The 71,123-nt window shown below is 46.4% G+C and overlaps 1 protein-coding gene and 1 long non-coding RNA gene across 3 annotated transcripts; both read left to right on the forward strand.

The window, feature by feature from the left end:
• The first annotated feature begins 4,200 nt into the window (after window positions 1-4,200).
• On the forward strand, window positions 4,201-53,710 carry ST3GAL5 (ST3 beta-galactoside alpha-2,3-sialyltransferase 5). 2 transcript variants are annotated; one of them, XM_021697316.2, is made up of 7 exons: window positions 4,206-4,468; window positions 30,230-30,353; window positions 32,588-32,699; window positions 41,860-42,203; window positions 46,552-46,738; window positions 48,717-48,875; window positions 52,466-53,710. In XM_021697316.2, exons 1-7 carry the CDS (start codon window positions 4,384-4,386, stop codon window positions 52,712-52,714), a joined length of 1,260 nt encoding a protein of 419 aa, XP_021552991.1. In that variant the 5' UTR covers window positions 4,206-4,383; the 3' UTR covers window positions 52,715-53,710. The 2 variants fall into 2 exon arrangements, with proteins under 2 accessions (XP_044775072.1, XP_021552991.1); XM_044919137.1 differs by lacking the exon at window positions 48,717-48,875 and having other exon boundaries at window positions 4,201-4,468.
• Window positions 44,273-44,810, forward strand: LOC123326042. Its single transcript, XR_006540832.1, has 2 exons — window positions 44,273-44,481; window positions 44,724-44,810. It is a non-coding gene; the product is annotated as an uncharacterized LOC123326042 (long non-coding RNA).
• Window positions 53,711-71,123: the final 17,413 nt, after the last annotated feature.

Consider the following 71,123-nt stretch of genomic DNA (forward strand, 5'->3'; position numbering starts at 1 on the left):
GACTCCTGTATAGCTAGAGATGAGAGCATCTCTCTCCCACATCCCATACATTGGAGATTTCCTCTGACTGGGTTAATCTCATTCCTACGGCCACTCATGAATCAATCCTAGTGGCAAGGAAGATGGGTGGCTCAGACCAGCAGGTCTCAAGCTCTAGTCTTAGGACCGTTTACACTCCTAAAAATTACTGAGGATCCCAAGGAATCTTTTTAATGGAGGTTTAATCGATTGATATTTGCCAAATTATAAGTTAAATTTATTAAAATTAATAAAATAGGGCACCTGGGTGGCTCAGTCGGTTAAGCATCTGCCTTTGGCTCAGGTCATGATCCCGGAGTCCCCAGGATCCCTGCTCAGTGGGGAGTCTGCTTCTCCCTCTGCCCCTCCCCCTGCTCCTTCTCTCTCTCTCTCACTCACTCTCTCAAGTAAATAAATAAAATCTTAAAAAACAAAATTAATAAAATAATCATAAAAATAATAAATTTACATGTTATAACAAGTTAATTTAAAAATAACTATGTTTTGGGCACCTGGGTGGCTCAGTTGGTTAAGCGACTGCCTTCGGCTCAGGTCATGATCCTGGAGTCCCGGGATCGAGTCCCGCATCGGGCTCCCTGCTCGGCAGGGAGCCTGCTTCTCCCTCTGACCCTCCCCCCTCTCATGTGCTCTCTCTCTCTCATTCTCTCTGTCTCAAATAAATAAATAAATCTTTAAAAAAAATAAATAAAAATAAAAATAAAAATAACTATGTTTTAAAAGGCATTAATATCCCCTCCAAAATAACTATGTTTTCCAAAACAAAAAGATGGTGAGAAGAATGGCTTTTTTTTCCTTTACTTTTTAATTTGCAAGTCTCTTCAAGTCTGGTTTAATAGAAGACAGCTGGATTTTCATATCTGCTTCTGTATTCAATCTGTTGCAAATCGTTTGGTTCAAGTACAGGAAGAAAATCTGCTTCACATCCATATGTAATTGGAAAAGGGAGGAGTATTTTAACAGTTTTTTAAGATAATTGTGGATATTCTTCTTTGGTACTATACCAAAACTCTACAAGAGGTCATATCTTAAAGGCTTGTTGCACTGTGGAATCTGAAACCTTATCTATAAACTTTTCATACGGTTTAAGTCCATTGTCTGCCTTGCATTTAAAATTCATCTTTAACCCATGTGTGATTTTGTAACATCACGCATTAGTCATCTGGAAAACCTTGATTCACTGAGTAAACGCAGGTCTTCCAAGTGTTGGTGCATCATACATGATCCATTATCCCCAAATCATATTTGTTAACATCACCATCAGTCCCATCAGAAAAGTCCTTAAATATTGAGAAGCTGTCCCATGATTTATGTTTTATGGTTTATGGTTTATGTCCCTATAAACTCTTCCAAAATTCTAAATTTCTTTTGAAAGCTGGAATTTTTTTCATCATTGGCAACCAATAGGCCATTGTTTTCCTTGAAGAGACAGGCTCACTTAATTGATTGTCAAGAAAATGTCTACCAAATAACCATAATTTGTCAGTTGCTTTCTCACGTAAAAATGGTGCTCCATGACCCCGACCCATCACAAAACCAGCTAGTTCAGTTTGCAGCTGCAAGAGAGCTTTCCCCTGGACAACCACCATGCTTCAGTTCCCAGCAGAAGGGTTTTATATGCATTTTCCATTTTGTCATATAAAATACTAAAAAGATACATGCTTGACAGTTGAGATTTTAATAAATTTAGTAATATTTACTGCTCCATCAAGAACATTCTTAAATGAAACTGCATTTTTTTAAATTAAAAAAATATATACTTTTCTACCATGTGTGTGGTGGTGAAGGATATTAGTACAGTTCAGTGCCACCATGTTGATTTATGAAGGTACCAGAAGTTTTGCACACCTTCACCTTTGCACCATCAATGAGAAAGGTAAATTATGTCTTAGATAATTATGAAATAATTTTAACTTCAGATATTCCCTGAATGGTCCTCAAGGACCCCCTAGGGGTCCATGGACCAGACTTTGAGAACCTCTGACCTAGACCAATCAGAGCTCACTCATAGAGTTAAGAGTGGGGCAAATTTACCTAAACCATATGTTGCATCACAGGGGAGGGGAGAGGGAGTGGATGTTGGGGGCAACCACAATGCCAGCTATCAGAATGACCTAAGTAACGGACACAGGAACTGAAGAATTACAAAATCATGGTAGCTGTCCCGGATTTACAAATAGTTTGGCCACTTTGCTAGTCAGGGTCCTGAGCTTTTTCTGAGACCAGCCAATGACTTGAAGAGATTCCAGGTAAGGCTTTGAGATCTAGTGGCTGATCCTAATCTACAGTTGGAGGATCTCTATCTTAATGCAGAACAGTAGCTGAGGATGGCTCTGCAGCTAGTAAAAAGGATGCTTTAGGGCAGGGGCTTGTCAACTTCTCTTCCCACCAAATGTGAACGGGGTGAATGAGGTAGTGGGTGCAGGGTAAGCTGAACAGCCGTCCTGTTAGGCTGGGGCAGGAGGCAGTTTCAAGCTCCCTTTCTTTCTCACACCCACCTTACACCCACTCTTCCAAGCCAGGATACCCTGATCTTTATGTCAGCCATAATGCTTTCAAGGCATTTTACCGACAAGGAGTATCTGGGAGAAAGGGGAAGAGCAGGTGAGGCAAAGAGAGGTAAAGAGTGTCTGATCAAGCTGGCTGGCCTTGGGCTGGTCTCCAAGAGAGAAGTGGTGAGGTGCTCAGCATTCTCCCTGCAGCTGTCACTACCACCCATCCCCCCCAACCTCCCCCTCCTCCCCCCCGCCACGCGCAGCTGCTCTGCTTGGCCAGCCTTGGCCAATCCACTAGATTTAGAAATCTCAGTGACAGCTTTTCCTCCAATATTTTCAAAATGCTCCCGTGTCCTCACCTTAGAATAACCTGGAAACATTTTTATGGCAAATCCCTTTGGAAAGTATGACGGCAGAGTCCCCCCTCCACCCCCACCTTTTCCCTTCCAAGATTTCGCTTCTGACCTTTGTTACCCCGATACCACATTTTTTCCAGCACCCCTGCCCCCACCGGGGAAAGAACACAGACATTTCCAAACCCTGTTGGGAGCTGTGCAAACTATTGCAAAAAAGAGAGACAAAACTCTCAGATGACGTAAATACATTTGGCTCAGTGTCTAGGATCTTCCTTTTTTTTTTTTTTTTTTTTTAAAGATTTTATTTATTTGACAGAGAGAGACACAGTGAGAGAGGGAACAGAAGCAGGGGGAGTGGGAGAGGGAGAAGCAGGCCTCCCGCCGAGCAGGGAGCCCGATGCGGGGCTCGATCCCAGGACACTGGGATCATGACCCGAGCCGAAGGCAGACGCTTAACGACTGAGCCACCCGGGTGCCCCTAGGATCTTCCTTTTTAAAGCGGAACCGGTATTACTGGCACATGACTGCGATGCTCTGTACCTGAAAGGAAATTCTGAAGGCAGACCAATTTCACTGAGCTCACCGAGGAGTCAACAAGTCCTAAGGCACAGAAATGTCGCAGACGCATTATACACATTCAGCTGTGTTGAAGAAATAACATGCCAGTGCTTTAAACTCCTTTTAATTCTTGAATTTGGGGATTCACTAATATTTATGCCTTAAAAAAATTGTATGACATTTCCTCTCCAGAATCAAGGGAAGACTCCTGAGGTATGGAAAGGGGCACTCCAACTGCAGGTTCTGATCCTTGCTCTGCCACCACAATGATTTAGGGTAACTTACTTCTGCTCTCTGGGCCTCAATTACCCATCTATGATACTAGGGGGTAATCACTATTTCCTTCTTCTCGGACAAGTGGAACAACCTAAAGATGTTTTGCCAGTCCCCAAACACACTCCCACGCTGCCCTCGTGCAGTTCTCGAGGTCTCAGGGCCCCAGGAACTCTGAACCCTGGTCGGCCTGGGGGGTTGTGCTGGAAAGTGAAGCACGTGACTACGTAAAGCCCCTCCATTCACCGGCTCCGCAAGCACCAATCCTACGCGCAGTAAAAGCCTACAATCAGTCCAGCTGTACCTTTCGTTCCTTCACCAGCTAACCGCACGCAGAGCTCAAGTGAGCTGTGGGTGCCCGACACGCCGACTCCTCCCAGGCCAGCAGCCGGGCAACGTCCTGCTGGCGGCGCCCGGCTCCCCCAACCGCTCTGGGTGGAGGGGGTCGCGCGTCCAGGGGGCGGGGCGGCAGCGGGACCCCCCCCCCCCGCGAGCTCCGATTGGTCTCTCCTGTCCTCGTGACTCCCGGTCCCGCCCCACGTCCCTCCTCCGCATCCGCGCGGGGGAGCGGACGGTCCGGTGCTGAATGGGCGCGAGCGCGGCGCCGGGGACGGGCGGGGGAGCGGGGCCCGGGACTGGCGGCCGGCCGGCGCCCCCTCCCTAGCATGCGGGCGAAAGCGGCTGGCGGCGCAGAGCGGCGTCCCCTGCAGCTGCGAACCGAGGCGGTGGCGGCGGCACCTGCCGGCCGAGGTAAGTGGCGCAGCCCCCTTCTCGGCGTAGTGGGGCCCGCGGGCTGGGGGCGGCGGCGGCGGCGGCGATCAGTCCCTGCCCCTGCCTAGCTGGGCCCGGTGGCTCCGCCCCTGTCCCCGCGGGCAGCGCCCAGGGCACGGCGCCCCTAGACGCGCCTCGCGGGGGCGCGGGCTGAGAGTCGTGGCCGTGGGCCGCGTGGACGGGGCGGGCGGCGCCGCGCCAGTGTGGACGTGGTGGAGGCGCAGGGGTGAACCGCCAGGATGTCGGGTACAGCCGCAGTGGCCCTTTCTCCCCCGGCTTCCCTCAGCGGCTCGGGGTTTAATTCATTGCTGGAAGCTTCCTAGCCAGCGGAGCTGAGTTAACTCATTTCCCTGGAACGGAATTGGGGGACCCTTTGCAGGGTAACTAGCAGGTCCCCAAACTGCCCATTGCATCCTTCGGAAAGGCGCGATGTGTGGCGTCTGCAGGTAGAAATTCGCCTGTGACCTTGCTTGCCCCCTCTCTGCAGCCAGCCCTACGGGAGAGACACATTTTGGTGATCCTTTGCTTTCCTCTGAATTGTAAGCATGCATTCATTATACGCCGTTATACGTATTATACGTGGGCATGCATTCATTATACGCCGTTAGTGTGTAAGTAACGTAAGGTTTTGCGAGGGCATCTCTCAGAGGAGCCTGGCAAATAGGGGGAGGCGGGATCTTGTCCCTACCCCACACCAGCTGGGTGACCTTGGCCGACACTGGTCCCCATGTGGGGCTCTGTCTCCTGGTCTCTACTGGAGGCTTGAGCTGCTGATGGCTGTGGTCCCTTCCAGGCCTCTGGTTCAGTGGTTCTGACCAAAGAATGTGTTTACCAGTGAAGAGAGTCCTGCAAATCAGTAGATGACTTGAAAAACGAATTTTATGTCCTCATGTCTTAATTCGTGTTCGTGGCCTTTGCTTAATTAGGTATCGTTCTTCTAAAAGAGAGAATAGTTTATGTGCTGCGTTTCATCTGGCACCCTTGGCTTGCCTGCTTGTGGTGCCAAGCAGGGAGCTGGGTGCTGGGGTTACAAAGAGGAAGGAGACTCATCTCCTGCCCTCTGGTGTTTAGCCTCGCTCTCCTCTTGGTTTATAACTGCTAGTCCTCTTCCATAGTGGGATGCGTGTCCTGAAACTGGAAGAGGAATCCATGTCTGAGTGAAGGAGGACAGACTCAAAAACATCATGGGTTGTGGTTTCACTTGTGTAATCCGGAAAGCTTGACAGCTTAGAAGAATGTCTTACATTTCTGGTCTTAGAGCCGGGATCACCTAAATTCCAGCCAGTGCTTGGACAGGAGACGGCTGTGAGCTACAGAGCCCTATAACCAGGATGTCATGAGGATTTTTTCGTGTCTGTCCATTGTGTGAGTGCTGCTGCTTTTGTAAAATGAAATGAACCTTAGTTAGGATCAGTAGCCATTTCTTCCTCAGGCCAGAAAAGAAATGGGTGAGCTGGGAAGGCGTAAGGGGGTTAAGGGAAGAGTAAGAGGGCTGATAGGCATAAATTCCAAAAACTCACGGTTATGACTACCTATTTTGAAGATGCTTATGATTTTGGCACGGACTGCCAAGTTAGCCGCATGCTCTTTGGCAGCAGTGAGGGGAATGTATCTAGCAGGTTGGCTTTTGGGAGGTGAACAGACAATAAAAAGAGGTTCAGAGTTCTCTGTGGGAGTCCATCCAGGTGCTGGGCGGTGGGGCAGAAGTGGTGTGTCTTGGAGCCAGCAGCTCCTGGGAGAAGGATGGAGGTTCATCTTCCACACCCTTCTAGCTCCTGAGGAACGATTTAATCTGAACTGCCTATGGAGGGTTGAAATCGTTCCCAGAGGGCGTGCTCTGTGTCTTTAGTCTAGCTGGGCAGCGTTGGCAGAATAAAACCGCTGGGAAGATACACAATGATGGTACAAACTTCCTAACTGCTGAGAAAGAAGCTAGGGCTGGATCAGCGTGAATAGCCTAAGTTAGCAAAGGTATTCAAAATGGGGAGTGGGGCACAGATCACCAGCCTGGGGTGGGAAGAAGCCATAAATATGGGTGGTGACATGTGGGCTCCCCAAGGAGAGAGATCCAGCTTAAGCACACACGTGGGGAGGGTGGGGCAAGGAAGTTGTATAAGGGAGTGAGAGACAAATGACGTTAGACGGGTCCAAGGACACTACCAGGCTTATCTTACTGGAGAGCTCGTTCTTTCCTTTTCTTTTTCTTTCCTTCCTTCTTTCCTTCTTTCCTTCCTTCCTTCCTTCCTTCCTTCTTTCCTTCCTTCCTTCTTTCCTTCCTTCCTTCCTTCCTTCCTTCCCTTCCTTCCTTCCTTCCTTCCTTCCTTTCCTTTCCTTTCCTTTCCTTCCTTCCTTCCTTCCTTCCTTCCTTCCTTCCTTCCTTCCTTTCCTTCCTTCCTTCCTTTCCTTTCCTTCCTTCCTTTCCTTCCTTCCTTCCTTCCTTCCTTCCTTCCTTCCTTCCTTCCTTCCTTCCTTCCTTCCCTTCCTTCCTTCCTTCCTTCCTTCCTTTCCTTCCTTCGTTCCTTCCTTCCTTCGTTCCTTTGGCATATACAATAGAAAAGTAGACATACTATAAGTGTACTGTTCACAAATTCTCCAAACTGAACACAGCCATGCACTCAGATCAAGAGGCAGGAGCTCCCCATGTGCTCCCTTCCGGTCCCTACCTCCCCGAGGATAACCCGCACCTGACCAAGGATCCTGCAGTGTCTGCCATCTTTCCTCATGAGTAAGGTTTCTGATATTCACTCGTGACACTGCCTCTCGTTGTAGTGTGCTCACTCTCCTGGCTGATTTTGGTCATTGGGTGAATAATATATTACGTATTTATCTGTGCACTGTTGATGGACATTTGGGCAGTTTCCAGCATTTGGCTATCACACATAACGCTGTTGTGACCGTTCTCGTACCTATCTTTGGTATACATTCCTGATGGGGGTATAATAGGTGTGTGATAAAGGGGTCATGGGTTGTGTGTATACTTAGCTTTGGGAGCTGCAGGCAAAGCTATTTTATTCCAATTTTTGAATAATTACATTGTTATTAGTATAGTGATCAATATGGTTATTAAATGGTAATTAGTGGTTACTGTTTATTAGTATAGTGTTAGTACACCCTTCTATTAGCTGATGAGTGCAACATTGACTTTTCACCAAGGAGACAGGCAGGAGTCCTACCAGGAGTCATGATCCGTTTCTACCTGGCTGTGCCCCATATGCTTTTGGCAAGTGCAGTCACCTCCATGTCACCCCTGAGTCAGGCAGCAGGACAGGCTGAGCTGTGGAGAGCCCAAGAACAGTGTTGTCAGGGAAGAATTTCTCTGGCCAAACTGCTTTACCTTATCTCAGCTCTCAGCCTTCTTGCTGCAAACACTTCTGGGAACCTCTTCTCCCTCTGCTTTTGTAATATTGTACTTTCTGTACTTGTTTCTACTTCTCTGACCTGCCTTCTCTGTACTTCTGGATTCTTCTCTGTACTTCTGGATTTCTGTACTTCTGGAATTCCCCCACATCCTAGAGGAGGATGTGGTTCCCCATTTCTTGGTTGGTCTTTTGAGGCCATACAAGGTATTTTAGTTCTCTTCTTACGGCATGGAAAAAATATCCAGGATTAAGTTATTGGATGGCTCACCAACTCCTATAACCTAAGAATCCTTCTTTTCCCTTCAAGTTTTTAGTATTTGGAATCATAATAGTTAAGTATCATATGATATGACTTGATTAATTCAAAGAGAGAAAATTGATAAAAATAACAAATAAAAAAGCTCTACTTTAGTGGAATAATAGTTCTCCCTTTTGAACATAAGGCTGTTTTTAATACTAAGTGTCATTTTCATAATTAAAGGCTTAAATGTATTGAATTCAGAGCAGAAGTAGTTGTTCTATTGTATGTGTAGAATTCCTTCTTCCCTGGCCACCTTTTCTCAGCTTCTGCTTTTTTATCCTCTTCTGTCTTGTCTTCACCTCCTTTCTGCTTTTCACAAGCATCTTGGTCTCCTTTCCTATCTAGACTCCAGCAGCAAGAGAGAAAGACAGAGTATGGTACTTTAACAGGTCTGCCAACCCTCTCCTCTCTTTGCTTGTTATTTTCTGCATTCAAGTCCTTAGTCTTCCAGGACTTGGTGGTTGGTGCAGGCTCCTTGCTTATCCTTTCTCTAGACCAGTGCTGTCCAGTGGAAAGATAATCCAAGCCACACATAATTTAAAATTTTCTAGTAGCTACATTTAAAAATTTAAAAAGAAATAGTACATCAGAGTTTCAGTTTCTGAATAATATAAGAATTTCTAAACTCTTATGCACCTAATAACACAGCTTCAAACTATATAAAGTAAAAAGTAACAGAAGGATAAAAAAAAGTTGACAAATCTGCCACCATAGTGGGAGATTTTAGCATACATCTTTGAGTAACTGATAGAACAAGTTGACTGAAAACAAATAAGGGATTATTCCAACAAACAATAAGCTTAATCACACTGATTATATAGAAAACATGGTCCCAGCAAGTGAAGATTATACTTTGAGTATATACCTGGTCATGATATAAGTCCTAACATATTTAAAAGAATCAGTATCATACAGACCACATTCTCTGAACATAATGCAACTAAATTATATCCGTTTTAAAAGATGCTTTGAAAAATTTGAAAATTTCAGTTTGAAAATATTTAGATTTGAAAGATTAATAATAATAAACATATATGTCCAAACTTGTAAGATGAGTTGTACACCTAAAAAAACTTGTGAGGTGCAACTAACTTGGTATTTAGGAGGAAATGTACAGTCTTGATTGCTCATATTAACAAGAAAAATGGCAAAAAGTAATGATTTAATTAGCTAAAGTAAGAAGTTAGGAACATAACAATTAAAATAGATCCAATGAGGGGTGCCTGGGTGGCTCAGTTGGTTAAGTGTCTGCCTTCCACTCAGTTCATGATCCTGGGGTCCTGGGATTGAACCCTGCATCGGGGCCTGCTTCTCCCTCTTACACTTTCCCTGCTTATGCTCTCTCTCTGTCAAATAAAAAAAAATTTTTTTAAAGTAGATCCAATGTAATAGAAAAAAGGAAACTTTAAAAAAACAGGTGAAATTAATATATATATTTTTAAGTAGGCTCCACGCCTAGCATGGAGCCCAGCTCAGGGCTTGAACTCATGACCCTGAGATCAAGACCTGAGCTGATATCACGAGTTGGACGCTTAACCTATTGAGCCACCGCGGCACCCCATGAAATTAATTTAATTTTTCAAATAAGATTTTATTTATTTATTTGAGAGAGAGAGAATGAGAAAGAGAGAGAGCATGAGAGGGGGGAGGTTCAGAGGGAGAAGCAGACTCCCTGCTGAGTAGGGAGCCCGATGCGGGACTTGATCCCGGGACTCCAGGATCATGACCTGAGCCGAAGGCAGTTGCTTAACCAACTGAGCCACCCAGGTGCCCCTAATTTAATTTAATTTTTTAAAGATTTTATTTATTTATTTGACACAGAGAGATAATACAAGCAGGCGGAGCAGCAGGCGGAAGGAGAGGGAGAAGCAGGCTCCCCACTGAGCAGGGAGCCCGATGCAGGGCTCGATCCCAGGAGCCTGGGACCATGACCTGAGCCGAAGGCAGACGCTTAACCAACTGAACCACCCAGGTGCCCCTGAAATTAATTTTAATAATATATTTTAGTTAACCCAATATGTCCATTATATTATGAAATTAATATAAAAATTGTTAATGAGCTATTTAAATTCTTTTGTTCATACTAAGTCTTCAAAGCCCGGTGTGTATCTTACTTATATAGAGCACATCTTGATTTGGTTTGGCCACATTTGAAGTACTTAACGGCCACATGTGGCTAGTGGCAACTGTGTTGGACAGCACAGCTCTGCATCTTAGCCTGTAAACATTGAGCTGATTTGTCTTGATAAAGGGGGCAGTCAGAGCTAACTCTGGTGGTGAGGTTCACTTGTCTGCCAAGCAAATAATAGGATCATAGGAATCTAGCAGTGTTTTTTGGTTGGCAAAGAGGGAGTGTGCTCTTTGTGAAAATCTTGTTAAACTCACCCCCCCTCCCAACAAACCCACATGCTACAACACATAGATAGGACAGAAAAAAAGATAAATGCTCTCCTGACTCACTTTATCCTCACTTGTTCTAGACATGTTTTATATATGTATGTCACGTTTTTTTATATATGTCATTTTATATATTTATATATGTCAACTCACTTAATTTTCACAAAAGCCATATGAGTTTGGTGTCATTATTATCCCCATTTTACAAATGAGGATTTTGAGGCTCAGAGAAGTTAAGAAACTAAGAAACTATATGGGGCAGAACCTAGAGGAAGTGTCTAGGGGGCATTCTGACTCAGGCCGTCTGACCTGGAGATGGTAAGGAGGCAAATGCATCCCTCCCATGCCTGAGAACAGCTCCTGTCACCATTCTTGAGGAGGTCACCTGTGGTGGCTGAGATGGCTCTGTTCCCTGTCCAGGTTGGTGCGTTCCCGGCACACCATCATCACTCCCCTGAGTCTCCACCGCAGCCTCCTAACTGGTCTTGGGGCACAAGAGGACTTCCCCATCTCCATTCTGACCTCAGGAGAGGTCTCTCCAAAATCCAATTCCAGTTAACTCCCTGCCCCCCACCCCCACCCTGTTGCTCCTTTTATCTTGGGATAAAATTCCAACCTGCCATGGCATGGCCTGCTTCTTTTTTCCAGCTTCTGTCAGCACATTATTCCTTCCTGGGCCGGACCTTCAGACACTCCATGAGAAGTTTTCCCCTCGGTGCCTGCTGTCCCTGCCCAGGTGACACCTGCCTGCCCACATCCACCAAGTCCTACTCCTTCCTTCCCAGGAGGACCTTTCTAACGCCTTCCCAGACACACACCCCTCCCCAAATCTAAGACATCTTGCAGCGCAGCCCTCATGTCCCATGTAGAATAAATTAGAAAGAAATACTATGAAAATAATGACACTGGTGGTAGATCTACTTGTCTGATTTTTAAAATAAGATTATGAGAGCCTCTGGAGAAGACACTATGTCCGTGTTGCTAGTGCTGTAGCCCCAGGCCCATACTCCAAGCCTGATTAAAACTGCTTATGTGAGTGGTAGTGTGCCTCCTTAGGGGCCTGCCCAAATAATGGCTTCCCAAATATTTGGAGTAAAGAGTAAAAGGGATGTGTATGGGGTGTAAAAGGAAAGTCTCTGTTTTAGCCATGCCTCTTATAGACCTAAATTTGTATTGTTGGTTTTAAGAGTTCAAACATATTTCACTTGTTCTGAGCTTAAAGTGGCCCAAACAAAACTTTCCTTTTCCTTCTATGGGATTGTTTCCGCTCCTTCAGTCTCAAAACTGCCAGGGCCTGCCAAACTTCGGGTTCCAGTTGTGGTCCCTCCAGTTCCTTTTCTAGGGCCATTACTGCCTTCTAATTTGGGTTGTACGTGACTAGTCTGCTTCTCCTAGGACAGCAAGGCTTATCAAATCCTGGATTATTGCGTGAACTGCCTATCGAATCCTTCACCTTCCCTTCCCTACTCACAGTGGATCCCTGAGGAGTATTGCTCAGGTCTGGATTGGTGATGTCTCTTCATAATGCCAGGACTTAGGAATCCGACCCTTTTGTGTCTTTTTGGGGGCAGGGGAGGATCTTGGTTCTTTTAGAGCTTGCACGCACACTTTCCCATCATCTCATACCCTGTGTCTCTCATTTTACTCAGGTTTGGGGGTAGGTCCCCATGTTGGAGCCTGTTTATGTTGGGTCCCAGAGTTGCTTTTGTTAACTGTCAATTCTACTGATTTTCATTTTCTCCTATTTCTTATTCAGTCCAACTACTTGTATTTTCTTTAAATCAAGAGGGAAATCTTCCGTTAAAAAGGTAGTTTCTAGGGGCACCCGGGTAGCTCAGTCGGTTAAGCGTTTGCCTTTGGCTCAGGTCATGATCCCAGGCTCCCTGCTCAGCGGGGAGTCTGCTTGTCCCTCTCCCTCTGCCCCTCCTCTCCCACTTGTGCTCTCTCTTGCGTGCTCTCTCAAATAAATAAATAAAATCTTTTTAAAAAAGGTAGCTTCTAGGTTTTGCTTTGTTTGTGGTATTCATGGGCCCACCACAGACTTGTTCTCCGGGAGCATATTTTGCATGTATAATTTGCTGCCACAGGGCCCCCCCCGGAAAGCTATTATGTAAGGTGTTTTCTTAGAGCTTGGAGGGACCCAAAAAGGAGGGGCAGTTCTATGAGCAGTTTTCCTCCGTTTACTCCAGCGTCATGTCTCATTCCCTCTGGCCTCCTCCTCTGAGGGGTACCCCCACCTCCGCCATTAAATCATCTCAGAGAATGGTGGAATGGTGGCGCTGTGTGGCGCCCTCTTGCATGGGCTTTGCTTTTTTCCTTCCCATTACTGGCCTGAGTTTGTTCGTGCAGGCTGGATCTCAGCTGACTGGGCGCTGGAGGAACAGCCCCTGCTGGCTCGGTCGCCAAGTTCCCTGTGGCATCTTCCTCCACATCTCATGATCAGCCTCCTCCTCACTGCCTCTGCTCTGGCTCGGCTCCCCCATCACCCCCAGCTGCGGCGACCTCCGTGACCTCTCCCTTGACCACCCTCTCCCTTGGCTTCCTTCATCCCAGTGTGAGCTGGCCACCCGGGCTCCAGAACCACTTAGGGCCGCCTGGCGCCCCCCCCTTGGGGCCCACTTGGAGGGCCTGGTTCCTTCTCAGCCCTATCTTCTGCCACTCTCCAGGTCCCCTGTGATGGGGCCTGAGCCTGCCTCTCTGGGCATTTTGGCATGGCCTTCTTTCCATCTGGAATGCCTGTTCCTCTCTCCTGTCTCCTCTGAAGTCTTGCCCGCCCTTTAGGGACTCATTTGCCCATCACCTCCCCAGGGAAGCCTCCCTGCTGTCTGTGATGGAGGTGACGGTTCCTGGCTGCCCCTCTGTCGTGGCGCTATTTGGTGTTTGGGGTATTAAGGTATTTTTGCTTTTCCTGGCTGGATTATTCATTTAAAGAAGAAAGGGGCCGTGCCATATTTATCTTTATATCCCCAGTGCCTGGTGCTTTATTAAATGTTTATTTAAAGGATTATTAGAGAAATAAAGCAAATTATCCAACAGTACGCACCAGCCCTCTGCAACTGGGCTCTGCAGGAGAATTAAGCCCTACTACTCTAAGGCAACCATCATAGGTAGTGAATTAACTTCTCTTCTGTGCTTCTGGAATGATTCTAGTTATAGTCCGTCCTTGGGAGAACTGAGAAAATAGGTATTCAGATCCTTTTCTGTTGGGCCTAATTCTCCAGTGGAACCCAGCTTAAAGAAGGCTGGTGTAGACAGCTTGATCCACGTCCTGATAAAAATATACATATGCCAAGAGCAAAGACTGACGGAAGATAGACCAGAATGTTAACAGTTGTAGATAGATATCACCGAGTTGTAGTATGATAACCAGGACGTGATTTCAAAATGTTCTTTCTGCCGTTAAAGAATTTCTGAAGTTTCTCACTTTGTGATAATAGAGCTGTAAAAAAAATACTTCTTGAATAAGCCAAGTCAGAGTTCCTAAACCTGACTGTGGCTCATCTAAGGCAGTAGAGAGTTGGGGTGTTTGTTTCCAGGTACACCTCCCTGCGCCATGCCGCGGCACGCCTCGAATCACCGAGCTGAGCCCCTCAGCATTGCCCCCGGAGAATCGGGCCTTGGGGTGGGGATGACTCTAGCCGTCAGCTCTCTGGACGTGGGTGTCTCTTTTTGCTGCCACTGGACACCTTGTGAATTGAAGGGCTGAGTTTCCGGCAGGCGTGGCTCACCAGGAGAGAGACTAGCATGCTCATGGACACTCACCTATATTCTCAAAAGTAAATTTAGCGGTGTTTTTGTTTTTTCTCCTTAATTGCTAAGAGTGAACTTAACCCAGGGTTATTTGAATTAAGTCTCACATGCTAATTCTTGCTCATGAATCACTGCTTCAACCAGCCCTAGTTTTTTCCCTGAAGTTTGACCTTATTTGTCCTCACACAGGATTTTACCCTTACTGGGGCAAGAATCCACCGGTGTGTGCTGAAATAGGTATTTGATGAGGAAGAGGGCATTTACTTTGTCTCTAAGTGTCGTCCATCAAGTTACTTATTAGTTACAAAGGAAAGATAGTAACTTGACAGTGGAGAAACCTGCCTTCCACCACTTCAACCAATTGATCAAATTTAACATCACCATCAGCGGGACAGATCAACATCGTATGCCCCTTGAGAAAATGCATCGAGAGGAGCCCAGCATTAATCTGTGATATTTCAGCCAAAAATGTATAACTTGAATCTAATCATGAAGTAGACAAATCTCAACTGAGGGCCATCCTACAAAAGAACTGGCCTGTACTTTTCAAAAAATGCCAAGGTCATGAAAGATACAGCAACTATTTCAGGGTGAGGGAGGTTGAAAAGATATGACAAATGAATGCCACACGCGAATGCTTTTTGCTCTAAGACCATTATTGGAACAACTCAAGAAATTTGTATCAGGTCTTTAGATGGTATTGAAGTGACAACAACTTCCTGATTTTTATCATTATATTGAGGTTGTGTGAGGGAATATCCCCATCTTTACAAAATACTAAAATATTTGGCGGGGGGGAATATGTCATGTTTTCAACTCCTTTCAAACAGTTAAAAAGGTAACGTGCATATTATATAGAATGATAGAGAGCAAATGTGGTAGGTTGTTAACAGTTGGGGAGTCTGGGTGAAAGTTATATGGGAATTTTTTGTATTGTTCCTGCAATCTTTCTGTCATTCTGAGGTTATGTCGAAAAATAGAGTTTAAAAACTCAGAAGCCTGCAGGTCGTCGTGCTATGGCCAGTTTAGCAACAGAAGGCACATGGGGGCTTTTCAGGGGCTCTCCTTTCCGTGGTCATTAATGAAGTCATTTTCCACCACACTGAACTCTCTTCACCATTGGCTTGGCCCCCCCTGGTATGGGCGGAAAACAGGGTGGAAGTGCATTAATAGAGCAGGTTCGGCTGACAGGAGGCTTGCTTTCTTCCGGGGTCTGCCGCTCCTGTTCCAGAGACTTCACTCGGTGGTCCTCAGGTAGCTGGTCCACCACCAGCTCTGGTCCACGCATTTAACTTGGTTTAGACTTCACTCCTGCTCCCACCCCCACCCCACCTACCACTGTCCTGGAGAAGAGGCTTCCCAGGCAGAATGTAACTTCAGAAATATATTTAAACACAGTGGAGAGTGTTGATGCATGAGATCAGCGCACTTCACCAAGATGCTTTGGTCTAGCACTTGCCAGCAAATAAGGCATTGGGCCCTCCGAGGGTGCGCTTTGCCCAAGGCCTTGGCACCAGCCCATTAAAGATGGGCCTCCCTCCTGCCTTGACAGACCCTCGGGTTGTATGTTTTGGCAGAAATCCTGCATTTACTATGTTCTGCGTGAGGAGGGGATCCTTTTCCAGCCCCCACTGCATTTTATGCCATTGAGGGCCACCTTCCATGCTGTGGCTGGAGTCTCTCCTGGGGGCGGGGGGCGGGGGACAGGGGCAGTGCTTGGATTCCGAAGGGGAGCTCTGAGTTAGGGCCTGAGGAGGGTGTGTGGGTGGGTCTGCCTATCAGAATTTGCAGAGAGGAGTTCCTGGGAAACTGTCCAGCCCCAGGGAACAGAATATGATAAGAACACTGAAGCTTCTGTTCCTCCTTGCTGTCTGTCTTTCCCTTCCAGCCCTCCTTTCCCGGAATTTCCTGTCCCCCAGCCCCCATTCCATTTTCTCAACTCTGTGTCCGTCCCCCCCCACTCTCTCTTTCCCTTTCTATTATTTTTTTCAATCCATCTCCCTCCACTTATTCCAGCTTCCTATTTCTCTCTCCTAAATGGTCATAATGTGTGAGGGTCCATTGAATCAGCTAAGTTTTATGTTTCCTGTTCTTACTTTGAAAAGCAGGTGAGACTCATAAATTTTAGTGGAAGAAGAGGCAGTAGAAATGTTCTCATCTGAACCTTCTTTTTATGTATTAGCAAACATCCTGAAAGGTGTGACTTGGCCATTATCAAACTGCCTAACTGTTGACTATTGATCTCTTTCCTCTCCTCTTAAAAAATAAAACAAAACAGATCCAGCTGCCCCTTTTACTTCCCACGGTGATGGGTGGGACAGTCATTTGACTTGGTTTATCTCCCTTCCCCAACACACACACACACACACACACACACGCACAGTGATTCCCATCCCTGTTCTCCGTGCATCAGGCATGCTCTGGACACTTTGCAAATGCCCAGTGATTGTGATATCTGGACCCAGCGAAGGATCTGGTTTTCACGTCTGCCTCTTGTTAGGACCATGGTGACTTTGGGTTAGCTGTTCTGCAGGGACCTGGGTGCCTTCAGCAAGGGTTTGGTGCCTTTTCTGTGCTAGGTATGTTGTAGGTCTTGAGGTTATAGCAGTGAATGAAATCGCCAGGCCCCCTTTTCTAGGAAGCTTATATTTAGTGGGGAGAGCAGACAGGCAAATATGTATGAATGGTAATGAGTGCTGTGAAGTAAAGCAGAAGTGAATAACAGGGCTCAGGGTGGAAATACTATTTTACAAGGAAGGTGACTTTTGAACAAAGACCAGAATGAAGAGGGTGAAGAAGAGAGCCACCTGGAGGTGGGGTGGAGGCAAATGAAGACCCTAAGGTGGGGTGGGAGTGGGAGCAGGAGGCCTCTAGGCTGAAGGGGAGTGAGGAGGAGGGCAAGAGGAGAGAGAGGTGGGGAGGGGGAGAGGGCTCTGGATTTGACCCTGCAGGAGGCGCTGCCCTGTCGACATCTTTGTCACTTCAGTAAAATCTTGGAGAAATACCATGTGTAGTTCCTGGGCATGTTCTAATTTTGGAGAATGTTTATGTATTCCAAGGACTCAGAATTAATTGCCTTAGCACTTTAAAAAAAAAAAAAAAGATTTTATTCATTTATTTGAGAGAGAGAGAGAGCACGAGCTGAGGGAAGAGGGAGAAGGAGAGGGAGAAGCAGACTCCCCCCTGAGCAGGGAGCCCGATGTGGGGCTGGGGCTCAATCCCAGGACCCTGGGATCGTGACCTGAGCCAAAGGCAGCCGCTTAACGGACTGAGCCACCCAGGTGCCCCTGCTTTAGCGCTTTTAAACATGTAAAAAACCAGCAATTGAATGACAGTAACGATGTACTCTCAACCTTAGAGGAATACTGGTTGATTAGCAGGAGATTTAAAAAGCCTATCTCAGAATCACTGACGTGCTTGCATTTTGGTTGGTGGTCAAAATTAGTAGAGTGTGGACTGCATTCATGAAGCAGCACTTCTATTTTTCATTTCAGAAGACAGGTTCTCATATAACTGCACAGTTTGTAGAAGGATCTGAAAATCTTTAGGCTAAAGATGTAGCCTTAGAGGGGCGCCTGGGTGGCTCAGTTGTTAAGCGACTGCCTTCAGCTTGGGTCATGATCCCAGGGTCCTGGGATTGAGCCTCGCATCGGGCTCCCTGCTCGGCGGGGAGCCTGCTTCTCCCTCTCCCACTCCCCCTGCTTGTGTTCCCTCTCTCTCTGTGTCTCTCTCTGTAAAATAAATAAATAAAATCTTTAAAAAAAAAAAAAAAAGATGTAGCCTTAATCTGTTGTTAATTACAGCTATGAGGCACTTGCTGCAGAGTTTTTCAAAGTGCCACACCCACATAACTCCGGGGAACTTGCTTAAAATGCACATTTGGCATCCTTCCTTGGTCCTACCAGGTGGGACATTCTGGGGGTGAGGTCTGGGACTCGCATCCTTCACAGCGCCCTCCAGTGGTTCTTGGGGCCTGGTCAGCTTGCAGAACCACTGGCCAGGGCAATGGGGAGGCATTGATGATTTATTTATTTATTACTATTTACTTAAACAATAGACATTCATTTCTCAGTTCTGGAGGTCGGGGAGTCCAAGATCAAGACACTGGCAGATCCTGTGTCTGGTGAAAGCCCCTTCCTGGTTCTCACCTGGCGGAAGGCACTGGTAAATTCAGTTGCACAAATCTAGAAGACTGGAGATGACTGGGTGTGGTCTCAGCAGCAGAGTTCAAACCTGCACTTCCTTTGTGGTTTTGAAATCACGGGTGAAATTTCATATTCCTAAAAGACAAGTAAGACACTGCCTGCCCAGTAGAACCAGGAAAGGACCGTGCAGTTTCCCCCCTTCAGTGGTGGGAGTGGAGTGGGGTGGTTAAAGGTGCTCTGCATGGGTCACTTGGATCCAGGAAGGAGTGCGCGCCTTCCATCCCCACGCACACCTAAGAGCTCCGCTCTGCAGGCTGGTGCTCTGCCCTCCCGGCTCTGTGAATGCAGGCCTGTGCCTGTCTGTTGGCTGGCACGTCGTACAGGTGAGACATGATCATTTACCTTGATGAATGAGGTTTCGTCAGGCCAAGCCCCCCAAACCAAACATTAAGAAGACTAGATACTGAAGCTCAAGTATCTTCAATTTGTAGTCCACAGTCTTTGAGTTTTTAGTTTTTGCAGTGAGTTTAATAACCCTTAATACTTCAAATGTGGAGATGTTTGGAATTTTAATATAGACAGTGATTTTATTCCAGTGGATAAAGCTGGGGGCAGTTTTGCCCCCCCCGGGGGGGGACATTGGGAATGTCTGGGGACAGCTTTGGTTGTCACAGCTGGGGGAGGGGGAGGACCAGGGATGCTACTAAACATCCTACACGAGACACCCTACATGAGATTGTCTTCTACATCAAAGAATTACCCAGTCCCAAATGTCAGTAGTTTTGAGGTAGAGAAACCTTGCAAAAGATCAATTGCATGCCTCTTTTTTTTTTTAAGATTTATTTATTTGATAGAGTGTGTGAGAGGGAGGGACAGAGGGAGAGGGAGAGAGAATCGCAAGCAGACTCCCCACTGAGCATGGAGCCCAACGTGGGGCTCAACCCCATGATCCTAAGATCATAACCTGAGCCGAAACCAAGAGTTGGATGCTCCACCAGCTGACCACCCAGGCACCCCCAATTGCGTGCCTATGTGTGTTACATCTTAGGATTCTAAGTGAGCTTTCATACAAACAGAAATTTCCACAGCTAGAACTGGTTTGGAATTAGCCACCTAGATTGTCTGCTTGGGTGGACGAGGAGGACAGATTGACTTCTGGAATCAGTAGGAGAGGAGTAACATGTCACCAAGAGCTCTGGAAGGTACAGGTAAGGCCCTGGACTGGTGTAGTCTTGAGCTTTTCTGGCTAAAACGCTGCTCCCCTACTCTCCGCTGCCTCTCCCTGGAGGGTGAGGGTAGGAGAGAGTTGAGTGTAGAACTTCACTTGGACCCACTGCTCCCCAGTTCCTGGCCCCCAGGCCTGCCATGTTTGTCCTGTGCCCACAGATGGGCCTTGGCAAGCTGGCCTAGGGAGTGAGCTCTGTGACTAAATCGTGTCTGTGTCTGTGCTGAACAGTGTCCTTGCTCCCATGGCCCTCCCCACACCGCTTTGGATACATTCCTGTTATCACTTCCCTCGACCTTGGGTTTCTAGAAGGTGGGGACTCATTCCAGACTCAATCTGTCAGGCCATCTCTGCATTCTCACAGAATCAATGAAATGGACTTTTAGAAATCACCCTTTTTGGTGCGGGCACCCATATTACTTGTTTAGGGTAAAGCAATTTAAAATGCATTTTGCATAGGAACTAGCATGCTGCTTTCTTAAATAATTGGAATTTCAGACTGTGCTGAACCCAGGCATGGTATTGTCACATCAGAGTTACTGATTTTTGCTTAATATTTCCTTTTCTGATTTCCAGCAGTCCCTCCTGTGCTTCTTCCTTTCCTCCCCAGCCCCTTGAAGGTGGGCTTCCCGGGGTTAAGACGGCCCTGCACTTTGTTCTTCCCCTTGGGGATCTTATCTCTTTAGAGCAGTCTTAACTACTACCTTTATCCAGATGCCCCAGGACCTCCTCTCGGTCGTGGCACATCCTACTGTTGACTACTGCAGATCCCCCCTTTCCTTCCTTACCGACAGAACCCTGATCTTGTTTGGGGAAGCAGCCGGCCCAGCTTGTCCAAAGTTCCTGGCTAACTCTGCAGCTGGGGGTAGCCACGTGCTGTCATCTGGCCAAAGAGATCTACATGGAGGCCTGTCCATTTCTGGAAGTTTTCCCTCTCCTGATATAGGTGCTTCCCCTTCCTTTCCATCTCATCCCTCTTCTGCTTCCTGCCTGGACTGTGGGGCGGAGGTTGGCCAGGTACTGAGGCTGGAGGAACAGAGGCTGGTGGGAGCTGGGGACATCGGTGGTGTACCAGAGCCACCACACCAGCCCTGGCCTGCTTGCCCCTGGACTTGCTGTTCTGTGAGAAGAAGAAACCCCCGCTTGGCTAAAAGCCATGATACCCAGGTTTCTGCTACCTGTAGCCAAGGGCACTCCCTGACTGATATTCCAGGTGAGATTCCCCCCGACGGCCCCAAGCCTGGGTTTTCATCTGTCCCCAGGACTTAGCAACCTGAAGGCCCACAGTACTTTGGGACTCGGCAAGGCCAAACTGATCTTAGTGACGCCAAAGCTTCCATCCGTGTGACCTCTCTCTCTAGAGCACTCCACCATCTTCCCTGTCACTTGAACTGTCTTGCCTCCTGTGTGCTAAGCACCTTGGATCCATCCCAAGGCCTGTCGGTGCTGCAGCCCAAGCCCTTCCTCTCCCCCGGCCCCCCCACCCCCGGCTGCCGCCATCTTTGCTGCGGCTGAGAACGCTGTGCTGGCTCCCCAGCAGCCTCGCATCTCAGCCTCTCCACCCGCCCTTCTGCTATCCCTGCTGCTTTCCCTGTGATTCTCCTGCACGTTTCTTGACCCCTCTTGAATAAAGCCCTCAAGGGCCTCTGGTGATCGTCCGTGACCGTCTGTGATCTTCCATACATTGACCTGCTGACCTAATGGCCTGTATTAGGTCGGGTTCGGTAGAAGCAGAGCCTGAAACAAGACGTCAGGGGCCCCTGGTTCATTGAGGGGGCTGCCAGGAGAAAGGGCACCAGGTTGGGGTGGGGGAGGGAGGGAGGCAGGGAAAGGAGCTGAGCAAAGCTGTGCTCCCAGCTGATCCCTCAGGGAGTGCTGGAGCTTAAATTGTTCTCCCAGGGTGATCCCACCTAGAGGCCAGAGGGCTAGCCTTTTGTACCTCCCCGGTCAGCTGTGGGGCAGATGTGCAGAGCGGGGCCTGACGTGTGCTCTTGGCAGCCAGCACCCACAGCCCAGATACGGCATCGGCCCTGGGACGTCCAACAGGACCACGGTATTGCCTTAACTCCTGCCTGCACCCCTACCCCCATCCCATGCCATACTTTCTCAGCTGTACCCAGTCATTTGCTGTTCCCCAAATTAACCAGGCCTCTGTGCTTTGCTCATTCCATTTCTTCTGCCCACAGCGTACCTCTTCCCTCCCCACCCAGCTCCTCTTTGCCATGCTCTCCGCTCGTGCTGTGCCTTCTCACAGGCACCGTGACATGTCCAGCATCTGCGTACCCCAAAGCTGGCCTCTCCCCGAGCGCAGGCTTCCTGCCTTGTCTTCTGTTCTCCTTTATCAAGTAGAAGTCTTCATCTAAAACACAAAACCCCAAACACGATTTGAGGGACTATTTTCTCAACTTTCCCTGGATGGTATATAACTTGTACCAGTCTGGTTAAAGAAGTTAATTAATTTCATACTGTGGATGCCTTAGGGCTTAGCTCTCTTGGACCTGGTGGGCAGGGCTGGCTGATGGGCTGGATGTTCTGTTGAGCCTCAAGCCATACTTCCAACTGCCTCCTGGGCATCTCTGTCCAGTTCTTTATCATCTCATATTAATCACATCATCACAAAACTACAAAAATTGACTTCCGAACCTGTCTTTCCAGAACTGAGATGCAGCTTTCCGTTTGCACACGTCTTGTCGCTGATAGTCTTCTTTTCATCATTTCTCAGTAGATCTCTGTCCTGTCCCTCCCTCCTGCTCCTCACCAGGGCAGGCCTCGGGCTCCCCTTTCATCTGGGCAGCAGTGAGCATCCAGTACCCTGCCTCTCTGTCCCTGGGCGGGCAGCCTCGCACGCAGCTGACTGGTGTTCCTTTTCTCCTGCCGTGAAGTCCTCTGCTCTCAGAGACCTCCCGCCTTACCAGGCATGTTCTTTCAGCTGCCACATTCACATCGAAGCTTACCTGTTCGCCTTCCCAGGCAGCCCACTCCAGCCACGTTGGCTTACTCACTGCTTTCTCAAGTTCAGATTTTTGTTTCTAACAGTCTGTGCCTTGTCAAGCCTTCATTATTAGAAACAAAAGACCCTTCACATACATGCATATCTGCCGTTCCTAAGCACCCCCAGGTGGAAGGGCATGGACTGGGAGGTGAATAGATGTGGGTTGGAATTCTCAGCCCCTTACTTCTCCATGCATGACCTTTGGCAGATTAAATGCATAGCAGTCCAGTGAAGTAGGTGTTGTTAGGATTTAGTGATAGCCTGTGTAGGCTTTACTCCCAGTAAATATTAATGCCCTATCCACTCTTGTACCAGTAATTGTCTCTATAGGTAATTTGGCAGTTCATCATGTCCTGCTTGGTGGTGCCTATTCTGCTCTTGCCTTTGGTGGTTAATTCTTAATTCTGAAAATGTTAGTGCCGTTTCTATAAATGGACTGAAAGCGCAGGCCTTGCCCTTATACATCAGGGCCTTAACAAGGATTATTTCTTCATCAGGCATACAAGCATTTGAGAAGGATATGTTATGTTTTTGTGTGTGAGTAGAAATACATAATTTTGAAAGCCAAGCCTTTTCTGCATAAACATGGTTAGCAAAGCTGAGACATGGACAGTCTGAGTGAGAAGAGGGTCAAACTTATGAGCCCTGGGACCCTACCACTTAGGAGGAGATGGTAGGAGAAGAGCTACCATGAAGGAGATGGGGAAGGAGGACAAGAGGGTGCCGTGGGATGGAAGAAGATAAGCAAGCCGTTGGTGATGGCCTGCCAACAAAAGGCCTTGGAGGAATGCCTGAAACCACCATCACTTCTGAAACTCTCATAAGAAACTGAGTATTTATTCAATAAATATGTACTAGATGCTTATCATGTGCCTCTTAACATCCTAGGCACTGTGAATTCGGTGGTGAGCGAAGTGAAGACCCCTGCCTCCATGCCATCTATATTCTGGCTGGGGGGGACAAGAGACGAATTTTATTAAAAAGAAAAGACTTTATAGATTACATGTCTCATGATAGTGATTGTTATAAAGACAAAATTAAGCATGCATCTGAGAATCTCCATATAGGCGGTTTTGGTAAGTAGGGCATATCGGTAGTGGTTTTATCATTCTAAACTGAGCGTTCTTCACATTAGGTAAATGAGTCGAATGGAGTGGAGGGTCCAGATCACCAAAGTGAATGCGGTCTGTGTGCGCATGCGCAAGTTGGTGGCGGGGGGACATGTTTGCGACACACCGCAGTGCCAGGCCAGAGCAGATGAGCGCGAGCCCTCTGAAGTTCTAGGAGGGCCTCTGTCACCCAGCGGTTTTTTGAAGCCCCCTGATGTTCAAGTCGAGCTGGGCATGGGGCTTCCATACATCAACTGGCAGGGGGAGCTCAGTGTCTGCTCCTCAGACAGACTGGACTTGCTGAATGTCAACGTTCTTCATTTTGCTTCTCCATAAATATATATTTTTTCCAGCTCAGCAGACTTCCCCCAAATACAGTAACTGCGTTTCGACTTTTTTGCCTTTAACTAAGCTTATTTATGAGATATTGTTCCTCACACAGTAGAGATGCTTCAGGGTTCCTAAGAATATTTTTTATTTAAGTGGTTCTCAGATTTCTTTTCATCATAGGGTAAGGAGCCTCCCCCCATGAAAATGTCTTTAAGTTTTCAGAAATAATAGCAGTAATGCCAGAATTCAAGGAGTATAAGAAGAATGCAAAATGAAAAGTGAGCTTACTCACAGTTGTCGATAACATATAGGTGTGCTTCCTTCTAAATATCTTTGTACGTATATACACTTATGGATATATAAACAGTCTTCTCCTGCATTCTGATCGTTTTATTAGCTAAAAGTATAATTACTTTTAGGATTAATGGTGCACAGTTATGCAGTTGTTAACAAAACATGCCCATGGCTTAATGTTTGTGTAACTGAACCTTTAAATGCAACCCGTCCTCCACCGAATAGAACATTAAAGATGAAAGAAGTGAATGAACAGTGTGGATGTTGCAGAGCTAAACAAGACTATAAACTGTGGTTCTCTGAGGGAGCATCTCAAGGCCACCTACCTAGCTGTATATCAGCTGTACGTTTGTGAAGATGACTCAGGTTGGCTGTCCTTTTGTGATGTTGAGGGGCATGGAATCCAAATGGTCTCTTGTAAATCAGAAGAATACCTTCCAAGCTCAAGTAGGAGGATTTGATGAAACTCGGTGGGAAGTCAGATTCTCTTACATTGAATGGAAACGTCCTAGAACGTGATTCTGTGTATATCTCTATACATTTTTATAAAACTATTTTTTTCTTACAGTGTCTTTCTGTGTCAGTGTATATACCCAATACTTCAAGCTAGTGCTTCTCAAACTTTAATGTTCATACGAATCCCTTGATTTAGCAGATCTGGGGGACCTGAGACTGCATTTCACACTTGCCCCCAGGTGATGCTGAGGCTGATGCCACAGATACTGCAGTGATGACTTGTGGTGATCATTTACCAACAGATTCCCTGTTGTTGGACGTTGTAGATGTTTCAGTGGAGCTTATACTTTATTCTTTGCTATTATAATTTCTGTTAACTTTCAGGGTTTTGTTTTTTGTTTTTTGTTTTTTTAAAGATTTTCTTTATTTGACAGAGAGACACAGTGAGAGAGAGAGCGCAAGCAGGGGGGAGTGGGAGAGAGAGAAGCAGGCTTCCCGCTGAGCAGGGAGCCCGATGCGGGGCTCGATCCCAGAACCCTGGGATCACGACCTGAGCTGAAGACAGACGCCCAACGACTGAGCCACCCAGGCGCCCCTTAACTTTCAGTTTTTATCTTAGGTATTTTGGGGAAAATAACATTTTTGGAGGATGCTTACCTTGTTTGAAGACAGGTTACAGGCATGCAACGCACATTCCACTCAATGCGAGAGGTTTCCTAAGGACCTGCTGTGTGCCAGGCCCTGTCCTAGGTGTTGGGGATACAAAGATGAACAAAATTCTGGCCCTGCAGCTCTTCCTCCAGGTGCTTGCAGAATGTTAGAGGAGACCTAAAATATACACAGACAACATCAGCTCATTGCAATCAACAAAGATGGGGAAGTGTCCGGGGATGGCCATGGTGTTGAAAAATTATCTTCACAGAGGAGAGGGTTTAAGGATGAAAAGTGGTTTACCAGGCAGATTGTTGGGGTTCACATTGGAATTCCATCATGTGCAAAGGCACTGAGGTAACAATCTGGCACATCTGGGCTTCTAACAGTACTTTTGTGTGGCCAGAGTGTGACAGGTTTGTCACCTGGGGTCATAAAACCTGAGATGAGCTGGAAATCATTAAACAGGATACTTTTTTTTTTTAGAAAGATGGCTTTGAGGAGACAGAATCAAGACAGGGAGTCCAGGGACTTGATCACTGGAGGAATGTCAATAGGCATGAGAAGTTCAGGAAGGTATGATCGAGAGACCCTGGAGATTGACCGGGGCTGGGAATGAAAGTTAGAAGCCTGAGTTGGAAACCTCTGTCACAGAGGTTTTCACCTTGGATGGCTGAATGGATGGCACAGCTTCCAAATAATGTAAGGAATAGAGGAAAGTGCCAGGTTCTGCTTCGTAATGTTGTCTGAGATGAAGATAGCAGGCAGGTTGTCGGGTGCATAGTCTGAGCTTAGGTGAGAGGTCCGCACAGAGAGAGGGGCTTGGGGGGGTCTCTCCCTTGAGGCAGTGAGTGAAAGGCAGATGGTGAAGCCTTGCGGTGAGTATTTGTGGGACGAGAAGATTGTGCTGGTGGTGGAGACCAGGACCCTGGAGTCATAAGATGTGCGTGTGGGAGTTTAAGGGAAGGTTCAAGAGGTTTTAGAGGAAATGTGGTTGCAAGGTATCCCAGGCATGGTGTGCAGACGGAGTGAAGGAAGGTAGACAGGCTGGGAGCGGCTCAGCCATCACAGGGAGCAGGGACGGTGAGAGGCCAGTGAACCCTGAGCATTTAAAAGTTCTGCAGGTTGAGAAAGGGGGTGGGGGAGAGAGAGGATACTGGCCAGGACCTGACCGTGGGGGAGTGTGTGAGGGGCTTCAGGAGGATGTTGCTTCTCCAGAGACACCCGGAAGGGAAATGGGATGGACGGAAGAAAGGACTACTCCATGATAAGGCTAGAGTCAAACCTGTGTCTGGAAGTGAGGGTGACCAAAAGACACAAGAGCCTTAAAGCCCCAACAGATGAATCCTGTCAGATGAGACTGGGCGCCTGTAAGTTCCCTTTTTCTGTGGTAATAGTAGTGACAACCAGCAGGTGCGTAGTGCTTGTGATGTGCACCCACTTTCCCTACGTGAATCCGATGGGGTAGGTAATATGACCACCCCCATTTTACAGATGAGCGAACTGAGCTTGCAGGAGTTATAGTGACTTGCCCAAAGCTTCCCCACTGGTAGGGGGAGGAGCTGAGCCCAGGTGTCAGGCTGTAGATTCTGTGTTCTTCTACTCCCTCTCCTGAGATCCTCTCCAGTGTGATTAGAAAAAAAACCAAAACAGCTATTTTTGTTTTTAAGCATTTGAATGGATTGTATTGTATGGCAGTGATAGTGAGAAGAGGAAGGATTTCAGGATGGTAGACTCTGTCACCCCCAGAGCCCCTCCTTTCCTTGAACAATTCTACTTTCCTGAAAGTGGCAGGAGAGCATCATCTGATATACCAGTCAGTGCCCAGCAGGAAACCAGAAACCGTGGAGATGCTTCCGGCAAGGAGGGCTTTTATGCAGGGGATTGATCGCAAAGACGTCAGCAGACCTGAAGATGCCAAAGTGAGAAAGAAGTGTTAGCCAGGGGCGCCTTCGTGGCTCAGTTGGTTAAGCATCCAACTCTTGATTTCGGCTCAGGTCATGAGCTCAGGGTTGTGAGATCAAGCCCCTCGTTGGGCTCAACACTCAGCTTGGAGTCTGCTTGAGAGTCTCCCTCTCCCTCCTCCCTCCCTGCCCCTCCACCTGCTCGCTCTCTCTCTCAAATAAATAAAATAAATAAATAAATAAATAAATAAATAAATAAATAAATAAATAAAATCTATAAAAGAGGTGTAGGAGTGTTAGCCAGAGATCAGGAAGTTTCTGTCACCCTGGGCTGAGGCTTGTACTTGTCACAAAGCTGTTGGAGGTGCCATCACTTCTCTCGAGTGGAAACCGATGATGCTAGATGCCCACCGATGCTGCTGGAGTCACATGTAGTCACCCTCTCTTGCCTGTGACTGTCACCACCCCTGCCAGAGGCTGTGCTGAATCAGGGGACCGGAAAGGCTGCTGCTTTCCTCCTGTCTTCCTCCTGTCTTCTACCAGGAAGTCCCACAGTGACAGCTCAGCAGGAATCGGGCAGGCCAGTGGGGGAAAGGAGGTTCACAGGCTTCTGGCCTGCGGGGACGGCCTGCGGGGACAGCCTGCGGGACGGCCTGCGGGGTTGGCGCTGTCCAGCGCAACAGAGACAGGCAGAGGTGGAGACGGGCTCCTCTCTGACACCGCAGTCACTGTGTTTGCTGGAGGTCCGCCTCGGGGTGAATTGCATGTCATTCTGGTTGTAAAAACACAGACATCTTAGAAATGTCTGTTTTATATATGTACTGGTTACAGGGAGCGTGCTGGTTCCCACCACTTGGCTGGCCATGCGTTTAAGTAACCCCAAAGTTGCGGTGTTTGAAAACTTCCAGGTCTCAGTTGTTCTTCAGCAAGGGTTTACTGGTGAGGTCCTTGGCACTGTCTTTTTGAAACTATTCAGAAGGATACGTATCTAGGAAAATTCTTGCTACACAGTTAGAATTGGAGTGGAGGGAGAGATTGTTTCCAGTAGCAAAAACATAAACTACTTGAACGTCAATTTGGTAAAAGATTTTTTTCAAAGGAAATGACACTTTAATGGAAATAAAGTGTATAATGACATATAACTGCCTCTTGGCTGAAAGACTATAGTAAAGATATTGTTCCTTAATATATAAATTTATCATAATAGCATACTATAATAGGTGCCTAGATTAGCTGAGCTATGACTTCACTTTTTTTTTTTTTAAAGATTTTATTTATTTATTTGAGAGAGAGAGAATGAGAGAGAACACATGAGAGGGGATAGGGTCAGAGGGCAAAGCAGACTCCCTGCCGAGCAGGGAGCCCGATGCGGGACTCGATCCCGGGACTCCAGGATCATGACCTGAGCCGAAGGCAGTCGCTTAACCAACTGAGCCACCCAGGCGCCCTGTGACTTCACTTTTAATTAACAATTGCTTAAGCAAGATAGAAGTTTATTTCTCCATCTTCTGACAGCCCAGAGGCAGGCAGTCTAAGGTGGACTGGCGGCTCTGTCCTTAGGCTTGTCCGGGGACCCAGGCCCCGTCTCTGCTGTTGCTCCACCATCCCTTGGTGGTGTGCTCTCTGTGTGGTCCACAGTGGCTCCTCATGTGTCAGTATTTCAGCCAGCAGGAAAAGGGGTAAAGGTGTATGCCAATGCATACACCCTGGAAGTTGTACAAGTCACTTTTGCTCATATCCCATTGGCTAGAACTTAGTCATGAGGCCATACCTAGTTCCAAGGGAGGCTGGGAAATGTAGTCTTTATGCTGGGAGGCCACGCACCTAGCTAAAAATCCAGCGTTTTACCAAGTTGAGAGGAAGGGGGAAACTTACGCAAGGGGTAGACATACCGATTTCTACTAGAGTACCCCATAGAATATTATTTAGAAATTGAAAACTTGAGAATACAATTAATTCAAAAGAATAAATAGGCAAGTATACTCAAGAACATATAATTTTTAAAGAAAAATATCTTTTAAAATTGCCATTTTTTTCCCCTTAGTGTAACACTTTTGTTCTGTTTTTAATGTAACACTTCCTCTTTAAACTTTTTTTAATTATGGAAAACTTCAAATGTACAAAGCGTGAGAATATTGGGAATATGGTATACAGAGCCCCATGTACCCAGTGCCCAGCTTTGACACTTAATCAGTTTAAAGCTAGTGTTGCTTTATTCATTCCCCCATGTGCACTCTTATCCCCTTCCTGACTTTTTTGAAGCCAATCTCATTTCTCCTTTTTCATCTGTAAATAGTTCGTATGCACCTCTAAAAGGTAATGGCTCTTGAAAAACATCAGACTTCTTATTTGGTGATAACTGTAGTTTCATGTGCAGTTGTAAAAAATAATACAGAGAGATCCCATGTACCCCTTACTCAGTTTCCCCCACTGGCAGCATCTTGCAAAACCATAGTATACTATCACAGCTAGGATATTGATGGGGATACAGTCAAGACACAGAATATTTACATCATCACAAGGATCCAGCCACACTCAGCCCACTCCTCCATAACTCCTGACAACTGCTCATCTGTTCTCCATTTCTATAATTTTGACATTTCAAGAATGTTATATACCTGGAATCATACAACATGTAAACTTTTAGTATTGGCTCAGCATAGTTGCCTTAGATTTATTCAGGTTGTTGAGTGTATCACTAGTTCATTCTTTTTTGTTGCTGGGTAGTATTCCATACTATGGATGTGCCCCCTAAAGGCTTTTTATAAACATCACCTGCTTGACTCTCCCTCCTTTCCCTGCCCTGGCTTCTTCTTCTCTTTCACAGCAATGCCCAGTGAGTATAACTGTGTGAAACTGAGAAGCGATCGCTCAAGACCCTCTCTGCAATGGTACACCCGAGCTCAAAACAAGATGAGAAGACCCAACTTGTTGATAAAAGACATCCTAAAGTAAGTATGAGCCCTTGGGCCTTATGACCTCCCTGGCCGGGTCAGCTGTGGGGAGCTGGGAGAAGAATGCAGTAGGACCCGAAGGATGGCTCTCATACTTGGTCCAAAGGTCATATAAAGGCACACTCAAGTGCAGGTTCCATACACAGACGTCTGGGTTTATGCATCATGCTGTACTTCTTGAGAGGGCAGTGCCAGCCAGGGAGCGCCCAGGCTCTGTTCCTGAGCCTCAGTGCCTGAGAGAGCGGCTCTTAAACGTGCACAGCGCTCCCTGCCATTACGTAATGAAAGGGGGCTTTTCCCCTTAGCCATTTCAAGTTCATCTAAAAATACGGTTAATTAAAGTCCCCTACAGCTTTTGAAGAGCCTTAAATATTGAACACTAAAAGAGATGATAGGTGTGTCAGCCAGGTCACCCTTATATCCTAATAAGTGGTAGAATTGTTAAGGGAGGGACTTGGTGGTTGCATTTGGTAGCAGCCAAACCAAGTTGAAAATCACCCTTTCGGGGCGCCTGGGTGGCTCAGTCAGTTAAGTGTCTGCCTTCAGCTCAGGTCATGATTGTGGGGTCCTGGCATCAAGACCCACCTCAGAGAAGCCCTGCTTCTCCCTCCCCCTCTCCCTCTGTCCTTGCGCCCCACCCCCTGCTCGTGCTCTCTCTTGTTCTCTCTCTCAAATAAATAAAATCTTTAAAAAAAGAGAAAGAAACAAACAAAAAAATCACCCTTTTGAAAATACCCCTAATTTAGGGGGTGTAGAAAGAGGAAAGTAGAAAAAGGAAATGTACATTATTATTTTCCATCTCCTTTTGTCATCAACCAATATTTACTGAGGCCTGACATGCCCAGCACTGTGTGGGATGCCGGCCCATGGCAGTGAACGAGGTCGACCTGGGCCCACGCTGCGCACAATGTGGGCACGACAGACTCACGACCGGGCATTCCAGTGCAGTGTCCTCAGTGCTGGAGGTACCGGGCCTGCTTTTAACATACTGTTCGTCCTTCCTTCCTTCCTTCCTTCCTTCCTTCCTTCCTTCCTTGTTTGTTCATAATCAAGATAAGGGAATTATATGCACCAAATGTAATGCCTTTTTGGGGGGCTGGGGAGAAGGATAAGTAATACTATATTCACAAGATTTAAAATTCAGAAGATATTAAAAGTACTCAGTAAAATATCCTCTCTTTCCTGCCCCCCACTTAAAGGTAACCAGTATTACCAGTCTTGTGTACATAAGAAATTGTGTGTGTGTGTGTGTGTGTGTGTGTGTTACTAACCCCCTGCTTTTACACAGATGGTAACATCCTATTCGCTTAACATTGTACTCCATCCCAGGGGAAAATTAGGATGCTTGTTCAGGTTTTCATGGGAGAGCCTACTGAAAGAAGAATCAAGAAGTCTTGAAAACACTTCCTAGCAATACTTTCTTGCATCATCCTTAAATATTAAGAAATAATGTAGGGGCGCCTGGGTGGCTCAGATGGTTAAGCGTCTGCCTTCGGCTCAGGTCATGATCCCAGGGTCCTGGGATCGAGCCCCACATCGGGCTTCCTGCTCAGCGGGGAGCCTGCTTCTCCCTCTCCCTCTGCCTCTCTCCCTGCTCATGCTCTCTCTCTCTCTCTCTCTCTGTACCTCTGTGTCTCAAATGAATAAATAAAAAAATCTTTAAAAAAAAAAAAAAAAGAAAGAATTTAGCATCTATTGTGTATAGTATATTGTGCTAGATGCTGTGTTTTTTAAACTGTCCCTTCCTTTAGAAAAGGGATCATTTTCCCATTAAGGTTATTCCTTAACTCTTTTTTCAGTAACACAAATTATTTAAAACAATGGTTCCTAAACTTAGGTTTAAACTTTTTTTTTTTTTTTACTTTTAGTTTATCAGTATCACTTAGCTTATTAAAAATGAGGTTTCTGGGGGTACTTGGGTGGCTCAGTCGGTTGGGCGTCTTGTAAAGTCCAGTGGTCTGCATTGTGATTCATATTTTATTAGGGTGCCTTTGCAGAAAAATGTTTTCTCTGTATTCACTTAGAACAAAGATAGTCGTAAATGACTAATTTTTCTTGTCAGGAAAGTAAGAAATGGTGCCTTAAGTCAGCCACGAAGGTCCCCTTAAAGGCTGTACTTTCATGTCACCTGGCAGGCAAACTCAAGCTGGGGTAGGTTTTCCCTTATTTCACATGATTTCTCTTGATTATCACATAACTGCATCATTATACCTAATTGATTTTTTTTCCAGGTGCACATTGCTTGTGTTTGGAGTGTGGATCCTTTATATTCTCAAGTTAAATTATACTACTGAAGAATGTGACATGAAAAAAATGCATTATGTGGACCCGGACCGTGTAAAGGTTAGATATGCCATTGGTGTGGTTTAAATTAAAGTATTTCCAAGTTTATACTTAAACAGAAATATCATCTCTAAAGGGTTATAAACGAGTCCTCAGGAAAGTTATAAACAGAAGGAAAACACTCCATCTTAGGCGCTCCAAAATCAGAGACAGCCCCTCCCCCCCCAGCAAAACAAATAACCAACCCACCCGCCCCACAGTATTCTTCGTCCACGTACTGAAGTCGTTTGGGGGGGGTGAGTTGCATTTGACCCACTCTAGGCACCTGCCGTGGGGCGGGCTTGCTGTGCTGTTAATGGCACACACGTCCTTAGAACAGGGGCAAGTTCTTTTGGTGTCACGTCATTCTTACTTTCCATTTTAACGATTTCACACTGTATTTCAAGCTTTTTCCTTTCAGTTTGTATTTATTTTTCTAAATCAACTGACCTGTTAAATGCTCATTTCACGGGTTATGTGAGTGGTTAGATGATCCAGTAACGTTCCGTCCTGGATGAAAGAAGAGATGATTTGAAGTCAGGTAGCATGGCCATAATGGTGACCAACATGTGTGGGCGCGTTATCATCACGACGGGGCGATAGCCCAGTATTCTGACCGATGAATGCTGGGAGGTTAAGCTGCTTGCCCAAGTCCACATCTAGTTTAGTTAACCAGTTTAGTTAATCTAGCTTAGTGTATACCGTGTAACTATTCTAAAAGTGCTTCAGCACTGTAAACGCATTTAACCCTCGTAGTTGGAACTGTCATTACCTCACAGCTGAGGCGACGGAAGGACGGGGAGATTAGGCGGCCTATATGAGGTCACCTTCACTAGTCCGCGGTGGAGCCGGGGCTTGGACTCAGCAGCGCGGTCTCGAGTCCGAGCCCCTGCTGCCTGCTCTCTGCCCGGGTAGGGGAGGGCCGCAGAAGGAGCCAGGAGTTATAGGTAGGCTGATGCAGAGAGGAGGAACCTTAAATTTCTGACCTAGATTCAAGTCTAAAGGCCACTTAGTCAAAGACGAGACCTTGGGCAGTTTCTTAATTGTTTTGAGTCCCAGTTTTCTCAGCGCTGAAATGCAGACAACACCATCTGTGTGACAGGGCGGCCCTCAGAGTTGAATAAGATAACGTGCACGGAGCTCCTTTGCTAGTCGTTTGTAGTCATGCGTTTTTTTCCCTCAGTCTCTACGTCCTGCGAAGCAGCCTCTCACCTGTGCTGAGGGACAGGCAGGCGAAGAGAGTGTAAAGAACGAATGCGCAGCGTGGCCCCTGCAGATCCGTCGCGTCTCCCAGAGCCTGCCTCCCCGTGCGGGGCCGTCCCCGGAGGCTGGCTGCCGCTCTCCGCTCTCCGTTCCGCCAGCGCCAGCCCCTCCGTGCTGGTGGAGCAGGACGTGTCCCATGCCTCTGCTCGGGCCTCCCGCCTTCCTCCCCGGCTGGCCTTGCAGACGTCCCAACAGCCCTGAACTCCTGCCTTTGCTTCTTCGCCGTGCTTGTCCGCCTTCTCTTTGCGGCCTCTTTCTCCTGCCCACTTAGTTAGTCACGCTACAGACCGTCTGACTGACTGCAAAGATAATCACTCTCAAGACCGGGTTAATTGAGGAGAGACAGGAGCTCTGTCCAACCCGCCATTTCACAAGCCCAAGATGGAGAAGATGGGCTGTAGTAACACCAGGGGTAAAATCAGCTTTGCAGCTTTTGGGCCTGGCCAGCGCCGTCTGCATCGGCCTGTGTTGTGGCTGCCTTCAGCTGCTCCCCATAAGCGACATTAATAGCCCAGGGATGGTCTGCTCATCCCTGCAGAGCTCAGACAGGTGCTCTGATCATTACGGCTATTACTCTGGAAGGTTCCCCAAGGAGTCCCAGTGACTTCTGAGGATGACCAGAGAAGAGACTCAAGACCGTGTCCCCGAGGAACCTTGGAAGGGATGGGAACGTTTGCGTAGCCGGCAGGACAGACGGCCTGGTGCAGGGCACGTGGCAGCTGCGGGCCTCCGGGAGGGGCAGCTCCGCCCGGGTGGCCTTGGTGACAGACGTGCGGATCCAGGAAAGGCAGCCCAGCTGAAAGGAGAAGGAGGTGATGGTCCCAGGCATCAGAAGATGGGATTAATGGGCCGCCCTTGTGGCGTATCTCTGGAGCTCTTGAAGCAAAGCCAGGGTAACTGGTCCTGTAGATAGAATTTAGGCATCAGACAGTCGGTGGCGCAAGGGCTTTTCTGATCCCTTCCAGCCCTGAAAGTGTGGTTGTCTGTAATTTTATCAGTACCGGGCTGGAAAGGATAGGCTCGTTTCTTCCCTGCTCTCAGTGCTGGTCCCCAACTCAGTGCCTTCGACGCTGCACCTCAACCGTACTTTGAAACTCCATTTGATACAGTAATTTACCTAAGTGTTTTGTTGTCTCATCTAAAATAGAAGTTATTTGAAAACAAGGATGGTGTTTATAAAAATAGACAGTTTCTGGGATTCCGGGAACAGGAATGATGCTCCAGTTCCTCTGCTCCCACCCGTTGCCCCAGTTTCATGTCTCCTTACCCGCCTTTATGCGTCCAGGCATGGGCACACGAGGGCACACACCCACTATGGCGGTAGTATATTTCCAAAAATTGAATCCGGTACGGTGCATCCTGGTTTCAAACTCTGATTTGTTCCCATTACCTTTAGAATATCCAGACTTCTGAGTCTGGCCTGTAGGGCTCTTTGTGCCTTGGTTCCTGCCAGGCTCTTCCGCCTCCTTTTGCGGCCCAGCACTGCCGGTGCCCGGCACTAAATCCCTTCACAACCCCTCGGTCGAGCTTCTTTCTTTCTGCCTCATTATGGTTTTGATTTGTATTCCCCTGGTAACTAATGATGAGCCTCTTTGTTTGTGTGCTCATTGGCCATTTGTATGTCTTCTAAGGAGAAATGTCTATTCAAGTTCTTTGTCCATTTTTTTATACGATTATTTGTCTTTATATTACGGAGTTGTAAGAGTTCTCTACATATTCTGGCTACCAGTCCCTTAATCAGATATATGGCTTGCGAGTATTTTCTCCCATTTTGTGGATTGTCTTATCACTTTCTTGATGGTGTCATTTTCAGCACAAAAGTTTCTTTTTTTTTTTTAAGCACAAAATTTTCTAATTTTGGTGAAGTCCAGTTTATCTCTTTTTCCTTTTTGTTCCTTGTGCTTTTGATGTCAGATATCTAAGAAATCATTGCCTGAGCCTATGTTTTCTTCTGAGAGTTTTATAGTTTTAGCTCTTAAATGTAGGTCTTTAATTTATTTTGAGTTAGTTTTTGTATATGGTGGGAGGTTGGGGTCCAACCTTTTTCTTTAGAACGTGGATATCCAGTTTTCCTGGCACCATTTGTTGAAAAGACTTTCCCCTGTGTTTGCTGTGTTCTTTCTAACTTCACTGCCTGGAGCCCTTCCCTCCCTTGGCCTCTCTGCTCCTAATTTTTACATCAACTCTCAGCTCAGGAGTTACCTTTTCTAAGAAGCTTTCTCTGACCATCCTACTCTGTCTTCTAGAAGCGCCTTCATACTTTAATCCTAACACTTACACTGCAATGTTTTAACTGTCTTTCCCACTTGTCCTTTAAGCAAGCCCTTGGGAGATGGGGTTGTGTGCTAACATTCTGTGTTAATGAATATGTACTTAGGTATATTCAACTCCAGAGGGAGGGGAGATATTACTGAACCATGGTGTGGTGTCTCATCTCTGAACTCCAATTGAATAGAAAATCCACAATTAAATAACAGGCAATTCTTTGAGTATTTTCTGTAATGTACATTAAGTTTAATATCCCTTCAAGGAATAGGTCAGATAGTTTCTGTTCAACTCTCCTCATATCCACCAGTGGATAGTAGACAGGAAAAAAAAAGAATCTCGCCATCCCCTTTCCCCTAAACCATGAAATAGGAGTCCTCCATTTAGGCTGATGGCGCCAGTTTCTAAACCTAAGTTCACCGTGGGACCAATAACAGTCTCTCAGGGCTGCCAGTGCCCTGCCCTGATTGGCTGCAGTGAGGATTCCTGACCAGTCCCTGACAAGGGGGATGGGAGTATCTGATGGGCAAGGTCAGCCTCCCAGGCCCCACTGCCTGCCTGGAGAAGGGCTATTAGCTTCCTGCACAAAACTACGGTTCCCTAAGGAGTGGGGAAATGGAGACCCAGTAGGCAGCCCACAGTGACTGCCACATCAACCCAGTTCTAAAAGATGTCTAAAAGATCATTATTTTTTCCAGTTACAAAAATAAGTCCAAAACTTCAGATAATACAGAAATGAATAAAGTAGAAAGTCTCTTGTAGTTTCTAGAGAAAGAAGAAAAAATCAGGGAGTAGTGATATAAGTCAAACGTGTTTGTGAAAGCCTTGGTCAGTTCAGAAATTAATAAAGTAGAAAGTGAAAGCCTGCTGTAACCACGGTGGAATTAGGGGTGCTTTTTATCTTTTCACTTGAGACTTCTTTTATAGCTTTTTCACATTGTTGACACTGTCAGAATGCCCCACTTTTCACAGTGGTCCTGACAGGTTGTCCTGCTTCATTCCAGGCCGAGGGAGCAGTGTGTGCAGAAAGCTTTGCTCTCCAGGGCTTTGCAAATTAGACGTACAGCAAGAGCTGGATATCACTGAGGATTGGGGTGGGGAACAGCAGGATAGAAGACTGAAAATGAGCCAGGACCAAAGAGGGAAAGGCCTTGAATGCCATACTCACCAGGTCCCAAATTTGATATCTGGTCATGTTTCATTAAAGCAAAATCAGAAACCCTCTCTCAAGTCCCCAGAGTAGAGGAAACGGCCACAGAAGCTGGCCGGTGTGGTCCTGGTGTTCTCAATGGCTGTGAGGTGGTATGAGCTCTCTACAAAGAAGACCCTGTCTCCAGGCTGTTGGTGGAGATTGGTCTTTACCACCAAGAGCGTGTAGACAGATCTGAATTGTTGCGGATGTAGGTTAGCCGAAGATGGCCTCAAAGCCATGAGGCCCCATTAGCTCTGCTGAGGATATTCAGCAGCTTGCCGTGTTAGAGGGACCCTGCTGACCCTGTGGGAGTCTGAGCATTGTCTGGTTGTGCTGGACCCGGCCTGTGTTAATACAGCAGCAGAAGTGTGGCCGTGGTGGTTGTGGATTTTGTCTTTTCTATTTAAAGATGCCCCCCTAATTTGCCATTTCTTTAAAAAGACTAACAGTGGTCTCTGCCAGGATCTAGACACTTTGAAAGCGCATTTCAGATGTGAAATTGCATTTAAAAGATGTTTGAGGAGAGACGAGGGCACATTCCTGTCAGTTTAGGTTTGGGCCACATGGTTGCAACAGTTTGAACTAGGCCCTCTCTCTTCTCAGAGAGCTAAAAACCACATACCACCCAGGGGACTGCATTTTATGCTGTGTAGTTAATTATGGCCAAATTTACTTCCCTCTGACTCTGCAGATCTACACTCACGTAGCCAAGGTAAGCATAGTGACCTGGGCTGAGTTTTTAGTCCAGGCGCCTACACCTCTAGACTGGTTCTTTCCTGTCCTCAGCGCCGGCCCTTTGCCCCAGACCATCCTCGAATGTAAGAGATGAGGGAACTGAAGCTTTGACCGAGGGCTGGATGCTTCAGTCAAGGCTACACTGCTGGTTAATAGATCTGGAACTGGGTCTAGCGTCCAGGTCTTCTGATTGTTTTTTCCTAACCGTTTACCATGGCAAAGTATACGCATCGTAAGATTTGCTCCTCCTAAGCATACGGTTTGATAGCATCCTGTGTTTACACAGTTACACCCCCATCACCCCAGTCCAATTTTAGAACGTTCCATCCTTCACCCAAGTGAGTTCCCTCACCCGTTGTAGTCTGTCCCCCTCCCTCAGCCACCAGTTCCCAGCCGCCCCTGACTGCTTGAGTGTTACTGTGGTGTTCTTTCTGTGACTTGGTTATTCAGATTTTGCCCCGCTGGTAGCCAGGGGAAGGTTCTAGACGGCTAACTTGAACGTGAGTTCAGGGTGGCAGTAGCTTTGCCCGCGGTCGCTGTTCTGTGATGGTATCCAGTCTTCACACGTCTCGGGCACAGTGCAGAATGCGGGGGGCAGCAGAACGGCCCCGTGAGGAGGAGAGCAGTAGTGGCCTTTCACAGACCTAACTCATGCCCTCCGTTCACGTGGCCTGTGGCTGAGTCAGGCGCCCACCCCGGTTTGCTTAGCTCCAGCCCCCAAACTCTGCCTCAGCCTCAGTGCTGTGCCCTGTCCCAGATTTAAAGAAGGAAAAGAGAATGTTGCCTTTTACGAAGAATTATGCCATTTACTTACATTTCTGAGAAGTACTGTCGTAGAAGTTATGCAGTAGAAACAAAAGTGGAGACTTTGCCGAGGAGAATTACTTAGATTTTTTTAAACACCCTTCGGTGAATTGTCACATGGTGGTTTCCCGTGGCAAATGGCCACCTCACTGACAATTGGAACTACCAGCTGTCTGTTTATTCTTCGTTGTGGGCAGCCAGAAAGCTCAGCCTGGAAGGCTTGTAAAAACCGAAGCCCTCGTTTCCATGCCTTGGTTTGAGAGAAGTGGGAGTTCCTGTATCTTTGCGAGAGTCTCCGGTTCTCTGCTCCCCCGTGGCCCTCACCCTGGATGGATGCCACCCAGACCCCTCCGCGTCCTTCCTCTCCGGCCTGCTTCGGCTTCCAGGGTTGGAGCTTTCTGCAGCAGGGGGAAGCAGACGGTCACAGTCCTTTCTTTGTCACGGCTCCGCGAGGCTAGCTTCTCCTCCCCAGGCTTTCCAGGCATGGAGGAGGCAGGAGAGAGGCTGGACCAGCTTCTGGTTAGAAGAAACGCTCCCCAGGGCTTTCTCAGGGCTTGTTACACGTCTCTACATGAGGTGAAACAGAAGGAGAAAAGGAATTACCGTCGCCGTAGACGGTTCCAGTGGTGTTTCAAACACTCGTTCCCCCGGATTGATGTATTGCACCCCGCTGTGAGTGAGTCACGGTCAGAGGGTGATTACTAAGCCTTGTGCTGCTCCCAGCCTAGAAAATTAAGTTTGAAGCCTGAAATGGAGCTCTTTGCCAGAATGGAAATGGAATGAAATTTCCCTCCTTCCAAATGAAACTTCTAAAGAGGAAATTTGGCAGCCCAGGATAGCTGAGCCCAGGTTTCTGGCTTGATCACCTACTTCTCTTTCCAGTCATGCGTCGATCCCGAAGCTGCTCTGGGTTCCTCCAGGCACTTCTCAGACGTTCATTTCTGTCCTAGGAGATCTGCAACACCAGATGCTTGACATGTCGTTCTATAGCAAAAGATTCAACCTCTTGTTCTGTAAGACTTGCTGTTCATAACCTTCAGGCCTCAGGTCTGGAGACAGACGTGTGTGGTGTGGGTGGCCCGTCTGCTCACCCTGCCCCCGTCATTGAGTCTCTACGGGCTGCGGAGTGACGTGGGCTTGGCAGGCCTTCCGTTCTGGTGCTGCTCAGGGTCACGACTGGTCCTTGCGTGGCTTTCTCACTGACTGCTCACAAAGATACCGGTTCGTATTTAAACTCTTGTTCTCTCTGGTGGTGTTTGTGTGCTGCTCTGTGTAGACAGAGGCTGTGGTTTTAGGCATTCGGGAAGTCACCAGACTGGATTAGCGCCAGCTCAGCCCTCTAACTGGTTATGCCCCCTTGAGCCCACGGAGTGAAGAGACTAACGGCCATATTTTAAAGTGTGGGAGATTTGGTGACGGGAGACTGAGACCGTGACTGCGTATGGTGTCTGCAGCCTCATCTGTGCTCAGAGAGTATCGGTTCCCCTTTTCAGAAACGGGGCCACATCCTCAAGATGCAGACAGTGTGCTTTTACCAGCTACTAATAACTCTTTGAAGCTGTAACTTCAAAACGGAGGAGCAGGGGGCCTTCTGCTGTAATAAGATAGGTGTTTTCCTACAAAAATATTCGTTATTCAAAAACCAGACCACAAAAATAATAGAACTTTGAGGAAAAACATAGTTGGGGCATACATTTAAAATAACATGTCACAATAGTAATTCTCATTATAGTATAGACCTGGTTTAAAAGACACATTCTGTCCTAAAATTAAATATCCCAGGAACTCTGGGACTTCATACACATATACACGCATGCATGGGTACGCGCGTGTGTGTGAAGATAGCCTGGTGGGAGGAGGGGAAGGGCAGGGCCAGCGCTGCTGAATGTGGAGATAAGGACCGAAAGCACAACGATGAGGGAGAACTGCCAGCCAAGCGGTTGTGAGGCCGCGTCGGGCCAGGCTGAGCCAGGAGGAGCCGGGGGCCAGTGGGCCTTTGGACCCTGTCCCTCCGAGGGGTGCTGCATTCAGCTGGGTCACTGTACTTGGCCTTCAGCGGTAGTTCCTTGTGGAGGCAAAGCATCAATGTGCAGGGAAAATCGTATACAAAACCAAGGCCGCTTCTATGTTGACATGACATTGTGCCCTGATTACATTTAGAGTAACTTGCATTCCAGACTCCATGAAGCTCATTGCCCAACTGATAAATCAGCCTGTTTCTCATCCTGCTAGATAAGAACCTGAAATACGAAATTTTATTAAATTATGGTAAAAAAAAAAAGCAAAACACATAAAACTTATCCTCTCAACTGTATTTTAATGTACAGTTTGGCCCTGTTAAGTGTATTCACATTGCTGTGAAACAGATTTCTAGTACTTTTACATATTGCAGAACCGAAACTCTGGACCCATTAAACAGCATCTCCCCACTTGCCCCTCCCCTCCACCCCCCCAGTCCCTGACAACCACCATTCTACTTTCTGTTTCTGTGAACATAAGTGCAGTCAGACAGTCCTTTTGTGACTGGCTTATTTCCACTTAGTACAGTGTTCTCAGGTTCATCCATGTGGTAGCATGTGACGGGTTTTATACAATGTGAGATACTTCAATGTATCTCACCCCAAATTTATTTGGAGAAGAAGCTTAGGCTAGGGGTAGGAGGTGGGGGTACAAAGACATACTTTCCTTGTATAATGAAGTAAATATTCTTGTGGAGTTTATTTCCCTGTCCTGTGATTCTCCCAGGTTATTTCTTTACGTTTCTGAGCATCAGTTAACTCTAAAAAAGCAGACGTTTTATGCTGAAAGACAGGACTCAACAGGGAGCTCTATCAGACATCACAGGACACAGTGTCATCTGTAAGAGGATATTTCTAATGCCTGAGAGTTTCTCCAACTCAGCTTGGTGTGATTTCATTCCAGAGAGCTCAGAAATACGCTCAGCAAGTCTTGCAAAAGGAGTGCCGGCCCAAGTTTGCGAAGAAGTCGATGGCGCGGTTGTTTGAACACAGGTACAGCCCGGACTTGCCACCTTTCGTGAAGGAGGCCCCCAAAGTGAATGAAGCCGAGTACAAGTATGATCCTCCTTTCGGATTCCGGCAGTTCTCCAGTCAAGTCCAGACCCTCTTGGAAATACTGCCTGAGCATGACCTGCCTGAACACTTGAGAGCCAAGAGCTGTAGGCGTTGTGTGGTTATTGGAAGTGGCGGAATACTCCACGGACTAGTGCTGGGCCATACCCTGAACCAGTTCGATGTTGTGATAAGGTACATGGGTTCACCTCCAGAGTTTACCTCACTGCTGTTGGTCCTCGTCGCACCAGCAACAGTGAGGGACGCGGGGAGCGCCTTAAGTCCCTGCCTGCAGGGGGCTTACTGCTTGAGACGTTGAAACAAAAACATGAAATGATTGGATGCCCCAAACTGCCACACTGACCCTAATTTGGCAGAACCTTTGAAGAGGAGGTGAGGTTTGGAAGGCTGGGTAGATTCAGGAGGAAGTCTGAGCTAGGCAGGACCAAGAGGCGCACGCGGTGTGGGGGGGTGGGGGGTGAGTTGGTGGGATGCCTGGCTTCCGGGAGCAGGGCTGGGTGTGGGTGCGCCCCGCGAGGCCGGGCCGGCGGAGATCTAGGACGCACGCAGCCTGTACTCCACTCATCCTAGATTCTTTTTGGTTTCACGGGCTAAAAATTGTTTTCCTTATAAAAGCAAAATATGCTCATTCTTGAAGATTAAAAAAATACAGAAAAATGTAAGGAAGAAAATAACCCCTCAGAGCCCAGATAACCAACCGCTATTAATTTGTTGTGTTTTTTCCACTTTTGTTCTATACACATACTAACCAGTGCATTTATATTCTTATCAAGTGTTTTGCTTTTTTAACATAATATTATAAACAGTTTCTGAGGCCATTAAATATTTTTTGGAAAATTAACTCTTCCAAGTGCTTAGTAGTCCTTTAAATGAGAGTATCATAAGTGATTTAACTGTTCTACTGTTGCTGGATATTTTGAATTTTTCAGTTTCTTTGTTATTGTGAAAATGCCTTGCATATCTCATACTTATGTCTTTATCTCTGATTATTTCCTTGGAAATAATTCTAAGAATCCTTAGAATTGTTGGCTTGAAGATATTCCATTGTTTTTAAGGCTCTTGAGGCATTTTAATAAATTCTCCCTATCAGAAGGAAGTGCAGAACCAGGAGTACAGTGCATGCTGGGTCTTCCATCACATTTGTTCAGCAGGAGTGTGTGAGTTTGACCGAAGGCAGGAGAGGCTAGAGCCGGGGACTGGGTTTCGAGGTTGTGGTCAGTGCATGCAGTGTGTGGGCCTGGTGTGAGGCGGAGAAAGTGGAAATGGAGACTAGTGTGTTTCCAAGAGGTATATTGAGAAAGTAAATTACAGGACTTTCTGACAGCCTGACAGTTAACATCAGGGAACACCAGGATTTCTAGTTTGGGGGTCTCAGACGTTAGTGGAACTGCTGTCAGAAATGGGAGTAGTTGGGGAAAATCTCAGGTTAGTGAGGGAGGATGACAAGATCCATTTCAGATACTTTGAGCCTAAACGTGGTGTGTTCACATAATGCCTTTGTCCCCGGTCGCTGTGATCTCAAGCAAGTTTCCTAACTGTCCTGTGCCTCCGTTTCCTCATCTTGAGGCAGTCACAGTACACATAGTCTAGGCTTACCGTGAAGACAAAATGAGTTCACAGATGTAAAGCACTGAGAACTTAGTGTAAATTGCTCGATAAATGTTAGCACCTCTTTTTGGGAAATGTGTAGGAAGGTGGGGGCTCAGGAGGAGGGGGCAGGGGGCGTAAGGGGTTTGTAGGAAAGAACCAGATTTTTGTAAAAGCCAGGAGATAGAAGAAACAGGTAAGAGCCTAGTCTAAAGGTAAAAGGGGTGCCGTAGGCCCCAGTGGCCAGAAAGCAGGCATGGTGTGAGGTGAAGGAGTAGGAGTGGGGTTGGGCTATGAGGACTGTAAAGGTTGGGGTGAAGGAGGCTGTAACCACTGCCTTTCACTGGATGCTTTCCATGTGCCGGACACTGTGTCACGTGCTTTGGAGGTTCCCCTTCCTCCGTGAAGCCATCTCTGTTAGTGTCACCAGTGAAGCTGTTGAGGCCCTAGAGGGCCCAGGGTCCAGGCCAGATGGCAGCAGTCCAAATGCAGGCGGAGGCTTTCCGAGTCTAAGCCCTGGGCCCGTGCGAGCAGCTGAAAGATGTGTGCGCGGGCAGACGGGGCCCCGTGCCCATCTAACGGTGCGTGACTGATGCGGGAAGAGGAGCGGAGAGAAACCAGGGGTGCCCCTGGTGCGCACCCTGGGCCCGAGGAGAGGTGCGGTGGGAGGGAAGGGGGGCCTTGCCGAACAGTGGCATTGGGCGCTTCAGGCAGGAGGCAGGCAGCGAGATCTCGGGTGTGGAGCCCTGCCCTATTATTGCAGGAGTGTCAGGAGCACGCTCTGGAGGCACACACACGAGTGTGTCTTTCCCCAGTGTCAGCTTTATTCAATCACGAAGCAAAGTAAATCACGATTAGAAAGTAGGTTCAGAAAAAGAAAGTAGGTTCAGGATTGGGGCGCCTGGGTGGCTCAGATGGTTAAGCGTCTGCCTTCGGCTCAGGTCATGATCCCAGGGTCCTGGGATCGAGCCCCACATCGGGCTCCTGGCTCAGCAGGGAGCCGGCTTCTCCTTCTCCCTCTGCCTCTCTCCCTGCTCATGCTCTCTCTCTCTGTATCTCTGTGTCTCAAATGAATAAATAAAATCTTTAAAAAAAAAAAGAAAGTAGGTTCAGGATTCCAGACTCGATGATAATTCACATGTGGTTAAACTTGGCTTCTTACACAGCACACAAAGCAGGGGAGAAGACGAACCACACAACAAACAAGCTAACAGAAGGGTGCAGGAAGTGAACGAACCAAACGCGAAGTCAGTCTGTGGGGTGCAGTTGAGATAAAGCCTCGGTCTGGTCCGGGTCAGCTCTCGGCACTTCCTGCTTCTGATGTTCCAGCAGCCAAGGCTCTCGGTTCTGCTCGGAGATCATTCGGGCAGAGCCTTCCCCGGCAGTTGCCTTTTTCAAGTGGTCAGACGTAGAGGGGTCAGGTCTGAGGAGTCTAACAGTTTGCTGCCAAAATCCTTCCCCTTTTAAAGGGATTTTATTGGTCTCGGACCCCCACAGACCTCCTCTGGTTCTGCTTGTTATCAGTTCTGGGGGTTCAGCTGACGCTGGTCTCTCCTAGCTGCAGTACCTTACCTGCTTGCGTCATTGCTTGACTCAGGCCCCTGCTTGACAGGAGAGATTCCATTTTGCTCACTACAAGGAGAGTGGGGCTGGGAGAGTGGGGAAGGGGCTGTAAGGTGGCCTAATGCCCAGTGGTGGCCCGCAGATCACCAGACTGGGGAGCATGGACTTCATGCATGGCCACTGGGAGGCCACCGAGTGCTGGGGACAGAGGAATGGTGGCTTAGCCTGATGATGAGGGAGGATATCAGTTAAGAAGCTTTTGGGGGGTAACTTTTAGGTTTGAAACAATTCCAAATTTAACAGAAAAGTTGCAAGAATAGTACAAAGAACCGCGCATTCACCCTTGCCCCAGATTCTCCAACTTTATTACATTGCTTTATGATTTTCTCTTTATATATACTATTATTCTTTTCTGAACCCTTTGATAGTTAGTTGCAAATATCAAGCCCCTTTACCCTTAAATAAGTCAGTGTGCATTTCCCAAGAACAAGGAGACTGTATTCTAGAACTGTAGAACCACAGAACACTGTGCAGAACCAGGAAATGAACACTGAGAAAATACAGGCCCTATCTAGTCCTTATCCAGATTTCACCAACAACCCTGATAATGTCCTTTATTTTAAAAAAGAAAAGAAAGGGGAAGGGGGGGGATAACTGCCTCAGGGGCATGCCTTGCATTTGGTTGTCATGTGTAATAATATCTTTTGATAATCCAGAGGTAGGTATCAGATCTAGAAGAAGTGGCAGTGGAATAGAGAAGAAAGCCGAGATACAGGTGTGATAATACAAGGGAAGAACCAAACAGACTTTGAGATTACAAAACTCTTTTAACTGGGTGAGTGGTAGTGCTTTCAGAAGAATTCTTAGAATCTGCCCCAAAACAACCACGCTGGTAAGATCTTGCCTTTGTTGATCTAACAGTTTTAAGTGTCCCAAGTCCTTGCTTTAAGGATGCACCTGGGCCCAGTGCCCTCCTTGGTCCCAACCCTGTCAATATAATTGTGGTTTGGGTCTGCCTCGCCCTGGTTTCCTTTCTGATTACCTTTCTGAAATTCTGGCAAGAACTCCTAATATCTGAGCACAGCGGGAAGCTTTCGAGGAAACATTACTGATGCCCAGAGAAAGCCCAAAATATAACGTTTGGGTTGGCTTAAAATGGTAGGACTGGATGGAATTGCTTGACATTCAGAGAGGAGGTGTGGGCGTCCCTTGGGGACTTGAGGCTGCCGGGAGGGAGGCCTTACCCCCAACCCACAGCTTCCTCCCAGCCCTATAAACATGTGTGGGACACAACGAAGGGATCTTGCATGAATTGATAAAGTAGTTGATGGTTTGCTTTGTCAATTTATCTTTGTCCTTTTTATTTAAATAGGTTAAACAGTGCACCAGTTGAGGGATATTCCGAGCATGTTGGTAATAAAACTACTATCAGGATGACTTATCCAGAGGGCGCGCCACTGTCTGACCTTGAATATTATTCCAATGACTTGTTTGTTGCTGTTTTATTTAAGAGTGTTGACTTCAACTGGCTTCAAGCAATGGTAAAAAATGAAACCCTGGTAAGCACTAGAAATTCAGCTCTCCAGTGTTCCTTCGTAAAAAGTGGAGGGGTCTCTAACTGTAATTACAGACTTGTATTTTTAAACACACACAGTGGAATGTATACAGTTGACCCCTGAACAACATGGGTTTGAACTGCATGAGTCCACTTGTACACAGATTGTTTTTGATAAATACAGTGCAGTACTCTAAAGGCATTTTCTCTTCCTTATGATTTTCTTAATAACATTTTATTTCTCTAGCTCGCTTTATTGTAAGAATACAATATATAATACATATACAAAATATGTGTTAACTGTTTATATTATCGGTAAGGCCTCTGGTCAGCAGTAGGCTATTAGTAGTTATGTTTTCGGGGAGTCAGAAGTTATCTGTGGATTTCAACTACTCGGGGAGTGGATGGTGGTGCCCCTAACCCCCACATCATTCAGGGGTCAATTGTACTTTTGTGTTGTCTTTTTTTTTTTTTTAAGATTTTATTTTTTTGACAGAGAGAGACACAGCGAGAGAGGGAACACAAGCAGGGGGAGTGGAAGAGGGAGAAGCAGGCTTCCCGCTGAGCAGGGAGCTGGATGCGGGACTCCATCCCAGAACACTGGGATTATGACCTGAGCCGAAGGCAGACGCTTAACAACTGAGCCACCCAGGCGCCCCTGTGTTGTCTTTCAAATAGCTACTGCCTTTGTAGAAACTATCAGTATTCCTTGTTGGGAATGACTTTCAGAATTTAAGATTAATTGTGATCATTACTTAATGGGAATATCAGGTTTGGGACCAAAATTGTTATTACTGATCACCTACCTTATTCACCAAGCTTGAATTTACATATCTTTTGGCTAATCCAGAAATTAGACTTACTTGGATGAATATAAACCATTATTGAGGATTTTCAAAAGAATATATATATAAAACCTCTGAGGAATATTCCCCAAGAGATTGTCTAAAAATGCTCTGCTGGGGCGCCTGGGTGGCTCAGTTGGTTAAGCGACTGCCTTCGGCTCAGGTCATGATCCTGGAGTCTCCGGATCGAGTCCTGCATCAGGCTTCCTGCTCAGCAGGGAGTCTGCTTCTCCCTCTGACCCTCCCCCCTCTCATGTGCTCTCCCTCTCTCTCATTCTCTCTCAAATAAATAAAATCTTTAAAAAAAAAATTATAAAAATGCTCTGCTGGTGGTCCCCTTGTTGGAGGAAATTCAGAGAATTCCAGAGGGGCAGATGTTGAGGAAATGGCCCTCATGAGCTCCCTTTTGTTCGTTGTAATAATTGATCATATTACTTTATGGCCCCACCCATTATGCTGAAATAAATTTCAGAGGTCAACTGTCACATTTATAGACGCACATAAAAACTAGTTGTCTGCAAAATTAATAGGATATATTAGACTTTTCACATAAGCACCATCTGATGGAGAATTTCTGTCTGCAAAGCCTGATTCTGTATAGCTTATCATGATCTGGATTTTCCACTGGGTAGAAGTTGGTCTAGTTGGAAAATGAAGCACGTAGGAAATGACTTACAGTAGGTTACCAGGAGACTTCACAGGATTAGGAACTAGAGCAAGTCAGTGGAGGGAGGATGCAGGGGGAGGGCCTGATCCGAGTGGGGCACTCACGGCACTTAATACCCTTAAATTGGGTCTGTTCACCTGGTCTTCCCCGGGGACACATGATGCCTTTTGGTCTTAAAAAGTCTTCCCCTCTCAGGAAATTCCCTGGGGAATTTCTTCCCCAAACAAACCAGAGCTGATTCTGCAGTTCCACTTCTTGTCCAGTGCCACCTTTGTACATCAGATCCTTTGGGGTTGCTCCTCTGAGCTGGGGCATTGGACTGGCATTGATCTCAGTGACTGCAGCACCCCAGCCCATTTGGGGTCATGCCCACGGCTCTGGGCTGCTTAGCAGGGGTGCATGTTCCCACCTTCTGATGGCAGGATAACTTTATTCAGTCCCCCTAATGATTGCTTGCTTTCTTCCCTTAGCCATTTTGGGTGCGGCTCTTCTTTTGGAAGCAGGTGGCGGAAAAAATCCCACTACAGCCCAAACACTTCAGGATTTTGAATCCAGTTATTATCAAAGAGACCGCCTTTGACATCCTTCAATACTCGGAGCCCCAGTCAAGGTTCTGGGGCCGAGATAAGGTATTTTTGTTGTAATTGAAAGTTAACTCTTCTTCTCCGAGTTGGAAGGGAGACCTCTGTACAAATTTCATTTAGGCTCAGCTGTATCCCCAGAAGCATCTCCCAGTGTAGAAATGTAGTCACTGATTACAGGCTCCGTGTGTGTTTGCTGTTCTGCATCTTGATTTCAGGGCTCCTCATTGTTTACTTGGCTTTTCCCCTGGTGACTCATCTCTTTAGTATAAGCCACATATTAACATTTAGGTCACTGAGATATTATTTAAGGTATTCTGACTCTGGGACTCCAGAGTGAAAGGCACTTTGGTGGTCTGGAAAGTTCTTTACATTTTTAACTCAGTTGGCCACTCAGGTCAGACTTGACATTTATCATCACTTTATAGGTGATGGTAAGTAAAGTTCTCCCCCTAGAGCAGTGCTTTTCAGTTGACCCTTGAGTCCCATCCCAAACTTTCTATTTAATTGTTCTCTGCTGTGGTCTATACACTGGGATTTTCAAAGTCCCCTGGGCGATTTTATTTTGTAGCCTAATTTGAGAACCTTTGTGCTCTCTAGAGTTCGTTCACTGCAATAGAAATTCTTTACCTGCAAAGCCTGTGCCGACACCAGGAGGGTGGTGATGCCTTTATAATCAGTTTCTTTATGAGCCAAATAGCTAAGCCTGTGTCTTTAAAGATAACTTTTTTAAAAGCAGTGGAAATCATCCTTAAACTTCTTTTTTTTTTTAAATGCGGGGCTTGAACTCATGACCCTGAGATGGAGACCTGAGCTGAGATCAAGAGTTGGATGCTAAACCACCTGAGCTACCCAGGCACCACATTCTTAAACTTTTAAGCAAAATCTCCATATATAAAGGAAAGCCAGGAATTTAGAAATGGGGGTGGGGTGCTGCTCACACTGGGGGCGTGAGATACTGCCTAGCAGGTACCTGGGGCTGGTCAGGGTCACAGTTTACAAACATTGAGTTAGACTCTTAGATATGGTCAACCAGTAACCAGTAGGCAGACTAGCAGGTTCGTCCATTTGCCCAATGAGTCAAATTTTTTTTTTAAGATTTTATTTATTTATTTGAGAGAGAGAGGGCATGAACAGAGAAGAGGGACAGAGGGAGAAGGAGACGCAGGCTCCCCGCTGAGCAGGGAGCCCAATGCAGGACTGGGTCCCAGGACCCTGAGATCATGACCTTAGCCGAAGGCAGATGCTTAACCATCTGAGCCACCCAGGCGCCCTGTAGGTAGCTTTTTATTTAAAAAGTAACCTTTAAAAAATTAGCAGATTTAATTACATAAAATATGAAGTTACTGAACAGCAAAAGATACCAGAAACAAAGTTAGAATACAAAATAAGCGGGGGAAATTTTATCATATATATAATAGCAAATACTCCCAAAGTATAAGGAGATCTTATTAAATCAAAAAGAAAAGATGGGCCAATAAAAAAAAATGGGAAAAAGATATGAACAGGCATTTCACAAAAGAAGAAATTAATACAGCCAAGGAATACATGATAAAATGTTCAACTTCACCAATAATCAAAAGTAAATTAGAGCCACAATGACATTTTTTCCTGTTTCCTTAGCAAAGATTTAAAGGCTCAATAATGTCCTTGCCTGGCAGGAGTACAGGTAGAATTATAAGTTGGAGGGTAGTTTGGCCGTATATATCGGCTTTAAATGTGAATGTGAAGAGTCTTGACCCAGCAATTTTACTCTAAAAATTTTATCATAAGAAAATTAGAGGGGCACCTGGCTGGCTCAGGTGGTGGAGCGTGTGACTCCTGACTTTGGAAGTGTGAGTTTGAGCCCCACATTGGGTGTAGAGATTAGTTAAAAGTAAAATCTTTAAAGAAGAGGGAGAGAAAAAAGAGAAATCTGCAAAGGTGGCTATTCTGGGATGTTTACCATAATGTTAATAACAAAGGACTTAAAAACGGCCTAAACATTTCTCATTAGGGGATGATTTAAACATATTACATTTAGCTGATGCAGTATTGTGTGACTGTTAAAGGATGAAGGAAAACAAATGGATGTGAACACACCTCCTCCATAATGTGATAAACAAGAAAATCAAGTTACCGAGCATGTATACCATTAAGTTTTTATTTAAAAGTAAAAATGTGTGTCTAGAGATGCCTAGGGCAAAGCTTGGAAATAAACAGTAAGCTAGGATTTTGTTGTCAGGAAGGCCTGGTGACCCGTCCTTCCAGCGGAGAGGGAAGTCTGGTAGATGAGGAGGTGTCATCTTAGGGGATGTGCTCTGGAGATAGCATGCTCTGAGCGGTTTTTCATGGCTGCTGAGTTTCTCTCCATACATTGCCCCTGTGCACGGCCGATTTCAGGTACTCCTTCTGTAAACACTGACGGAGTCTTCCCGATATGCTAGGTACGGGGCTGGCTGCAGGTAAGGCGGGACACTGCCTTTGGGTCCTGTGGCTGAACAGGAAGAAATCTTTCTTTGGGTTAATTTCTCTTGTCTTCGGTGACTGTTGAGTTTCTTTTTCCCAAGTGACGAGTGACGCAGATGCCCCACATCAAGGAGCATGGGTGGCTTTGAACAAATGAGTTCTGTAGAGGTTCCTTAATCCACTTGAACTGTCAACTCCGAAAGGTTCACCGTTGTTCGCGTTGACAGACGAGGAGAGTTATTTCTGGAAGCCACAGACTCAAGTGAACAAAGTAGGCACATTTACACATGAAAAGCTGTACCACAGAATGTCATTAGTAGATCAGCAGGGGCCTTCAGGGAGTGCTTAGGCCACTGTAGGTCTTTCTGTATTTCTCTCTGCCCTGCGTACTGTTTTTGCTCAAGACCGGGACAGAGATCCGATTCCAGATTTGCAAGTGGCGAGATAGCAGACACGAGGGAGGGAGTGGTGATATCATCAGAATCCAGAACGGTTCAGACATTTGGCATCTGAGGCCACGGTCAGTAGGATACATTTTAGAAGGAACAAATGTGGAAACTCTTAATTTGGGCCTAAAAATTGCCCACACAGAGGGTGGGCAGAAACTGGCATAGCAGCTGTACGTGTGAAAATGGCCTGGAAGCGTTATTTGCCAGAAAAGCAAATGAGGGTCCTCGGTGGGACGCAGCTTCAGGTGAGAAGTGAACATGGTCTTCGCTGGTGGGAGCGGAGGCTGCTCTCTTCTCAGGCCGACACCGTCCACGGGAGCCAGCAAGGAGGGGCCGGCCTCCAGAAGCAGGTCCCAAGAGCGATGGTGGAAGGTCCTGGGGATTTTCCTAATTCCAGGGCAGACCTTATAGACTTTTGTCGTGTAAGAAGGAAATGGACTTGCTTTGCAGTTCTGGTCATCACGTGTAGGACCAGGAGGTAGAAGTTTTACAAAGAACACCTTTTCGTTTGGGGCAAGAGGACCTGCCAAGCTACCCTTGGTGGTGTGTTAAAAGGTTTTCACATCACAGACCCTGTTCTGGAGTCTAGATTCAGACTTGAGGATTCTGTGACCCATAAAACCATGTGGTGTGTAACATCGCAGCGCCCAGGGCAAGCCTCTGTGACTTAGCAGAGCATGGATACCACTTAGAAAGCAGTGAATGGTGCTAAGCCTTGTTTTGTCTTTCGCTCTTCTTCAGAACGTGCCCACCATCGGTGTCATTGCTGTGGTCTTAGCCACACATCTGTGTGACGAAGTCAGCTTGGCAGGCTTTGGATATGACCTCAGTCAACCCAGAACACCTTTGCACTACTTCGACAATCTCTGCATGGCTGCCATGAACTTTCAGACCATGCATAATGTGACAACGGAGACCAGGTTCCTCCTCAAGCTGGTCAAAGAGGGCGTGGTGAAGGATCTCAGCGGAGGCATCCATTGTGAATTCTGAACACGGAGCAACCTCATCTGACAATGCAACTCCAACCGTGAAGGCTGGGTTTCACAGTCTTCTCGATGCATTGCATCCTGCAAATCCTTTGAAGTGCAGCTGGTGTTTTTAACTTTTAATTTAAAAAATGAAAAACAAGTTTCGCTCTTCCCACTTTGTCCCCCCCCCTATTTATTTGAGGTCAGTGTTTTTGCACAACATTTTTGTAAGATAATTTGGAGAATTGAATTGGAAAGACTTTTCAAAGAGACTTGTATGTGATGATGTTTTATTGTATTTTAAGAACGTTATTTAATTTGTAAAAACTTTGTCCATGTCTACTTAGCACAGAGAATACCAGGTAATTGAGTGGAAGGAGAATGGAGGTCACTCCGTCGATGAGAGCCCTGAATGCCAGTTTCTGGTTCCTTGTCACTGTTGGGCGGGACACACGTCTGAGGCGCTTCCGGGATGACGTGCTCAGTAGCCAGAGCACGGCTACTGGGTCAGCCGTGCGGCTGCGTGCGGCCTGGGCTGGTCGGAGAAGTTCCCGGCCCCTCTCTGTGGTCTGCCTTCTGCCAGCCTTGCAGCCATCAACCAGGGCAGCCATGCTGGCTGTCCCTGGCTGAGGAGGGACACAGAAGACATTTCCTTTGTCCTCTGAATATACGAAGCCACCCTGGGCTGCAGAAGCCATTCTCTCTGCTGAAATGATGACAACTCTTAAATTTCTTGAGACTTTTTTCACTGCCCTTCCAAAGCACTTAAATGATAGTCGGAGGTGGTCCTCTGTCTGCCTGAGGTGGTTTATTAAAATGAGGACACACTCTCTGATCTCCAGAGTTGTAGAAGTACAAACCCTTTCCAAGAATAGTCATGTTTTCTGAAACATTGAAATAGAATCCTCCCAGTGTTATAAATTGCCTATTTAAAAAGAAATTTTTTTTTTAATGCCTACCTGGCAGTGTGTACCAGGCAGTGTGCTGGTCAAAAAAAAAAAAAGAATAAAAGCTTTTGAGGAGCTCTCACAGTCTACTTAATTTGAGCACTTAAAAAAAAGTCTGTAATCTCCCTGGGATGTCCTTGGATGCTGCTAGGTGGAGACTTCGGTGGGGGATGCCGGCCGTGAGCCACAGAGTGGGGGCTGCCTCGTCCTGCCGGGGCCGCGCCCCAGACAGCTCAGGACTCTGGGAGAGACATCGAGTGTCAGTGACTTCCTCCTGGAACACAGGCTTGTTCCAGCTTCTGTCTCTTAACTGCTCTAGTCTTTGTCATCAGAGGCTGGGCAGCCACTTTGCTCCCTCCCCGCCCCATCCGGTTCTCATCTGTGCTCGCCACTTCTGCCTTCCCGGTCCCCTGCAGCTCTGACTCCCAGCCCGCTCTGGTGTCTTCGGCCTCCGCCCCCTCCCAGCACATGCGGGGCAGGGAGCCTGTCACAGTGTGCGCACAGGGCCCTTGGATCTCCAGGGCACTGGGGTCAAGCTCAGAGTCGCCGGCATCAGCAGATAGTATTTCTCTGGATTGATGACTTCACATTTTCTATGGATTTTGCTTTCTCTTTTACAAAATACTGTTTAAGAGAAAATGCTTAGAAATGTTCACCAGCTAAATGACTTAGCGTTGAAACTTGAGACTCAGGAAGATGGTCCACAGCTGTCCTGTGACTCAGGGAAGGCCAGCCCTACACCACCCACCTCCAGCCCCTTGTCCTTCAGGGGCTACTTGAAATCTGAATTTTTTTTTTTTTTTTTTTTTTTAACAATTTGACCGAAGCCAGGGTTTGGAACTTCCTTAGACAACTTCCGCATGGGCTCACGTGGACTCAGGTGCCACTGCCCCGCCAGGCCGCTGGCTGGCTCCGGGCCCGGCACCCGGCAGTGTCCAGCCCATGTCAGGCCTGGTCCCCTTACATTGCTTTAACCAGGCCTCTCGCCTCTGAGTGCCTAACAGGGAGTAAGTGCTCCAAGTGCATAAAAAGGTGTACTTTTTTCAAGAACATTTCATGGAGTCCACCAGCCAGTCAGAGTTGATCAGAGACCGTCTTCAAGAACTTTGAGCACTTCGGCAGCTTTTTGTTAGAAGTGGCTCCTGGGCTTTGGAGTTACTCCTCCCTTACTCGACCCCACACACACTCGCTCTTTGGGGAACAGACCTCTAGGTGCTTCTGATGTCACAGGTGGATCTCCAGTAACAGGCTTCATGTCACCCCTCCAAATGTGTAGAGCTTTGTAGGCACACGCATAGGTCTCTTACGTGGCCGTGGTCCTTGCTTTTGAGGCAACTGAGGACAACTTCTACGCGTTCTGTATTTTAACTTACATCTTACCGGAACTTTGGGCCACAGAAAATTTCAGTGAGTTGTAGGTTTGGGCTTTTTTGGTTTTTTTTTTTTTCTTTCTTTTTCTCTCCTACAGATAACAAAGTGTCTCCAGAAACCTGGGCCGGCCTTAGGGAAATGCTTGGGAACTGGATGAATATCTTCCGATGACGTGTGTCACGTTTTTAGGCAAAGCTGAATTGGGATCTTCTAGACAACTTCATGTATCCTAGATGTCCCCTTCCCTTCCTCATGGCTCCTTTTGTGTTGCACGGGATTTTTCCTTTCCCAAGAGTGTATCGATAAGGCATTGACGATGCATGTTTTCACAAATTTGGAGGGTGTCATCACTTCTTGGGCCCCTTAGTTAAAATAAGTTGTCAGACCAACTTTTTGGCTCAACTGCTTACGTTGAACGGGGATGAGCTCTTGGCCATCAACGGTCAGTGTGGTTTGCGTGGCGGACAGAGGCTCAGTTGTAAAAGAAAAAAAGGTGGTCACCCCCCAGTCTCCTCAGGTTATTGAGGATTTCTAAAACCAAGGACCACTTTATTGTAGCTGTATTCCAACCCCAGTGCTTTGGGACTTGATTATCAAAGGGACTGTTGACTTGGCCTTGTTACTGTCCCAGGAGACCCTTTTAGACCAGCGTCGTAGGAAAATTAAGAAATGGCAACTTACTCTCCTCCTTGGCAGGTTTCCGGCATCCAAGTGTGGGCTACCTTTTCATCTTTTCTTTGGGACACTTCAGTAAAGTCCACTGAGCCGGAAGAAAAGGACTAGTTCCTATGAGTTAGCACAATTGCCCTTGGAATGCAGTGAGCTTTTAGTAAGGAACCGTGTGACATCCGGCCTTCCTTCCATTCACACACGGTAACAAAATGCTTCTCTCAAACAAAGGACCCTGTGTTTGCTGCCATGGGACCAATGCCCTCTCCCCAGGCACTGACCCTCCGTGAGGGCACGCCCCCATGACCACACACTCGGCTCTCAGACTGTAACACAAAGGACAAAGGGAAGCGGGTCCCAGTACACAGAGCACCGGAACACACATCTGTCTCTGTCCTTCCCCACTTCCCAAGGTCATAGTAGACAGCATGGATTTGTGCACTCAAAACATGGTATTTGCATTTACCTACAACCAACACCCAAGGACTGCAAGGAAATTGCAGTCTTGGTAGTTCAGCTTTCATTATCGAAATGATTCCATTTGACCAATTCCCAATATTAAATTTCAACCCATTGAGCAGAGAAGAAAAGCATCATCTTTAGAGGGCTATGGTGGACCAAAAGTAAATAACATGCTAGGAAATTTGGCTCTTTTTTAAAAGCAGATCTCTCCAGTGAGCTGTGTCAATGAAACATGTAGGAAGGGGGACAAGTTTGCAAATTTCCTCTGGGGGAAGAAGTGGGCTGTCAGGTTTTGAGCTGGCGTCAGGCTGCGGACCCAAGACACCGCAGGTGTAGCTGTGCCAGCCTTCTGTGGGAAATGCAGGGAAGTGAATTGTCAGAAGGTGCAGACATGAAAGACACCGAACGAATATTCACTAGATACCCCACAGAAGCAAAGCTCGTAACGGATTATAAACCAGAAATTTGTAACTTCTAAAAGTAATATATTTTCACTCTCCTGTTACCTAACTTAGTTTTTTTGGGGGTTTTTTTGTTTATTTTTTAATCTTTTTTTTTTAATTTTTATTATGTTAATCACCATACATCATTAGTTTTTGATGTAGTGTTCCATGATTCATTGTGTATAACACCGAGTGCTCCATGCAGAACGTGCCGTCCTCAATACCCATCACCAGGCTAACCCATCCCTCCACCCCCCTCCCCTCTAGAACCCTCAGTTTGTTTTTCAGAGTCCATCGTCTCTCATGGTTCGTCTCCCCTTCCGATCCCCCCCCACCTTCATTCTTCCCCTCCTGCTATCTTCTTCTTTTTTTTTTTAACATATATTGTATTATTTGTTTCAGAGGTATAGATCTGAGATTGAACAGTCTTGCACAACTCACAGCGCTTACCAGAGCACATACCCTCCCCAATGTCTATCACCCAGTCACCCCATCCCTCCCACCCCCCCCCACTCCAGCAACCCTGTTTGTTTCCTGAGATTAAGAATTCCTCATATCAGTGAGGTCATATGATACATGTCTTTCTCTGTTTGACTTATTTCACTCAACATAATACCCTCCAGTTCCATCCACGTCGTTGCAAATGGCAAGATCTCATTCCTTTTGATGGCTGCATAATATTCCATTGTATATATATACACCACATCTTCTTTGACTTCTTGAAGAAAATCGGTTCCAAGAAAAATTGATATTTAAAACGATGAGTTCATTTAAAATGTTGGTTAGGTCCTTGATAGGAAAGACCACACTACACTCCCAGGCAGTAGCATGAATGTGACAGGTGACAGCATGGCAGTGAAGGCCAGTTGAGGGTGAGTAAGGACAATAATCAAATGCAAAAGTCATTTTGAATGGACTGGTAACATATCAAGATATCCTATCAGGCTGGCTCATTTGGGGTGGGAAGAAAACTGACGACCAGCCCTAAAGCAATGAGAATTCGAGAGGACCTCTGTAATTAAGGAATGAACTCTCTAGTAACAGGATTTTGTACTTTATTCCATCGGTAGCCCCTATAACAAGGCCTTGCCTATTACAGAACACAGGTAACTAAAGCAGTAAATGAACACAATCACTTTTTCTATACGTCATTGTCTTAGTGACTTAAATGAATCTTAAAAGAATATGCCAGAAGCTGAACAGGCCTGTTTAGTGGCTGTATACATATCCATACATTGTGGAAAACCAACTTATTGCTGAAGCTTCCAAAATAGGTGTGTGCCTTATCTTTTCAAAGACCTGCTGTGTTGTTGGGACTTGTCATAAGAAGTATATGGAGATCTTCATCTCCGTTTCTGACACAGAGCTCCCCAGACCCTTGGGATTTCCCAAGTGTTGAGAATGATTAAGATGTTTTGTGTTGGGGCGCCTGGGTGGCTCAGTCGTTAAGTGTCTGCCTTTGGCTCAGGTCATGATCCCAGGGTCCTGGGATCGAGCCCTGCATCGGGCTCCCTGCTCATTGGGAAGGCTGCTTCTCCCACTCCCCCTGCTTGTGTTCCCTCTCTCACTGTCTCTCTCTCTGTGTCAAATAAATAAATAAAATCTTTCGAAAAACAAACAAAAAAAGATGTTTGTGTTATGTTAATGAGATCCCTTTTGGAAAGCACCTGAAGATGGGGTTACCAGAGGACCCAACCAAGTGATTTCAGTCCCACCCCCTGACCTCTGGGGAAGAGAGGGGCCGAAGGTTGGAATCATTCACCAATGGCCAACGACTTAATCAACCGTGCCTGTGTAATGCCTCCACAAAACCTCAAAAGGATGGGGTTCAGATAGCTTCTCAGCTGACAAACACATGGAAATTGGGGAGAGTAGCGCACCTAAAGAGGACATGGAAGCTCCCAGCCCTGTACCCATACCCTGCCCCATGCATCTCTGCATCTCATCTGGCTCTTCCTGAGTTCTATCCTTTTATAATAAACGAGCCATCTAGTAAGTAAAATGTTTGAGTTCTGTGAGGCACTCTAACGAATTAGTCAACCTGAGGAGGGGCCCTTGGGGATCTCTGATTTATTAGCCGGTCGGTCAGAAGTACAGATAACCACCAGGGCTTGGCGATTTGCATCCTGAGTTGGAGGGGTTCACTGGAACCTCCAGTTTGTAGCCAGTAAGGCAGAAGCCCAGGTAACAGTCTGAGCTTGGGACTGGTATCACAAGTGGGGAGGACGCTTGTAGGACTGAACTCTCGAGACCTCTGGGATCCAAGTCTATCTTCCGGTGAATGGTGTCAGACTTGAGTTGAATTCTCACCTGTGGGTGTCAGAGCATTGCTTGTTGGAGGTGTGGGGAACCACGCCAACACGCATTGAATTTGGGTGCTCAGAACACAAAAGACCTGCCAAAGTGTATCAAAGTGTGGATGTGGGGGCTGGTGTTTCAGACTGTAATAGGGAAGGTCCTGTGGCAAAGTTTCTCTGTTTTGTAGTCAAAGCAGCCAGTTTATTATATGGAATTTGGAAACCAAGATGATCTACCTCTATTGTATGTATGTACATACTTGTCTGCCTTTTTTTTTTCTTTTACTATACATAATTTACACGATAAAGACTACTTTTCAAAGACATAATTACCAAAGATCTGATCATTTTGAGTAATGTGTCCTTGTCTTTTAAAATGATGGTGGACAAAAGGCCTTCTGACGGAGGCTTTGTCCTGGAGTGGTTTGCTCTTCCAGTGTGATGCTTAGTATGAAGACTGAGTGAGATTCAAAACAAGCACGCGCACACACACACACACACACCCCAAGCAAGCAAAATTAGATTCTAGTCTAAACTAAGAATGCTGTCCTAAAATGAAAGATTGAGTGGAATGTCACAGTGGTGGCCTTTCCCTCCCCATCTTTTGCCTGTGGCTCATCTACGTCACTTTTCTCTACAAACTTGACCTAAATTTAAGAACACAAGTGCACTGCAAACCCTGGGGGAGAGCTGAGGAGAGGTAAGAAGGGACAGGCCCCCATCTTCTTACTAACCTCACCTACTGTCCCCACCCAGCCACCACTAGTCCCTCAGAAGACTGACAGGGAGTGAGGAAATATCCAGTACAACCCACGGCTTCACAGACGAGCATCTCCTGTAGGGTTCATGCACACTGACTGGGTACCCTTCATCTGGAAGGGGTAGGAAGTCTCAGTTCCAGCTGTCCTGTCCAATTAACAGGTCAAATGTCTTGATTCTTACTTTGGACAATATAATCACCATACTTATTGTTTTATATACTTATTCCTAGAGACCTATTTTGTGTTTCTTAAAGTGTATATCCCAGGACGTTTGGAGCCACTTTTAGAAGGGGTGACTTCTGACTGCTTCCATCTCAGCCTGCAGCTACATCAAAGTCTCTCCAGAATCTTCCCCGGGCCTCTCTCCATAAAGAGCCAGTCCTGATTTTCTTCCCACTCCCTTCTCTCTGTCCATCCCCACCCCCTGCTTATGTCCTGTATTCAACAATGATTTGGCTTTCCTCCAACTAGAAAGAATCTTCCCTTTTCAGGAAGACAGCAAAAATTGAGCTGACAATCAAAGAGATTCTGGCCAGGGGCAAGGAGCAAAGACAACCACCTTGTTTCTATTTGTCAGGTGTCATAATTTCCTGCAGGAACAAAAGACGGTCCAGTTTTTATTGTCTAATTTTGAACACTCCTAAAATAAGATTTTAAGTATTATTTAAAATTGAACTATGAAACAGAAGAAAAGCTTATTTAATTTTTTTCATTTCTTTAGCTTTTTTTTTTTTAAGATTTTATTTATTTATTTGAGAGAGAGAGAATGAGAGACAGCATGAGAGGGAGGAGGGTCAGAGGGAGAAGCAGACTCCCTGCTGAGCAGGGAGTCTGACGTGGGACTTGATCCCGGGACTCCGGGATCATGACCCGAGCCGAAGGCAGTCGCTTAACCAACTGAGCCACCCAGGCGCCCCTCTTTAGCTTTTTTGAAGTCTTCACATAGTAGAGACATGACCTCCTTTCTGTCACAAACTTGTATTTAAGTAGCCATTTGGCCGTCCTGCCTATGCCTTGGAGAAATACAAAACCTCTATTAAGACCCACTGATGCAACTTTGTTACCAGAGAGCAAGGAGAGGGAAATATTTTGAAGAATTCATCCTATGAACAAATAGCCCAAAGTTGGTGTATCCACAGGAATGACATGGTGGGGTGCTTGTCCACCATCAGCTTTGTGACATTTTGTCACTGTCTGGCTCCAGGGTCCATTGGTCCCACTCTGGGAGAGCTCATGCCAGGTCAGAACAGAGGCCATGCTGAGACCTACCTGCTCCAGATACATCCCCACATTTTCCAAAACTTGCAACTGAAATAGAATCCAGTGGTTGCTTTATTTTCAAACACACTAAAATACACCAGGTCTTAGAATATGGAAGTGAAACGAACAGTGGGTGGCCCTTGTGTCAGGCGCTCAGTTCTGCAGCTCCGGCTGACCATTCTGTCCTGAACACCATTTGTTCAAACGCTGTGCACCATGCCCGACAGACCCTCCGGCTATATCTTAGTACCGAGCAGCAGTGTCCTAAAGATACCACCCTGTGCCACCAAGCCCCAGCTCCTTGCCCCCTCTGCCACCACGGCCACCTTCATGTCTATAGCCTTCCAAGAGCCACGGCTGGACCCTGATGGACAGGCTGCAAACCAAATGGACCTTGTCCTACAGCTCTGGAGTTCCGTCTAGAGGGGAAAACTTCTTAAAGAAGTAAATGATAAAGGTATGTGTTGAAGCAAAGGGCAAGGCCACCATGGACAGGATGAGGGGATGTCAGGGAAGTCAACCTGAGGCCAAAGCCGTGATGAGCAGAATGAGAGGAGGGGCAAATCCTTTCCCTGGCAGAGGGAAAGGATTTGCCAAGATGTGGAGGTGACCCAACACAACTTTATCAGACAACTTCTAGAGGCCAGACTAAGATGAACGTCAGGGTAAAAGAGCATTTTGGAGCCACCAAGTGTGTTAATGGGAGTGACTTGATCCAACTTACATTGTGAAACATCGTTGTGGCCACAGGGGCAAAGAGGATGAAGGATGTGGTGGGTGGGGTACTGGAAACAGAGAAAGGATGGGAAACCCAAGGGAAGTGACTTCACCATGGGCAAGACTGAAAAGTGGTGCTGGAGCTCCGGGCCTGGTGAGCCTCATGACCCAGGATTCTGCCAGCCACTTTTCTAGATCTGTTTCTGGGGTGTGACTGGAGAGAGCCTGGGATAGGAACCAGGAGGCTGGGAGGTAAGCCTACCTTTGCTACAACACCCGCATATGCCTTGGGGCAACTCACAGCCCCTCTCTGGGCTTCTCATCTGTTAAACAGGGCATTGGCGGGCCCCCAGCACATATTAATTTCTCTTTAATGAAAAGAAAACTGCCAACCTGGAAAGGTGTGGCCATTAGGGTGGACCACAGCGCCGCCTAGTGTCCATGAGGTGTGTGCACAGCTCTCGGCGCTGGGCTTCCAGGCGGGCCCCCAGGGACAAAGGGTGGAGCCCAGTACTCAGCAGTCTGGCCTGCTGGCTCCCCTGCCCGGTTGGCTGTCGGGGCGCTACCCCTGTTCCTGCTCTTTCTCACCACTTCTCGGGCTCCCCCACCTCCTCCCATGCTTTTGCCCTCCATCCTCTCTCTTCTCCCTTTCTCACTGATCTCTTCCTGCGAGATCATCCACTCCCATGGATCTGATGCTACCTCTTTTTATTCCATTCCCAGGTCTGCAGGGGGACCGCCCTATCAAGCCTCCACTATGTCCTCCTTCTTCAGGATGTTACCTCCTCCCTGGCTACCAGGCTAGCCTGGACCTCAGACTCGACGGCTGAAAATGTTGTCCTAACACTGAAGCTCTTCTTCCACTGACCAGCTTACTGATAGACGGGATCTCACAGATGCCATGACTCAGTCCTGTCCAGCTGCTGGCAGGCCAGGTGGATTGTCCCTCTGCGGTGTCTCTTACACCCAACTTTGTCACTTGTTAAATGGATGGTTTGAAAGAGCGAGGTTCTGGGAGGCAACGGAGCTCCTACAGACCCTGCAGAGTCCACACTGCCTTGACACTTTCCTGATCTGCGGGTCTCTGCCTACCCACAGCCCCTGACTCCTCCGCCTGCCATCAGTAAAAAACCCAACTTGGGTTTTTTCTTTACGGTACAAATAACACATGTCCACTGGAGATCCATTTTAACATACATACAGAAAGACAAAAATTTAAAAATTAAAATCAACCACGTTCCCATCTAGAGGTACAACCTGTTAAGAGTTTAAGATATGTTCTCCAGGGTAATTTTTTCTATGCATGTGCATACATAAATGATTATAGGTAGATTAGATTTTATAGATGGAATCATATAAGCCATACTTCTCTGTAATAATCTCCCCCACCTTTATTTTTTTTTAAGATTTTTTTTTTTTTGAGAGAGAGCACATGAGAGGGGGGAGGGTCAGAGGGAGAAGGAGACTCCCCGCTGAGCAGGGAGCCTGATGCAGGACTCGATCCCGGGACTCTAGGATCATGACCTGAGCTGAAGGCAGTTGCTTAACCAACTGAGCCACCCAGGCGCCGCTCCCCCACCTTTAATAATGTTAATTCATATAGATCTACCTCATCCTTTTTATGGCTATGTTTGAATACACCATAATTTATTAAACCACCATCTCCAGAAAGGATAATTAAGTTGTTTTAATTTTAATATTATAAATAATATATATTTGAATTCTTGTTAGGTAATTTCCTTGGGATAAGTTCCTAGTAATAGGATCACTAAGTCAAAGGGACACATGTTTTAAAAAAAAATCCTGGTGTGTACTGTCAAACTGCTCTCCAAAAGAGTCACCCTAATTTATACTCCCCTCAACCATAGGGGAAAGTGTCTGTTTACACATGGCCTTGATAATCCTGAGTATTTTTCTCTTTTTTGACAATATGATTAAAAAAAACAATGTGTTATTTTGAACTGAATATCTTTGACTGCAGGGGAGGCTCAATATTTCTCTGTTAATTGACTATTTGTGTTTTTTCTAAAGTAAATTGCCTGTTGCTCTTTGCACATTTTTCTGTGGGGCATGCTCATTTTTTTCTAATCATTTCACAAGAATTCTTTATATGTTTAAAAAAAGTTTGGTTCTACTTGCAAGCTGAAAGCATGGGGAGCTGCACAGAGCCCCTCCCCAGTGACACAAGCAAAGCTGCTAAAATTGTTTTTGAAAAGTTTAAGTGTCTGGAAATTATCCTAAGAACATATAGCAAATGAAGAAAGATTTTTTTCAAGAAAATTTGCTAAAACTCGGTAAAAACAGCGAGTATTTGAGCCACCACCCTCTCCCTCCTTCCCCACCCCTAACCATCTCCACTTGATGGAAGCTCCATTTCAGGTGGTGTGGCCGAGAAGACAGGCTTCTTCTCCCCTCAGCAGCTGATTAAGAGCTCTTTTATCTCACCAGTAGGGACAGGCTATCAGCATTTCTCATCCCCTTCCACTCTAAATTAAAAAAGTGAGCGTAGCCAAGAGGTTGGGGCTTCCTTTCTTCTACCCAGCCCCTAGCCATATGGTGGAGGCTGTGCCCTGGGCATGACAGGCCAAGAATACTGGGGCCCCAATCATCCTCATCCCAGCTCACTCATTCTATGATGAGGTTTCATGGTAGGCTGACAGAATGGAGGGGAGAAATTGACAATTCAATAATAATAGACTTCAAGACCCCGCTTTCAATCTTGGATAGAACAACTGGGCAGAAGATAGACAACTAGATTTCCATACGCAGAAGAATGAAGTTGGAGCCTTACCTCACACTATACACAAAACTCAAAATGGATCAATGGCCTAAATATAAGAGCTAAAACAATAAAACTTGCAGGAGAAAACATGAGGGTAAGTCTTTTTGACCTTGGATTTGGCATTGGCTTCTTAGATAAGACATCAAAAGCATGAGCAACAAAAGAAAAAAAAAAGGATAAACTGGATATGATCATAAACTAACTTGTGTTTCAAAGAACGCTGTCAAGAAAGTGAGAAGACAACCCACAGGATAGGAGAACATTTTTACAAATATATATTCAATAATGGACTTATATCTAGAATATGTAAAGAATGATTACAACTTGGTCATAAAAAGACAAATAGCCCAATTTTAAAAAGGGCAAAGGATCTGAATAGACATTTCTCCAAAGAGGAAAGAGGATATACAAATGGCCAATAAACATACAAAAAGACACTCAATAGCATTAGCCATCAGAAAAATGCAAATCAAAACCATGATGAAATGCCTCTTCACGCCACTAGGATTACTGTAATAATAATAATAATAACAAAATTTAAAATTATTATTATTATTTTTTTAAGATTTTATTTATTTATTTGACAGAGAGACACAGCAAGAGAGGGAACACAAGCAGGGGGAGTGGGAGAGGGAGAAGCAGGCTTCCCGCGGACCAGGGAGCCCGATGCGGGGCTCGATCCCAGGACCCTGGGATCATGACCTGAGCCGAAGGCAGTCGCTTAACCAACTGAGCCACCCAGGCGCCCTAAAATTATTATTATTACAAAGATAATAATGAGTATTGGCAAGGATGTAGATAAATTGGAGCCCTCATACATGGCTGGTGTAAATATAAAATGGTGCAGCCGCTTTGGAAAACAGTCTGGCAGTTCCTCAGATGGTTACACAGGGAGTTATCATATGACCCAGCAATTTCATTCCACATGCATACCCAAGAGAAATGAAAATATGGGTCCACACAAAACTTACATGTGGATGTTCACAGCAGCATTATTCATATTAGCCAAGACATGGAAACAACCCAAATTCTAGCAACTAACGAATAGATGAGTAACACGTGGCATATCCATACGTTGGAATATTATTTAGCCACAAAAAGGAATGAGATATGAGGTAGTGATACAACATGGATAGACCTTGAAAACATGCTAAGAGAAGCCAGTCTAAAAGGACCATATATTATATGACTCAATTTATATGAAATGGGTAGAATAGGCAAATCTATAGAGACAAAAAGTAGATTAATGGTTGCCTAGAATTGGGATGATGGGGGGGTATTGGGAAATGCTGGCTAAGGGTGCTAGGTTTTATGTTTTGAGTGATGAAAATGTTCTATAATTAATTGTGGTAATGAATGAGTACACAACTCTGAATATACTAAACACCACTGAATTGTACACTTCAAATAGTTGAATAATATGGCCTGTACCTACACCTCAATAAAGCCAGTAAGTAGTCTTATTTATATTTTCTTCATCCTTCTGAAGACACGAAAGCCAGTGGGTCAGGAGCCTCCTCAGAATCCAGGACATCCCTCAGTGGCCATTCAGGTGCTGCAGGTCAAACATCAGAGATACTCAGCTCTCTTTGCATCCATCTGTAGCCAATTTCCCAGCCTCGCACCCCACCTCACCCCAAGGATGAGTCCAGCTGTCCCTTCTGCTGCCTGAACCAAACTCCACTTTTTTTTTAAGGGTTTGATGTCCTGTATTTATTTAAATTAGTAATGTCAGATTTAAAATGCTACAATTTAGAAATTTTACTAATTTTTATGAACGCTGGCATAAATAATCTGAAAGCAAGATTTTACTGCATCTCACATTAAAGAAAAATGATTGTATAAGTGTAATAAATTTACTATATTGCTTCAACAGGTTCAATGTCAAGGGTGTTAACCCCACTGCTATGGATCCTTCCAACATCATCCTTATTTAACTCCAGTCCCCAAACCTTCCGTGTGGACTCCGCTCTCCAGAGGTGAGAAGGGTCATCCAGATTGGCTTGTCTCATTGATAAAAACCCTCTAGATTCCACTTCTAAAAAGAATTCTGGAACCTCAAAGATGACATATAGCTAATCCTGCAGCTGACACAGCACGACACAGCCCCACTGCCAAGGGAAGACCTTGGGAATCTTGCTCACTCTGAGGCTGAGTGGACACTCACCTGCAAAATGTCAGTGGAGGTTGCATCGTGTCCCGTGGCCGAGGAAGGACTCCGTGCACGTGTCTGTCTGCGTGCACCTGTCTGCATGAGGCCAGAGGAAAGATTCTAATGTCTCTCCAGGACTATCCCATGAGCCAACTGCCACTTCTCTTGTCTCCTGGCTACAGAAATCTTTGTTACCCGGCCACCAAATCCAGCAGCAGACCTGGCTGGACCCTGAAGCCTGGTTCAGCTGCCTCATCAGATCCTCATAGCTACAGAATGTCCTTCACATGTCCCGGAGCATAGTCACACACACGCACACACACGCACGCACACACACACACACATTGAGAATGAGAGAGAGAGAAGGAGAGAGGTTTGCCGAGGACAGACACGCACAGGGAGGCTGACCTGGCCTGCCTGAATTGGGGTCACCATCAGAAGATTTGCCTTGAGTCAGTGGAACTTAGGGTCCAGGGCCCTCACTCGTGCTGGCTCTTTCCGATTTCACTGTACTTTGTATGGTTTCTATTTTTTAACATTTGTTAATGTGTGTTTTATTGCCCAGACCGTGATCTCCCTTGGGCTCTTAGTCGGCTTGGGCTGCTATAACAGAATACCATAGACTGAGTGACTTCAACAACAGAAATCTATTTTCTCACATTTCTGGAGACTGGAAGTCCAAGACCAGCAGGGTAGGTGTCTGGTGTGGGCTCTCCCCTTGGCCTCCCGAGGTCTGCCTTCTTGTTATGTGCTCTCATGACGTCTCTTCTCATAAGGACACTAGTTGTATCAGATCAGGGCCTCATCATTATTATGTCATTAACCTTAATTACTTCCTTAGAGGCCCCATCTCCAAATTTAGCCACACTGGGGATTAGGGCTTCCCTATATGAATTTCAGGGAGGGGACACAAACTGTTGGTGAACGTTTGGTGTGAGCTTGAGTAGAATGTGCATTCTGCTCATGTCGGATGAAATATCCTCTAAGTGTTAAAGATCCAGACAATGGACAGTGCTGTTCAGTTCAACTATCTATTTACTGATTTTCTGCCTCCTTGATCTGTCAGTTTGTTCAGCTTTTTTTGTGTTAGGATGGGAATGAAAACTTCCAGGCTCTTTACATGTTGGAGCTGAAACAGGGGTTCCCCAGATTTGCTTTTTTGAGCCAGAAGGAGTTAAATAGGTGGGAAAGTGTAGACAGCCCCTTCCCAGTTGCCCTTGGTAACGTATGTAGATGAAATGTCTTCATCCGTGTATGATGGAGAGGAAAAAGATTGCCCTTTGAGTATGGAAAATAAAGATGGGCTAGAAATAGGGACAGAGAAGAAGGAAGAAGTTTCTGAGGGGACCCTGGGTCTGTGGCCCCACTACCAGGGACAAGCTTGGTGTTCACACACGACCTTCTGAAAGAGGATTTACAAACTCAGACAGATCCTGGGGCATAAGCATGAGAGGGCTCTGGGCGCCTTATTTTCAGTGTGCAGGTTGGATGCTGAGATATAGTGATTTCTAGAAAATATATATTTGGTCATTCAGATGCCAGATGCAGGGTTCAGAGAGCTTCTGGGTTGGTGAGCAGGTGGCGACTGGGACTGTTAGCTGTCCTGGAAGGGCATGGAAGCTCTGCACCCTTTGTCCATTCCTTGCCTTCTGCATCTCTTCATCTGGCTGTTGATTTGTACGCTCTATCACATCCTTTAATAAACTGGCCAATGTGTTGACTTGTGTTCTGTGAGCCACGCTAGCCCCCAAATTAAGAGAACCTGATGAGGAGGTTTTTGAGACCTCCAGTCTGTAGCAGTTTGGTCAGAAGCACTGGTAACAGCTGGGGCTGTGCCTGGCATCTGAAGTGGGGGGTGGAGGGCAGTCTTGTGGGACTGAGCCCTTAACCGGTGGAATCGGATGTGGTTTCCGGAGAGATGGTGTTGGAATTGAGTTGTGTTCTTGGTGTCTGAGAATTGTTTCGTGTCATGTGGGAGGAACCCCCCCCCCCCACCCAGTGTTGAAATTGGGTCAAGGAACCTAAAAGAAATGCCAACCAGTCAGAATTTCCAGGGCATTTTGGTGGTTTATAAGATCAGGCAGACAGAATAGTATTGAAACTGTGCCTACCAGCCATTAAAATCTCTATCGAGGACTGGGCTAGGCGCTTCACAAACATCCCTAATGTTCATGGTAAATTTGTCCGCAGAATATTAGACACCAAGTCCCACTAGTCACGGCCTCCTTCCCTGGGCAAGGTCAATTCCTCTTCTAATTCAGTCACCCATCCCACCTGAACTTTGTTACGTAGAAACCGTATTGTAATGTGAAACACCACCAGCACTTCTTATATAAATCATTAGGGGAAAGACAAGAGGGAAAATGTCGAATGTATATGAGGAAGGAAATATGCAAGCTCCCATACTTCATGCCTCTAACTGGTCACGAGGCCTTGGCTGGTATCAGAATGTGTGTGTTGGAGGACACGAATATCTACAAATGGTACTTGGGGGTTCAAATCCGAGCATTCAGAAGTCCCTTCCCCATTTCTGGTGAGCCCTGAAGTGGCTGGGCAGGGGCGGGTGCTGACAAGACAACATTCATTGGTATAAGTTAGGGAGAGCAAGCCCGTTCTCCAGGGAGCTCAGTGCAAATCTTAGAAACCCAGGCCCCAGAGATCATCCAACACTGTGGCCTAATCATGTAGTCTCTGGAGTCAAAGAGCCAACTCACGTCCGTCTTGTACTACTTCCTAAATGCGTGGCCTTGAGCAAATTCCTGCCCTCCCAGTGTCTCCCATCTGGAATGGAAGATTAAATGAGATAATCAGTGTAAAGCACTCCATAAACGTTAGCTCTTAGTATGAATAGCTGTCATTGTGAATTTTTTTTTTTATGTTGGAGGGCAGTCCAGAAAGGACTACTTACAGTTACTTAGGTTTTAAATTAATGTTCCTTTCGTTAAAATAGAAATAACCTAGTTATCCTTAAGCTGTTATGTTCAGTTTATAAATCTTGTTATTCTGTTTATAAAAATGGCAAGATAAGAACAGTGACCTTCAATTTTTTTTGATTAATGATCTATTAACTCAACTTGAAGACCCTAAGCTCCCTTTAGAGATCATCTGTAAACTTAATTAAATTCCTCTAAACACTCTGAACTGCATTTATAAATTTAATATATTACATTTCCTTTGTAAGCACTGCAGTTGCCTAACAAAGCAAACGAATGACTCTAACAAGCAAGTAATAAATTCTTATATGCCTAAGAAATAAAGTGTATTAACATAGTGAAAGAAAAGAAAGAAAAATTAAAATGTATTAACATAGTGAAACGCCAGTTTTCTTTAAAATCCTATTAGTATTCACAAAAAATAAAATCAAATTTTCATTCCCCTTCCAACTTAAAATCAGAAGTCTATATTTATCACACATCTAAATCTGGAAGCATCAGGCTAATACGTCAGTCTTTAATATACAAGATTGTCGTAACTATTACAATATTTTAAAGAAACAACTATGCACGGGTTACTCCTAAACTTAACATGACACTTTGATTGTAAAAGTTCATTTGCTTCTTCATCCCCATATTTATTCCTTTCAGACAGCGTTGGCTTTGCAACCCATGTTCCCTAGACGTTCATGCCCTCACCCACTTTCCCGTAACCTCTTTTTCTCACTTTTATTGGTTTCGTTGAGGAGTCCGCATGCTCCATTCCCCATGCCCAACCCTGCCCCCCCCCCCCCCCGCCCCCGGCTTCTCCGACTGGATTCAACCAACCTACTCGCTGTCCCAGTCATGTCCTGTTGGCTTCAGCTGCAGCATGAAGGTCACTCCAAGGACATAGCATTTTCCCATAGGCGTATTTACTACCCAGCTGATCTTAGTGAAGCAGGCACTTGTCCTGAGATAATCATTTGCTCTTTGCTCTTGATAGATTTTCCTCTCCCCTATTCAACCTGCCTTTCCTGCTTTTATTTTCAGGATCTTGAGCAATTTAAGGGGATTGGGTGGGAGTTGGGGAGAGGAGAAAGAGGTGGTTTGGGAGAACCCGGTGGCCAGGATATCAGTCCCCCCCACCCCCATGGAGGGGACAGGACCTCAGGTGGCAGGGCTGGCTGTGTAGGGCAGCAGGGGAGGGAGTGAGCACAGCCCGAGCTCCAGGGCAGCCAACCTTGGCAGGGAAGCGACAGAGCCTCCCTGAGGCTTCCACATGAAGCTTCCACAGTGGTCCTGACACACAGAATTTAAACCTCCCCACCCTCTTCCTATTTCTAGCATCATGTCAGGCTCCAGCTTCTTGCCCAGGCCTGGGGAGGAGGAGCCCCACTTCCATTTCCAAAAGCAAGGAAGAATGCATTTTTCTGTAGTTCTGGCAGAGGTGGAGTCAAATCTAATTTGATTTTTTTTTTAAAGATTTTATTTATTTATTTGAGAGAGAGAATGAGAGAGAGAGCACATGAGAGGGAGGAGGGTCAGAGGGAGAAGCAGACTCCCCGCTGAGCGGGGAGCCCGATGCGGGACTCAATCCCTGGACTCCAGGATCATGGCCTGAGCCGAAGGCAGTCACTTAAACAACTGAGCCACCC

The sequence above is a fragment of the Neomonachus schauinslandi genome, chromosome 10 (genome assembly GCF_002201575.2).
Source record: "Neomonachus schauinslandi chromosome 10, ASM220157v2, whole genome shotgun sequence".
Classification (NCBI taxonomy): domain Eukaryota; kingdom Metazoa; phylum Chordata; class Mammalia; order Carnivora; family Phocidae; genus Neomonachus; species Neomonachus schauinslandi.

Excerpts from the sequence above, each read along its gene's own strand:
- ST3GAL5 (XM_021697316.2), top strand. The coding sequence starts at position 4,384 with ATGCGGGCGAAAGCGGCTGGCGGCGCAGAGCGGCGTCCCCTGCAGCTG. Across the intron at positions 4,469-30,229 it reads GGCGGCACCTGCCGGCCGAG|CAATGCCCAGTGAGTATAAC; the intron begins GTAAGTGGCGCA and ends TCTCTTTCACAG. Across the intron at positions 42,204-46,551 it reads CAGTTCGATGTTGTGATAAG|GTTAAACAGTGCACCAGTTG; the intron begins GTACATGGGTTC and ends TTATTTAAATAG.